This window comes from Lactuca serriola, chromosome 3 (assembly GCF_051521515.1).
Source record: "Lactuca serriola cultivar US96UC23 chromosome 3, Lser_US96UC23_V15, whole genome shotgun sequence".
Lineage (NCBI taxonomy): Eukaryota > Viridiplantae > Streptophyta > Magnoliopsida > Asterales > Asteraceae > Lactuca > Lactuca serriola.
The window spans coordinates 167,920,895-167,992,983 of NC_136410.1; the positions used below are offsets into that span (position 1 = coordinate 167,920,895).

A 72,089-nucleotide genomic window follows, 5' to 3' on the forward strand; every position below is an offset into this window, starting at 1 on the left:
GCTGTGGCGGTGCGTTTTTCTTTGGGCAGTCTCTAGAAATATGCCCTTCCTCGTTACATCCGTAGCACACCTTTTTGTTGGATGCGCACTTGTTGGCGTAATGCCCCGTCTTCCCACATTTGTAGCAAGTCATATCCTCGCTACACTTCCCGAAGTGTTTCTTTTTACACTTCTCGCACCACTTAGCTTCATCTCTTCCTCCAGATTTCGAGAATTTGGTTTCTTTGTTGATTATTGAAGACTCTTCATGTTTCCTCTTCTCTCCAACTTCAGCTCTCTCCAGACCTTTTTCTTTTATTTGGGTTTCAACATTTTTGGCTGCCCAGATGGCGGCTTTCAAAGTGGTTGCTTGCTTGACTATCGGACCAAAGTCCGCTGGTAATCCATTGGCAAACTTGTTGACCTTGGAAAGTTCAGTTGGAAGTAGGTATGGAATAAGCTTCATCTTTTCCGTAAAGCTTGTGGCGTATTCAGTGATGCTCATTTTTCCTTTCTTCAGATTCTGGAACTCATTGTTGATTTCCAAGAGATCCTGCTCAGAGCAGTATTGCATTTTCAATTGTACCACAAACTCTTCCCAAGACATCTTGCTAGCTTCCCCCTTGGGCATCGACCCGGCCTGTAACTTCCACCATCTCAGTACTCTAGATTTTAATAGAGGAATTGCAAGAGCGGTCTTCTGTCTATTGCTACACTCGCAACTTTCAAACATTGTCTCCATCTCGGAAATCCAGTCCATGACTTGCACTGGCGTCGGGCTCCCAGACAGACACGGTGGTTTGGACGCCATGAAATCCTTGTACTTACACCCACGCCCATCATTTCCTCCATACTGGTTATTGTGTCTAACCATTGGTGGGTTGTCTTGACCAATAATCCCACTAAAGTTTTCTCCTTCAGACTGCCCTCCATTATCCTCGGGCTCTTCTACTCGAATTGACGGTTCTTCACGATTCTGCCTAAGCAGGCGTCTTGTTTTTTCCATCTGATGATCCAACATCGTTTGAATCATCATTTGTACACCGGCCATTGTTATCGTCTCAGGTGCAGCAGCTACAACAAGTACTTGTTGAATTACAGGCGGTTGATTCCTGTTCTCATCAGCATTTCCAACTCCACTTCTTGTTCTCACCATTTTTGATCTACACACCGAATAATTTCACCTTATTACTCCAAACGATTACATGCTAGTTCTAATATCGTATACATACGCTTAGAATCCTAAACACATAAACCTTCCGATCCGGTTGGCAACAAACCGTAGATCCGAACAAATAATATCATATAGGCAACATATAACATTTAGCACATAAAAGCATTTTAGGCAACTTTCCTAAAATAAACTAGTGCTCATGTCTAAAATTTATCAGACACACATCTCACAATCTTCACTTAGCATCCTAAGTTTAAGTCTAGAAATCCTACAAATTCCTAGTTCGCTTAAACTAATGCTCTGATACCAACTGTCACATCTCCAATTTCATGGCCAGAAAAGACCGATTTGTTTATGTTTTGTATTTAAAATTAGAGTAATCTTTAAAGAAAATTGTTGCGGAATTTGTTCCCAAAACAAAGTATGATAAGAATTTATCAAAGCATTTCTTAAAGAAAAGTATTTTCATTATATAACAAAATCTCGGGATGTCATGTTCCGATACAGACACATAAGCATAAACAGAACTTACATTTATTTACACTAATGATTTACATCTCCTTTATTCTCTCAGTGAAATATGTCTTCGTATTGATACCTGTGATACAAAGAAAACTGAGTGGGTCAGGCTTGGGAGCCTGGTGAGCATATAGGGTTTTCAACCCACAATAATACATTTATTATATTCAATTATCAACAATCGAACCAAATACCCATCCCCATTATCTTCTTTATTTATTAAGTTTTTACCCTAAGAATCGATTATACTTTCTTCATTCATTCCTGAGGATTTACCTAAGGAACTGGCACACAGTCCATTTGCTACCACGGTTTATACAACAGGCACTACGTCGCATAGTCACCAGGGTTCATACAATTGGCACTACGTCTCATAGTCACTAAGGCTTACACAATAGGCACTACGTCTCATAGTCACCTGGGTTCATACAATTGGCACAAAGTCACATCGTCACCAAGGTTTATCAAATAGGCACGAAGTCGCATCGTCACCAACTATTCCATCTACCCATGTTCTACCCAACATTTTTGTAGATATAAATACAAACACAATTTAAATCATTTAACACCCGTATAAAACATCAATTCCAAATCCATCTCAAATAGATAATTAATATATAACACATAGCACGTATTTCATAGCTAATACTTTATATTTATGTATTAGAAGAAAGTACTATGCACTTACGCATATAAACAACAATATATATATATATATATATATATATATATATATATATATATATATATATATATATATAACTTCTTCGTCCGACGTCCATTCTCGCCTATCTTTTCATCGTTTCGCTACTAACAACAAGATCTTCGATTCTCATTTAGATTGTTTCGGCTAAAAACTGCTCGATCTCAAATCGAGTATTCGGGCTGCATACTGCCACGTCGAAACTTCAGAAAATCATAACTTCCTCATACGAAGTCAGATTTGGGCGTTCCTTTTATGCACGCTCTCGGTTGAACGAAATCTATGACTTTCGTTTAGATCGCTAAGGCTAAATATCGCTCTATCTTAAATTCATATTTTACGTCACTCAGCGTCATGTCGGTTCTGTCGCGAAACTTCGACAGGTCATAACTTCTTCGTTATAACTCGGATTTCGGCGTTCTTAATATGCACGGAAACCTTGTAACATATACTACAACTTGGTTAAGATTAATCCTTCTAAATGATCTTCCATCAAAAAGTCATTGTTGACACCTATCGTCTCTAAATTGACTAGCCCTAATCTACGGGCGTTACAATTGGGTTAGATCTGATCCCACATCGACTGGGAAGAAAACTAAGCATTCCTTATAAGGAGTGTGGATACCTTCCTTGTCATAACGCGTTTTAAAACCGTGAGGGCAGCAGATCCCATAAGAACTCTGCAGTTAAGCGTGCTCGGGCGGGAGTAGTACCGGGATGGGTGACCCCCTGGGAAGTCCTCGTGCCGAGTGGCCCAAAGCGGACAATATTGTGATACGTGCCAGAGGGGGTGTTACAAATCGTATCAGAGCCAGGGCACGGGTCGATGTGTTCGACGGGGACGTCGAACCCTATAATGGGGGGTGAAAGTGGGTTAGATCTGATCCTACATCGGCTGGGAAGAGAACTAAGCATTCCTTATAAGGGGTGTGGATACCTTCCTTGTCACAGCGCGTTTTAAAGCCGTGAGGGCAGCAGATCCCATAAGAACTCTGCAGTTAAGCGTGCTCGGGCAGGAGTAGTACCGGGATGGGTGACCCCCTGGCAATTCCTCGTGCCGAGCGGCCCAAAGCGGACAATATTATGATACGTGCCAGAGGGGGTGTTACAAATGGTATCAGAGCCAGGGCACGAGTCGATGTATTCGATGGGGACGTCGAACCCTATAATGGGGGGTGAAACTGGGTTTGATCTGATCCTACATCGGCTGGGAAGAGAACTAAGCATTCCTTATAAGGGGTGTGGATACCTTCCTTGTCACAACGCGTTTTAAAGCCGTGAGGGCAGCAGATCCCATAAGAACTCTGCAGTTAAGCGTGCTCGGGCGGGAGTAGTACCGGGATGGGTGACTCCCTGGCAAGTCCTCGTGTCGAGCGGCCCAAAGCGGACAATATTATGATACGTGCCAGAGGGGGTGTTACAAATGGTATCAGAGCCAGGGCACGAGTCGATGTATTCGACGGGGACGTCGAACCCTATAATGGGGGGTGAAACTGGGTTTGATCTGATCCCACATCGGCTGGGAAGAGAACTAAGCATTCCTTATAAGGGGTGTGGATACCTTCCTTGTCACAACGCGTTTTAAAGCCGTGAGGGCAGCAGATCCCATAAGAACTCTGCAGTTAAGTGTGCTCGGGCGGGAGTAGTACCGGGATGGGTGACCCCCTGGGAAGTCCTCGTGCTGAGTGGCCCAAAGCGGACAATATTGTGATACGTGCCAGAGGGGGGGTGTTACATAATGCATCTAAAATTGAACAATTTAAAAGGTTGTCTGTAGATCTCGATGTTGAATATAAGTGTACAACAATATCCTTGGTTGTCGTCAGCTAAATGTCTATTTAAGTATATAGGTACAACTGTCTTGTCACTTATAGCATGTCCAATTTGTCAACATCCTTTGTGCTTAAGTGGACCATAATACCAGTGATTGATCAGATCTAAACATACAGGCATGTGCTGATATACGATATTGGATTACTTTACAACTTTGATCCCAATTTAGTCTTAAAATTAGCTATTATTTTTGTTTTTGTTAAATTTTTTCATAGTTTTACTCTATGCACAAATTTAAGGGGGAGAATTTAAAATTTTTTAAACAAAAGCAAACAAAAATCAGAAAACCAAAAATCCAAAAATATTGTTATTTCTGTTATTCTTTTTCAGAAATCTGAAAAATCCAAAAATATTTTTGTTTCCGTTTTATTTTTTCAGAAAATATGAAAAATCCAAAAAATGTTGTGTGCTAAGTTTTCTTTTAGTTTTGGTTTTTATCTTAAACTTTCTTTGTCTTGAAAAGTGAATTCAAATGTAGATGAAACTCACAGAGACTGTATCAAGGTTTTCTGAGCCAAGGCATCATTCGTGGTTATCGAAGAATTCTTATTCGAAGGAATAAGAAATGAGGATTATTCTTTCAACATACAATTTTTCAATGCCAAAAGCAAGGTGAAGCTGACTTGAAGATTATGTGACAGATTGCATTGAAGCCACTTCAATCAATTTGTTGCTATCTATGTACCTGCTAAAGTGATCTAGAAGATTCATTCTCTCTGATATTCTCTCAGAAGATTCTCAAGCTGAAAGCGCCATATTTCAAGAATCTCTACATGAAGCCTCCTCACTCAGCATTGTTCAAAGCCAAATTCTGAAGAAACGTCCATCCGTTCAAGATGAAGTCATTCGTCTAGAAGATTCAGTTGTTCAGCTTGAAGTTGTGAAGAAATTGAAGATTACAGCTGAGGCCACACTCCAAATGAAGACTGACATGAAAACCAGCTACATTCTTAGGGGGAGTTTCTTGGGTCAAAAGAAAAGAAAGTTATAAACCTAGGGGGAGATTGTTGGGTCTAAAATATTGGTTTATACTTACTTTTCTATACAATTGTAGTTTTCGGTCTAGGACCAAAAACAGCCTCGTGTTTGCGGATGAGGTGGTGTTTTCAGTTGGAGTGTTTGCGGCTGTGAGGGTGTTCATGGTTATGAACATGTTTGCAGCTCATGTTTCATATATATAGTGTTAGTGGAGTCATAAGAGTGTATAGCTAGAGGAGGGGGCTAAGTGTGTGTAATTTAAGGTGTTCTAGAGAGATAAAGTTAGAGAGAGAACTAGTATGTGTTTTTAGATCTTGTATGTTGGAGCTTCATTCTAATCATATAATCATTGAAGATTCATCAAGTTCTTCTCCTTCTTCTTCTCCTTCTTCCACATTTGATCTTGCATCATCCACGTGATTAAGATTCCGCACCATCAAGTGAATCTGATTGATACTTCAAGCATATTTGGGACTTATAGTGATTTATTTGTGCAATCTGTGAAAATGACAAATTCAGCTGGTAAAATTAAGTACCCAATCAAGGTTTGTTATTAAATTAACAATCCAAGAAGAACAAATTTTTTTTTAAAAATTATTATTAAATAATAAATACCACGTTATTATTTTTTACACCTTAGGGAATAAATATCCTTAAAGCTCATGGTAAAAGTGCTAAAGAAAGCTACTTATTAAAAGGCTATGCACTTAATGCTAGGCATGCAACTCAAGGAATGCTAATGAAAGTTTCTCCTACAAGAAACTGAACATGGGAGTTCAAAAGAATGCAATTTGGTTTTCAAGTTTTAGTCGCAGACCCATGTGAGTTGGAGAAGATTCGTTAGAGATTATTAGCAAGTTTTAAGGTTATTTTATGCTTTTATAAAATATTTTTGTACCACATATTTTTTTAAATACTTTAAGGTCTTGTGTTCTTATATATAGAGAAGTTGATGTGAAAAATGAACATATTCAGAAGCTTCCAAAAGTTGGAGCTAATGTTGTTTTAACAGGGGGATTCATGACGTGACACTCAATGTATCTTCTTTCATCACTTTACATTTTTACTTTTTACCATTATAGCAGTATACTTCCATTTATATACCCAGAATAGCAATGTAGTTACATTTTCAACATATAAAAAACAAACTACAATGCCCATATTGGTAGTATAATGTAAGTACACTACCTTTATAGATAAAACTAAAGTATATTGCTATTACTGGTAAAAAAAATGTAAGTAGATTGTTATTATGGGTAAAAGATATTATACCTTATCGATATTGGTAGTGAGAATAAAGTATGTTGTTATTATCATGAACTTTCCCTTTTAGTAATCTTTTAGTCCATTCTATATACTATATAGAAGTATTTATTTTTTCTTTTGTTAGAATTGAGTGTTTTATGGAGGTTGGTGTAATTGCGGTTAGATGTGTGAGGAAGGAGGATTTACGCCATCTGGCAAAGGCAACATGTGCATCTATGGTACAATTTTTATTTTTTAACATGAACAAAAATTATATATTAAAATGGTTGAATTTTGAAATGATAATTTAATTGATTTTTTTATTATTTATTTTGTGATTTTGTACAAAGTTTCGACATTTTCTGACGTAAAAGGAGATGAAAATTTTGATTCATCATTATTTCTTGGACAGGAAAATGAAGTGGTGGAACCAAAACAACAAGTGTAGTATATGACTTTTTTAATACGTTAGTCTGATACTAAGAGATGCTACTGCCTTTATTCTTGTGAGATGGATAAAGCTTTCAATGAAGCTTTATGTATTGTCAAAAGGGCCCTCGAATGTAATGCAATATGTACATAAATCTTTTTTCTCTTTGTTTTTCTTTTTATAATTTAAGATCAATGTTTGACATAATAAAATCCATTATCTTAAGTGGTTTGATATATATATATATATATATATATATATATATATATATATATATATATATTGTATACGAAGATTTACATTCGTATGGGATTTATAGTGTTGTTAAATAGTTTTTGTTTATTTTTGTTAGAATATTGTAAGTAAAAAATGTAAAGTACATTTTGTATATTGGTGAAAAGAGTAAAGTAGATTGGTATTTCCAACAATTTTCCCTTTATGAGTTCATTTGTAAAAGTAATACTTTTGTTAAATGTCATTTTACGAAATGGAGAGTGGGGTGTGTGATAGGTTTTATACAAACAATCATATATGTGCATGAAACTCTAGATTGGATCTATGCTTTTTCTATTATACATACAAGCATTTAACATAAAATAGAAAACCCTAATATCATATAATATTTTGAAATCTACAAAAGAAAGATTAGAACACATACCATTGTTGCAATATAGTAATAACAACCGATTCTTGAAGATCCTTGCTTTTGAGAACAAGTACCACAAACGGAGTACCACCATTGGCTCACAAACATACTAAGGAAATAGGATGAATATGAGAGAGAGGAGAGAGGAGTCACTTGCTCGAAAATTCGGCTCTTCTACGGTTTCAATGAGGTGCATGAATTCAAGAGGCAAATGGCTCTATTTATAGCTAAGGCTAGCTAGGGTTTTAAGGTGGAAACACTAATTCCTTAGCTTAGGGCCTAAGCAAGTCCATGGACCCCTTCCTTAGGGCTTGAACAAATATCTCTAGAACCTTCTAAGGATTTTCGGTCCTCCCTAATAAGGGTGATCCAATGGCCCAAAACCACAACTTTCAAATAATTACAAAACAGCCCCTGCACTTTTAATCAGTTCCTTTAATCCTAAAATTTATTCCAAATTAATTTCTAATAAAATACTGATTAATAATATGATTTCTAGTTAATATATTATTCTTATAATATATTAATAAATTATTTTTATGCACCGATTTATTATTCTAAATAATAAACATAGCCTCTATCTCCAATAGTCATCTTGTCAAGTTGCCAGTGTGAAGGCAACCCAAAAGGACCATGCTACTATCAAATCATGTACAAACCAACTATGGTTATTGGCTTAGACACCTAATCCAACAGTCTCCCACTTGGATAAGTCTAATAACTATAATTTCAAGTATGAATTCAAAATCGGACTAGCAATCGTAGCTCTCAAAAGCTGCTGTCGAACTCTGACCTAGTCATTCACATGTCCTTAGATAAGGGATCATATAATCTTCTTATGGACAAAGACATGGAACATAATCATTCTCAATGTCCAACAGTTTGTTTCTCGATTTCTTATTTGTATGACAATGAACTTAATAGATCACATCAACTTAGTCCTGATCGGGCCCGGCACATAATTCAACATAAAATCATTTAGGGGCCCAGAATATCGCTTTTATCCCCTTGAGGTAAAAGGAACAGATAAAATTTGAATTATATGCTTGTACTATTTACTAATCAATTATACACAACAATACGTTTTATAACATCAAGTTACCGATGCGTTTACACATTATCAATGCACAACCAACTCGTAAACAACAACTCATATACCTCGGTTTAAATACTATACGATATTAATGCCGCATAACTACTCATGATAAATTCCGTGAAGTAATTCAAATGAGCGTGGGTTTAATCCAATACTCAAATCCCCATTTCAAGAGGACTTATGAATGTTGCAACGAACAATTGCTATGTCTAAGCACTTAGCTAGTCAATCTACAATCCGATTCATGACAGTCTTAATACACTATTTACTTCCAAAGTATGATCAACTATGGATAATTTGAGTAATCCAATCATTCGGGAAGTAAAACATGCAAATTTCAAACACAAGATAAACAATTGAAAAAATATAGGAAACAATTACTTGGATATAAAACTCCATTACATAATCATCAATGTCAATTACATTTATATTGTTACAGGTTTTTGAAAGTTAATCTAATCACTAAATCTAATATTATCCTTTAGGAATGCTCCTTTCATACTGAACGAGCTTAATCCTACTCTGACCCTTTGTGAGGGGATCTACGTGATTGTCTTCAGATGATACCCTCTTGACGATGAGGAGTCCTTTTTCTATATGATTTCTGATGAAGTGATATTTTCTATCGATATGTCTGGATCTGCCATGATCCCTTGGTTCCTTTCTTAAGGCAACCGCTCCTTCATTATCACAAAAAATTTCCATGGTCTATGATAGTTTCATTTTTATCACTTCTTATCATAGTTTATTTTTAGTTAAAACCATCTCATTTTAGTCAATCTTCATGCATATTTTCTTTTTTTGTCATTTTTCTCCTTTACCGGGTGCTTTCTAGTCTTTTGAGTTTAATTGCAGGATTTACAGAAGACTATTTGTTATTGGAGGCTTAGAAGGATGCACGACTTATGGAGGCATGTGATTTGCTTATGGACTTGAAGTGGTGCGATTGGGCTTGGTTCTTGCGTAAAAGAAGAAATCAATTTGGATTTAATTTGTGAGCAAGGATGATGATGAGGCGACGTGGAATGGAGCTACAAGAAAATTTAAGGAGTATTGGGTCAATCATTAGAAGGCTTTGGAATAGCGCAAATGGGCTCTAAAGAGTTATGGTTGTGGGATGAAGTTGATGAATTGAAGATTGGGCTAGAATACATGATTCATGGTCCAAGTCTCACATTCAGTGTGACCCACGCGGTCCACATGGACTCATACGCGGTCCGCATGAATTGTTCTGAGCTGATTTCGGGTTTGACTTGTTGACTCTATTTGTGGAAGTTTGGTGGGTGACTTTTGGCACCTTTTTTAATCCGGAAATCAGCTCCCTTTTGTTGGAGATTGGAGCCATTTAAAAGGGGGATTACTTGAAGAACATACTCCATATTCTCTCTAAGAAGCCTTGGAAGATTTGAAGAATTTTTGGAAGATTAGTGTAATTTCCTTTCATCTTGCATCTAAGACAATATTTGGTACCGCTAAACTTTATTGTTTTTCGTTTACTTTGGCCATGCTTGGCTAAACTTTCATTTGGTTGATTAGGGTTTAACCCATGGATGATTATTTTCTTTGAAGACTTATCATTACATTGTGTTTGAAATTTATGGGAATGTTTTCTAGTTAAACATCTTGTTGTGTTTTTTATCTTTGATCATGAGCTTGGATAAATGAATGCTTGTATTTGTTGACTAATTTCTTGGTTAAGTAATGGACCTTCAAATTAGTAAGTAACAAATGGTTTATATGTTTGTTTTCATTTCATTTAGACCATGGAAATGTTTCCTCCATAATGATAATGTAATCATTTGATTATCTTTTGGACTTGGTAACTCTTACAACTTAAAGCTAATTGATTTTCACAAGATTTTATGCTTCATTGATTTTGTGACTTCAATTAAGGAAATGTGTTAAGAGTTCCTCTAACCTTTTTAATTTCTAAGAAGAGTTGAGGCAATTTGTGCTTATGAATTGCTATATCCATGTTAAACCAATTCACAAGTCTTATTCCATTAAGTCTAATGATAAGTCAATCATATCATCCATGAGGTGTACCCCAAAATCAACCAGTTCCACTTCTTTGAATTTAATCCAATCTTTTACTTGTTTGCTTGTCATATTTTTATTCTAGCTAGCTTTAATTTTTGTCAAACAATCGAAAGAACTAAACATTCCCCCCCCCCCCCACTTTTTTTTTACTTTTAATTTTATTTTGCAAGCATTTTAAAAAGAGATTTACATAGAGATTTATATTGAACCAATCTCCGTGGATACGATCCCTTTACCACTATACACTGTTTTAGTGTAAAAGATTTAGGGTTATTTATTTTGTTGGCCTCGACAACCACCAGTCTCCTTTATGGCTGGCACAACCCCAAGGTATCTAATGAAGTTCTTTAGCCACATGGCCGCCTTCGACGCTTCACTCGTAGCTATGTACTCTGACTCACATGTTAAATCAGCCATAGTCTCTTGCTTGGAACTTTTCCAAGTCGCTAGTCCTTCATTGAGTGTAAACACCTCTCCTAACTGAGAACGGAAGTTGTCTTGGTCTTTCTGAAAACTGGCGTCACTATAACCAGTAACTCTCACATCATCACTGCCACCGTGCACAATTACCCAGTCATTTTTTCATCGTAGATACATAAGAATTTTCTTAACCGTTATCCAGTGACCTTTAACCGGGTTCCCTTAATATCGACTGACAATGCTCAAAGCGAAAGCCACATCAGGGCGAGTACATGTCATAGCATACATGATCAAGCCAAAGGTGGAAGCATATGGAACTCGACTCATTTCTGCAATCTTGGCATTGGTACTCGGACTCTAAGTCTTACTCCGCTTAGTGTTGCTCTGGATAGGTAATTCTCCTTACTTGGAGTTCTCCATGCTAAAATGCTTTAGCACCTTATCCAAGTAAGTACATTGACTGAATCCAATTAGTCTTTTACTCCTATTTCTTAGGATCCTTATTCCCAGAATATATACAGCTTCTCCTAGATCCTTCATAGGGGAACACTTTTCAAGCCAAGCATTAACTTCCTGGAAGGTTGGAACGTCGTTTCCTATGAGCAGTATGTCGTCAACATACAATACTAGAAGGCTAACTATACTCTTACTAGCTATGACATATACACAGGACTCATCCTCACTCTTGGAGAAACCAAATTCTTTGACTTTCTCATCGAAGCAAATATTCCATTTGCGAGAAGCTTGCTTCAATCCAGAAATGGATTTCTTAAGCTTACACACTCTATTAGGCTAATTAGCATCTACAAAACCCTCTGTAGGACTCATGTAAACATCTTCAGGCAACTACCCATTAAGGAAAGCAGTTTTGATGTCCATTTACCATATTTCATAATCATGAAACGCAGTTATGCCAAGCATATCCCTAATATATTTGATCTTAGCCATTGGTGAGAAGGTCTCATCATAGTCAACCCATAGGGTTTGAGTAAAGCCCTTTGCAACCAGTCGTTCCTTGAACGTATGCACCTTTCCATCCATGTCGGTCTTCTTCTTGAATATCCATTTGCACCCAACTGTCTTACGACCTAGAACATTGTCAACCAAGTTCCAAACTTGATTTCCATACATGGACTGGATCTCGCTGTCCATTGCCTCTTTCCATTGAGCAGACTCAGTTCTCGCCATGGCTTCCTTCTAGTTAGTAGGCTCATCCAAATTTATCAGTGTACTATCACTGATAAATGTATCACCATCTGTAGTAATATGGAAACCATAAAACTCAGGCGGAACACTAACTCTACTAGAATGCCTAAGAGGTAACAACTTGTCAACTGGTTCAACAGGAATTTCCTCCTCGGCTTGACCACTAGTGTTAGAGGTTCCTTCATCAGTTGACTCTTGAATTTCTTCAAGATCAATTACACTCCCAGTGTCCACTTTTCATATGGGTTCCCTCTCACAGAAAACTCCCCTTCATGCTATGAAGACCAAATTCTCATTGAGTCTGTAGAACAAGTATACAAATGACTTCTATGGGTAGCCGATGAAAATACATCACTCACTTTGTGGTTCAACCTTGTCGTGAGTCTCTTGTCTAACGAAACCTTCACAACCCCAATTCTTGATATGTGCCAACGAAGGAACCCTCCTTGTCCACATCTCATAAGGTGTTTTCAAACCATCTTTGTCAGGACTAGATTAAGGATATGGGTGGCATTCTCTAAGGCATACCCCTAGAATGATATTAGAAGTGAAGCTCGACTCATATGGAACGAACCATGTCCAAAAAGTTTTGATTATGCCTCTTAGCCACACCATTAAGTTGTGGTGTCCTAGGAGGTGTCAATTGTGAAACAATTCTAAATTCCTTAAGATAGTCGTGGAACTCGATACTAAGATACTCACCACCCCTATCAGATTTGAGCATCTTGATCTTCCTGCCTAATTGATTTTCGACTTCATGTTTAAACTCTTTGAACTTTTCAAAGATTTTTTACTCGTGCTTGATTAAGTAGATATATCCATATCTGGTATAGTCATCGGTAAAAGTCACATAAAATTTATTTGCATCCCTTATGGCGGATCTGAAGGGCCCACACACATCGATGTGTATGACATCCAACAATACCTCACCTCTTTCACAAGTATCAGTGAAAGGTGATTTATATCTTTCCAAGTAAACAAGATTCGCATGTATCATCTGACCTAAGGTCAAATGATTCCAACACTCCATCCTTTTGGAGTTGGGCAATGTGCTACTTGTTGACATGTCCAAGACGACAATACCAAAAAAATGCTTTGTCTAAACCATTAGACGAATAAATATGCAACACACTATTTCCTAAAATGTCTACAACCATCACAGTTTCATATACACCATCACAGGGTAATGCTTCAAAATAAAACAAACCATTATAATAAGCATTAATAGAACAAATTTCATTATTAAATGAAAATCTAAAGCCTTGTCTATACAAACCATGAAAAGAAATAATAGTCCTCGTCATTTCTGACGAGTAGAAACAATTGTTCAAGTCTAAACACAATCAACTATAAAGATTTAAAAAATAAATGGCGATCTTGGTAACACATGACGATCTACTATTTCCCATTATCAGGTTTATCTTCCCAAGCTCCACATTCCTACTTTCTCTTAGTCCTTTCAAGTCAGAGCAAATGTGAAAACCACATCCCGTATCAAGGACCCAATAATTAGAATACAATGAATTTGTAGACAAAATAATGTGAATACTTGCTGAGGTAGGCTTGATCTTGCCATCCTTAATGTTTTGTAGGTACTTAGGGTAGCTTCTCTTTCGATGCCCATTGTCTTGGCAATAGAAACATGTTGCATCTTTTCGATCGAAGTCAGGGGGAGAAAAACCAGAATTTGCTTTGGGTCCAATAGAAGAACGCCCATCATAAGACTTTCCCTTCCACCTTTGCTTGGAGGGAGCTTTTCTCTTTTTCCCCTTTCCTTGTCCAATCGCCATGACTGGAGCAACAACAGTAGGAAGAGTGGATTCAATATACTTTCCTTTTAATCCACTTTCAGTAGTTCTCAACAAGCCTTGATGCTTTCTCAATGTGACTTCCTCTTTTCTCAAAGGATAAGTCATTTTGAACTGATCATAGCAAGGAGGTAAAGAGTGTAGGATAACGTCAATGGCTAACTATTCATCAATGTTCACATTCAACTTGAAAAGACGATCCATATATATCTGCATGTGTTGCAGGTGGCTCGTGATGGACTTTCCATCCTTCATCTTGGTTGTAATGAGAGATCAGACTATCCCGTACCTCTCTTGACATGCTCTTTGATGGTACTTCTCCATCAAGTCCTGGCACATCTCATAAGGCCAATAGTCCTCATAAAACCAATGTAGCTCAGGAGTCATAGTGGCCACTATAATACATGGCACTTTGGTCGTGTCCTTGTAGTGGGCCTTATACTCATCTGTCTCTTCGGGGGTAGATTTGGACTCATCGATATTGTTCAGATCTTTGTCGAGGATGTATTCCTTGTCCTCGAAATGCAAGGCCATTCGGATGTCTCGAATCCAATAATTGAAATTGGACCCATCGAATGTCACCTTTGCACATATGCTCAAGATCGAGAAAGTGTTGTTGGAGGAGTAATTGGAAGCGTTGTTTGAGGTAGACATCTACAAAAGAAGAAGGAAATGTATTGATAAGATTAGGAATCCTCAATATAACACCCAAAATGAATTATTAAGTCTAGGACCCAACATAATAATTCACAATTTGGAAGAGGGATGCCGTAATCCAATTGTAAATTATTTGAAGGTAGGTAAATGACGATTTACCAATTCCACCATGAAAACGAAAATTTTAAAATGTGTTAGGTTTTAAATGAAATGAAATTCGTAGATCTCTCAGATTCATTGAACTATTCAATGGCATGTTTAATCTCGATTATGCCCTTCAAGTTTGTGACTAGGATACCGAGGATCAACGATAATTTACGAGTTACCCATTTCCACTCTATGCTAGTCAAAGTTACTGTGTCGGTTAACCATACACACTCCACTAACGACTTGACAAAGTGCAATGTTTAATTTCATGTATTAGCATCAAATTCACAAATTGCTAAAGTAACTAAGATTTGGGAAATTATAAAAAATTAAAAAAAAAAAATACACCAATTAGTTACTTTATATTTTTCATTATAATTATTAATGAGGATTTAATGCCCTATCCTATCCATTCGGCTAACGATCCTCTACTAGTAAAGAGTGTGGTGGGTAAGAATGGGTACCCAATGGTGGTCATTTTATAGGTTGCTTCCTTAAACACCCCTTATAGACCAGCTTCGTGAATCAGGCCACTACTAGAAAACAGAACTTTAATGACGCGCAAACAATGACGCGCGCTGATAGAGGACACGCATTTGTGTGTATCCTAGAAAATAATGTATGTTTTATAAAATTTGAAGGATAGTGGACACGCATTTTTGCGTGCCCTAAAATTAGTGTCCAAAAAAGAAAATTAAAACCACAGAGGGCACCAATCATAAAAAGTGTATCGTGTAAACGTGTCGCTTTATATTTTTTTAAGGAAGGCACGGTCTCTATTTTTTAATAGCCCATGGGGGGGGGAATGAAATCCCAAAAAATTAAACACCGGCTGATGCATCTCCTTCTTCTCCTTCTAAAATCCTCTACCAAAAACCCTAATAATCCTTTAAGAAGTTCATCTTCCTCTACCTCCGCACTCAATGTCTCTCTCTCTCTATCACTCACTCTTTTGGAATCAAATTCTTGAAAGATCGAAAACCTAATCATAGCCCTAACTACGACATGTCTTACCAACCGAGACCTTCAAATCACAATTAAAGTGACGACCACCACAAAAACTGTCGGCTATACAACCCTTACCTATATCTTAGAGTCCCCGCACAAACCCTTTACAAACTTCCCACATCTCCTGGATACCTCTTTCAATAGGAATCCATCACTCAATGACGTTCATGGGGCGAAAACCTGACATACTACACCGGCATCGGTTACCTCAGCGGCACAGTAGTTGGCGTCGGGAAGGGTTTAGTAGAGGTCGTGAACGCTTCTGAGGCTAGAGACACCACGAAACTTAGGGTTAATTTGAATGAAATGTGTGGTGGATGGATTAGCGACTATAGCGTGGTGGCTGGATTAGTGATTGGAGCGCTTTACAAGGCAGCGGTGGGCCTTAGGTCGGCGGTTGTTGTCAGAGCTATTGGTGGAATAGCAGTGGCATTAGCCATCACGGGGAATATGATTTTGAAGAGAAACGTACCAATCTAATCTCGATATGTATTCAATTTCATCTTACTACAAGTTTTGGTCTTTTGAGATTTTCAAAGGTGACTCATTTGTAGTCTTTTACAATATTTTAGTATTTTAGAATTCAATTTCATCGTACCCTTTATGTTGTGTACTTTATAAGTGTCTAGAAGGGTTTAGTCACAAATAAATCATTGTAGACTTTGATATGGGAATTGCAGGACGCATCAAATCTGTATGTTTGTCTTCACACTTCCCCTCATTTACACTTTCTATTTGCAGGACGCAAAAACCCCATCTTCTTAACAGAAGTTTCACACTATTTTACGTATACTGATTGTGCAAGGTGTGCAAGAGCATAGGGCGGAAACGGAGAAAGCATTGGTGAAAGTCGAAAGCATCATAGCTAAAGCAGGAAGCTATTGGATTTCAAAGAAAGCTAAACAGGAGTTGTCCAACATCTCCGATGACCTAATGTACGTTTGATTTTCCCTGTTTTCTCTTAACTTTATGTCTTATTATCGATTATCGTTAAAATGTAGATCGATTATAAAGTTTTGTTATTAACCTAGAGCTACAATGTTTAAATCTCGCAGACTTTGTCAAGTACTGTTGAAGAGAGGGCAAAATGGATTTTTAACAAGAATATCAAGGAATGGGTGCACCAAATTCTTCAGAAACTGCTTATGGAGCCTCTCGAGTTGAACTTTATCGGTATAAAAAATATTATTTCTTATTTAATTAAATCCCTTTCTTTTCTTTATTTTCTCATATGTATTTCTCCTTGGACCAGTTGTAGATCATGTTCAAGAATCACTCGTTTTCCACAGTATAATGATCCTATAAAGGTACACAATTTTTTAATTTTTTAAAATCACTTTCTGATTCTTTAAGCTCATGGCATCTTTCATGATGTAGCTTCTTGAAACAACAAAGGGTCGTTATGGGGAGTAGGCCAATTGCTTCTCACTCTATTACATATTATTTGGTTATGAAACTTGTCTAGTAAGAGTCTAGGAACTGTTTGGTAATTGTCACACCCCAAAACCAGGAACAGCGGAAACGTTCTGGGGCGGAGGACGTAATGTAATGTATCACAACAATGCAAAGTAGTAAACAAGCAACAACATCATCCATTGCATTAATAGTATAATTTTAGTTACAAGTGTGTTACTTCATAGTATAAGACAACATAATGAACAATCAAAATAAAAGACGAGTCTGAACTGCTCCGTCTTCACAAAACCTGGTCGTCGTACCTGTCTATTTGTGACCTGAGAATACAAGTTATTTTGAAAGCAAGTATCAGCCAAAAAGTTGATGAATTCATAAGTATTAATGTGTCTTTGATTTGTAAAACTTGTAATGAAAGACTTGACATTGTTTTGAAAGAAGTTTGTATAAGTGTGGAAATGTTTGTAAGTAGTTGAAAGCGTTTGAAAAACCCTAGAAATCCCTATGATTCCTATTAGTATAAAAGGAAGTCTTCTACCAAGACCAAACTATTTTGAAAGTAGTCTTCTACCAAGACCCGTCTATACTACTAGTATTATTAATATAAGAAATTGTATCCTTAGGTACTACGATACTCGAATATAATTCACCTCATCGGCTATGTGAATGTGTCACAAGATAAAGGTAATAATATAAATAACTTATGTATTATCCTTTTGTACTAGGATAACTAACAGTGTTAACTAAAGACATCCGTAGATGTACACTTACCTCTGTAGCAAACAGCTGGGTGTGGGAATAGTTAGTCCCTTAAAGTATACCTATAATGGTATCAACTGTAAACATCCGTAGATGTTCATTACCTCTGTTGCTAACAGTTGGGTGTCAGAATGGTTAGTCCCGTCTAGTAAATAGGTAGTCTTCTCACGAGACCCGCTGTAAGTAGGTAATAATACGATGGTGGGTAGTCCCTATTGTACATTTGGAACTAAAGGTGACTTCTGCAACGAATCGCTAGGTCGAAATCCATTATTACTACCAAATCATATATAAGCCCGAACTATACCTATAATAGCTTACTGGGGATATATGAACATATACCTTTGCTACCCAAAGGTACTGAACCGACTGATCAGAACTATTATTTCCGTATATGTACACATGATATATAACTAATATTTAAACGACCTTCAGACGGATACCCGATACCCTACCAGACCACATCCCAACAAGGAAAAGGAAATAAAGCTGGGTAGGCTTCCTAAGTCCTTTAAACATTACTTATATAACTATACATATACAGACATGCTTTTAACAGGGTATCTATGTAAACGTGCTCATGTAAACGTATCCATGTAAAAGTATCCATGTAAATGTATCCAAGTAAGTGTATCCATGTAAGTGTATCCAAGTAAGTGTATCTCTTCATATAGTATTTAGTATATACTCATGTATGAACTGACTCTGGTAATTTCTTGTAATAGGAATAGCATGTAGTATCTCCTAACTATACCTATGATAGTTACTAGTCATGTACAAGTATCAACGAAGGTATACCTTTGCTAGCCAAAGGTACTGAACTGACTGAGGGCACATTTATGTCTATATATGTACGCATGATTTATAACTAATACTTAGACGACATTTGGATGGATAACCGATACCCTATAGCCACATCCCAACGAGGAAAAGGAAATAAAGTGAGTTAGCCTCCCTAAGTCCTTTAAACATTACTTATATAACTATACATATATAGGCATGCATTTGATAATATAAAATCATAAAAGGAGTTTTGTAAAACCTTTGAATAAGATTAATATCTAAGTAAAGATCGACTTGATGTCAATTTATAAAACGGTTTGAAAGTACTTTGTTTGAATAAACAGTTTAAGTATAAAGAAAACCTTTGTATGAAATGCAATTGTAACAGAGTTTGAAAAGAAAACATACAGTGTATAAAGCAGTTTGATAAAGAGTTTTACACATATACAACGTTTAATGAAACATTTGAAGAAATCTGTTGGGTAAAACAGCTAACGTATAGTAAATCCATTTGCATGTTAGTTATTACTCACATATGATTGATATAGTAACTATCATGATTCAACATGTATTCCCCTCCCCCCCCCCCCCCCTAAAAGCATTAAAAAACATTTAAAACATTGATTAAGGGGTATGAACTCACCTGAAGTTGAGGGTTTGAACGTATTGACTGACGTAGGATGCTAAGTGTCACCCCCAGCCAACGGCGGAAACACCGGGTGGGTGACGAAATTCAAATATCACAAACATAGCATATATCAAACATTAAACAACCACATAAAGTTTTACATCGCATACGACATAATCATATCTTACTTTGTTACATGTTTCATGACAAATCTTCAACGATTCAAAAAGAGGACATAAAACATAATTTAGAACAAAAACATAAGACGATGATTCCATACTCCTCGCGTGAATTTCTTGCTTTAATTTCCTGAGAATACATGTTAAAATACGTCAACAATAATGTTGGTGAGTCCTACAGGTTTTGACTCCATATATTCTTAAAATAACAAAAGGTCTCCATAAAAAAATAATTTAATGTTGAGATAGAAATCTTTGCCCTTTTCAAAACATAATTTGTCAATTCACCAAAAATTATTATTTTACTGTTGCATGTGTTGAAAACAACTTAGTAGAAATCTCTCTTTGTCAATTTCCATATGATAATTATATTGTCGGTGGTCGTTTTTATTTATTTATTTATTTATATGAGAGCGAAGGAATACTAGATGATGTCATAACCGAACTCTTGACACTAAACTTTATTATTGCACCGACACCATGATAGGGCGCGCATGCTAAAGTCATTCACCTCGTAATAACGCGAGGTAATGTTCGATAATGCTAACGCCAGCACCAAAATTCATCTCGTCAGACGTAGTTGTAGCTAGCAACTCTAGGCGGGCGGTCGTACCGTATAAGATCAATGTTATGACACTTATACCTAGCGTTAGTCGTTCCCTCAAGGATTAACGGTTATTTGACGGAAGGTCTCTACTAAGTATTGTGAACTTAGCCCTTGTGAAACCGGATATGAATACTCGAACGGATTGGGTTCGGTATTGGGAATAGGTATGATGAACCTATTTGGAATGGGTATAATAAACCCTCAAAGAATAGGTATAATGAACCTATGCAAAATGAGTATGATAAACCCACAAACAATAGGCATAATAAACCTATGTTGTTCGTTCTAGGTTCACTAGGAACACGAAGTTATTCACCATTTAAGAAAACAATACTCCAAAATTCTTGAACTTCAATACTTATTGTTCTTTAATTCGACACTTATATTATGATAACAGAGTAGTTATTTTATGCTATGATGTTTAATGTGCATGGAACCATAATAACAATTTAAACGGAAATTCCATCTTTTATCCATTTAGTGTATGTATATGTACATTTTATATTGGGTTTCACAACCTTAACCGTACTTTTGTAGGTTAACAACTTTAAACTTATTTCTTTAATATCCGACATATACATGCACAATTAGGTATCTTGATTTAAGTATAAACATAAAGCTATTCAATCAGGTATGACTATATAGTAATGATTTATTACTATTTCTGTTATACCCCATAAGTAACTGGTTCCGTTTTCGTTTATTGTTATTCAGCATTACAAAGTATGACCATACTACACCATAGTACCTTGAACTTACAATTTCACAGCTTTTATTTCTCTTCTTAACAGTTCACTTCGTACCCTTATATCTAGAATATCAAGGCTTTAATAACCCTTAATTGTTATGAATATTTATCCTATATGAACTTAATACTCAGTAACATTTCACAACTTATATTTATAGTTATCTCTATCAAATAATTTGTTATAACCATACTTACGTGACATAAAATGAAATCTTGGTTTATCAACACTCTTCTCTGTATATGATTATATATATGTACTTAACGATAGTTGTTTTGCTTTATTTCATTTGTTTTGAATCATTTTCATCTTGATAATAAGATCGAACTACATGTATTCTCCCCCAAACATTGATAATACAAAATAGGGGCCGTAGAACTCACGTTGATTTTGAGAGTCGGAAGTGTCGGGAAGCTCCTGTTCTAAGCGGGATTTGGAACGGGAATCTTGGAGTCGACCTAGACGTCACATGGCAGAAAAATAATGGAATCAGGAATTATACACACTTGACTAAGACCAAACCCGCCACCGGGATCGTCCGGTTAGAACTGTTCAGGCCACCGGCCACCATGGCAGGTGCCTAATGTTCACGGTGGTTGCTGGACGAATTTTGATCAGAGAAGGTAAGGAATTTACCTGAGGTCGATGGAGGAGCAAGGAAAAGATGTGCGGAAGCTGTTTGATAGTCGAACAAATGAAGGCAGGAGGGGAAAATGGAAGTAGTCGCTGCTTCTTTTTCACTGGTAAGCTGCGGCTACAGGCCTGTTTATGGTCAGGGGTTTGCTTCAACTGGAATCGGTGGTGATCAGGGAGCTTTTGGGTTGGTTTTCCATTGGAGAAAGAGAAGGTACAAGGAACTGGGTTTGAGACGGGGAAGACAATTCTAATAGCTGTTGAATCTCTTCTCTGTTTATTGGAGAAGATACGGAAGTAAGAGGCATGCGCAGGTGATGGAAAATGAGTGGGACCTTCAAACAGGAATAAGATATTATGAAGCTTCTCTATATCTCTTTTACAGCTGTGGATTTTGGCAGAGATTGAGTTGTACAATCGAGATTCATGAAAGATATGCACATGTGCTGAATTGTGTGTGTAGTTTAGGGAAATCGTGAGAGGGAAGGAAGATGAGTGAGGTGGTTGAGAAACTCTATCTTCCTTGAGATATTTGATTGGGTTTCTTCACATGGCTCATTGTACTAATGCAGATTATAGAAGATATTGAAGTACTTGCCACAGTTCTCATAGATATTGAGTACATGTTGTATCTGTGAGCTTGTAGTTGATAGAGAGATGAGAGGGATAGAGAGGGAAGAGGGTGACGAATTGTAGTAGTACTAGGGGTTCATCTTCCTGATTTTTAAAACTTATAATATTGGTGTGGGTCATATAATCCAATGGAAATTTAATAAAGATTTGCTCCATTCTTGCGCAAGATATTCATATGTGTATTTTTAAATTGTGTGTGATAGCCATCGATAAGAGGGGTGTGAGTGGGTATAATCTGCTATATCAATTTCTTGCACTAATTGATGCAAAATAACTTCATGAATTATTTGTTTCATTGTTTATGTATAAATATACAAATGAGAATAAGTTTATGTCACTTGGTATCAAGTATATATACGCATAATATATACTCATCATTTTATGATCTATATAAAGGTATAAATACGAAAGTTAAGTATTTTCAGTATGCTAGCTAAAAAAATCAACTTATATATTTTATGTTGGATATAGTAAATCATATACAGCATACATACATATTTATACATGTCATGTTCATATTACGTTAATTTCATGCACTCATTGCTACACATCGCATAAATTTATTTTTCATATGTTTATAATTGATTGGCCGTTATAATATCTTTTAAATACGTTAGATACATAATGACGAAACATAAATTTGGTTTGGCACTAGCAGCGCTACACGAATTTATCGACCACTTTTGATCTAAATTTTATGGTTGTTACATTCTTCCCCCGTTAACGGAATTTCGTCCCGAAATTCGATTTGTAGCCGGGATGTCACTCAAACAATTGGGGGTATTTCTGTCTCATTTGATCTTCGCGCTCTCAGGTAAACTCTGGCCCCCTTTTTGAGTTCCAACGAACTTTAACGATAAGGATGCGACTTTGCTTTAAACGTTTCACTTCTCGGTCCATAATCTCTACGGGTTCTTCGACGAAGCGGAGATTGGTGTTTAGTTGGATCTCGTCTAACGGTATCGTATGGTTTTCGTCGGACATACACTTTTTAAGATTTGAAACATGAAACACATTATGCACGTTACTCAGCTCTTGAGGTAGTTTGAGTCGGTATGCTACCGGACCGACCCTATTGATAATTTCAAATGGCCCTATATACCGTGGGTTTAATTTTCCCCTTTTCCCAAAACGTATCATGCCCTTCCATGGTGAGACTTTGAGCATGACTCTATCTCCCGCTTGAAATTTTAGTGGCTTTCTTCTTACATCTGCATAACTCTTCTGACGGTCACGGGCAACTTTGAGTCTTTCTTTAATTTGGATTATCTTTTCAGTGGTTTCATGAATTATTTCCGGCCCGGTGCGAAGCGTGTTGCTCGTGCGTTCCGTGGCTAACTGAGTATCTCCTACTTCTGCCCAACACAACGGTGATCTACACTTTCGCCCGTAGAGAGTCTCGAATGGTGCAGCCTTTATGCTGGTATGATAACTGTTATTGTAGGAGAATTCAATGAGTGGCAGGTGAGTATCCCATGTATTTTCAAAATCAATCACACAAGATCGCAACATATCCTCTAAGGTTTGGATCGTTCTCTCGCTTTGACCGTCGGTTTGTGGATGGTAAGCGGTGCTCATATCCAGACGAGTCCCCAAGGATTTTTGTAATGATTGCCAAAATCTCGAAGTGAACCTACTATCCCTGTCAGAGATGATAGAGACGGGTATTCCGTGAAGTCTAACAATCTCCTTGAGATAAGTCCTTGTCAGTCTCTCCATTTTATCAGTCTCCTTAATTGGTAAAAAGTGAGCGGACTTCGTCAATCTGTCGACCACTACCCAGATGGTGTCATAACCACTAGGTGTTCTTGGTAGTTTTGTAATGAAATCCATTGCAATCTGCTCCCACTTCCACTCAGGAATTTCCGGTTGTTGGAGCAATCCTGATGGCTTCTGGTGTTCTGCTTTCACTTTAGCACAAGTTAAGCATTTGTTCACATATGTGGCGATCTCGGCTTTCATGTTTGGCCACCAATACAACTTCTTCAAATCTAAATACATCTTGTCTGATCCCGGATGAACAGAGTACCTTGTTTTATGAGCTTCGTCCATGACCAAGCTGCGGATATCACCAAACTTCGGTATCCAAATTCTGTTCATAAAATGTCGGGTTCCGTCGTTTCTTAGTTCGAGTTGCTTTTCCATTCCTCTTAATGATTCGTCTGCGACATTTTCTTCCTTCAGAGCTTCGAGCTGAGCTAATTGAATCTGGTTGACAAGGCTTGAGATGATCGTCATTGTCAGAGCTCGCACCCGACGAGGTTTGATATTTCCCTTACGACTCAATGCATCTGCGACTACATTTGCCTTTCCTGGGTGATATCGAATTTCGCATTCATAATCACTTAGCAATTCTATCCACCTTCGCTGCCTCATGTTTAACTCTTTTTGATCAAAAATGTGTTGAAGACTCTTATGATCCGAGTAAATAATGCACTTTGTTCCGTATAAATAATGTCTCCATATCTTTAATGCAAAAACTACTGCTCCCAACTCCAGGTCGTGGTCGTATAGTTGCTTTCATGAGTCTTGAGTTGTCTACAGGCGTATGCGATAACCTTGTCTCGTTGCATTAACACACATCCTAGTCCCTGAATCGACGCATCACAATACACTACGAAATCTTCTGTTCCTTCAGGCAGGGATAGGATCGGTGCACTACACAACTTCTGTTTTAGTTTTTGAAATGCAATTTCTTGTTGAACTCCCCATTCAAACTTTCGATCCTTTTAAGTTAGAGTGGTAAGTGGCTTTGCAATTTTTGAGAAGTTTTCAATAAATCTTCGGTAGTAGCCGGCAAGGCCTAAAAATTGGCGCACCTCTGTTGGCGTCTTTGGCGCCTCCCAATTCTTTACTGCTTCAATTTTTGCGGGATCTACATGAATTCCTTCATTGCTCACCACATGTCCTAGAAAATGTACTTGTCTGATCCAAAATTCGCATTTAGAGAATTTGGCATACAACTTCTCTTTCCTCAAAAGTTCCAAGATTAATTGTAGATGTCGACCATGCTCCTCCTTAGTTCGAGAATAGATCAAAATGTCATCTATAAATACTATCACAAACTTGTCCAAATATGGCTTGCAGACTCTATTCATGAGATCCATGAATACTGCTGGAGCGTTTGTCAATCCGAATGGCATCACTAGAAATTCATAATGACCGTACCGGGTCCTGAATGCAGTCTTTGGTACGTCTTCGTCTAGTATCTTGAGCTGATGATATCCAGACCTCAGATCAATCTTCGAATAGTAGTTAGATCCTTGGAGTTGATCAAACAAATCATCGATTCTAGGAAGGGGATATCGGTTCTTGATGGTTAATTTGTTTAGTTCTCTATAGTCTATACACATCCGGAAGGACCCATCTTTCTTTTTAACAAATAATATTGGCGCTCCCCGAGGAGAAAAACTTGGTCTAATGAAGCCCTTGTCAAGGAGTTCTTGTAGTTGGCTCGAGAGTTCCTGCATTTCAGATGGGGCTAGCCTATAGGGTGCTCTAGCTACTGGAGCTGCTCCGGGGATTATGTCAATTTTGAACTCGACCTGTCTGGCTGGTGGCAATCCTGGTAGTTCTTCTGGGAAAACGTCAGGATAATCGCATACTTGTGGTATATCCTGAATTTCTTTCACTTTACACTTCTTATCTACTACGTGAGCTAGGAAGGCGTAATACTTCTTGTACAGATATTTCCGTGCTTTTATGCAAGACTTGAGCTTGAAGTTCTGACCCGACTTGTCACCATAGATGGTCAGAGTCTCTCCATCTGGTAAGGTTAGCCTGACTGCTTTTTCGTAACACATGATTTCCACATGGTGATGAGACAGCCAATCCATACCAATAATAACGTTGAAGCTTCCGATTGACATTGGCATGAGGTCGACTTGAAAAGTACGATCGTTAAGCGTTAGGGTACAATTTCTTAAGATTTCAGTTGTACGTTCTATTTGACCATTTGCTACTTCTACTTCGTAAGCTACATCTAATTTTCTAGTTTCATGGTTTAATAATTCCTTAAATGTCGTTGTTATAAAACTCTTATCGGCTCCGGAGTCAAACAAAATTGTAGCATATAGGTGGTTGATAAGGAACGTACCAGTAACCACCGAAGGATCTAAGATCGCTTCCTTGTTTCCAATAACGAATGCCCGTCCACGTGCAGTGCCACCCACATTTCTTAATTTTGGGCAGTTACGCTTGTAATGCCCTGATCCACCACACTCATAACAATTTCCACTACTATTTCCGATTGACCCTACATTCACCTGAGTACCTCTTGCAATAGGCCTTGAGTCTTTGCAATATTTGTTGGTATGTCCATTCTTGTTACACTTGGTACAATAATAACATTCGCCAGGATGATATTTGTGGCATTTGTTGCATTGAGGGTACCGTCCAGTACTGCTTGTTCGGTGAACTGGTGCTGGATTGGTTGCCATTGTCACTGCGTATCCAGTTCCAGTTCCTTGTTTCTTCCTTGACGATTGCCAAGAATCCTTGCCTCCCATCTTGCGCTTATTATTTTCAATCTTGGGTGCTTCAACCTTAGTATTTGTTGTTCCCCGACTGAGTTCATTCTTGACTAATCGACTTGCCAAGTTCCTGACACTTTCATAAGTTGTTGATCGTGAGCCCAACACTATTCCCCTTATTTGTGGCACCAAACCCCAAATGTAACGCTCTATCTTCTTGTATTCTGGGGTTACTAGAGTTGGGCATAATAGCGTGAGGTCGTTGAACTTGGTCGTATAAGCTTTGATGTCAAGGCCTTTCATCCTCAAATTCCATAATTCTTGCTCCATCACTTGAATCTCATCTCTCGGGCAATATTCTTCATTTATCATCATTTTCAGTTCTTCCCACGATAAAGAGTTTGCAGGAATAATGCCCAGAGTTTTTACTTGGTCATTCCACCAAGTAAGGGCTGAGTCCATAAACGTACTCACAGCGAATCAGACTTTACTATCATCGGGACAGAAGCATATTTGAAATACGGATTCCATCTTTTCGATCCACCTGGTTAGTCCGATAATGCCTTCTGTCCCATAAAAATTCTTGGGTTTGCAATTAGTGAAATCCTTATAGCTACACGTTCGATGTGGTCCTCGGATATCTCCTTGAGAACTGCTGCCTTGTCCATTACCATTTCCACCATTACCCGCTCCAGAGATGGCATTGCGAACATTTTCCGGTTGTGTCAGAGCAACCGCAAGTCGATCTGCTATCAATTGTTCTAACTCTGCCGCGGTTGTAGGCAGCCCAACTTCAGGTGCGATGGGTATTTCACTTGGCCTGGATTGTACCCTTCTGGGCCTCCCGACTATTCTTTTGGGAATAGCCGCCAGATTCGGGTGCAACCTTGTGCTTCTTCTTCTTTGTGACATGTTACTTAACTCCCTATTATATTTAACAATAACACATTAGTTGATTGTGTCGTGCTATATGGAAATTTTCAATATTACTTTTTCACTTTTCGATAAAACTTATTGCATTATTTGGGAATTTTACCAATTATAAAATTTACGCATTAAATTGATACCGAAGAAAATATGCATAATATGCTTCAATATATCATACATAGTGACATTACACACATCATTACATTAACTTTCGTAAGGTTTTTGGGAAGCAAAAGTTCTACTAATTATTACATCAATGGTCAAAAGACCCAAAATTTGCAACGAGTTTTGCACCCTGTTATAACGTACTTTCCCAAAACCATGATAATACCAAACATTACATGCTTAATATATATAATCCTAGATGGTCTTCTACTACCACATCTGTCACCACCTTGTCACTGTCTGGCTCTTCCAACTCATCCTTGTCGTAGGTAAGTCCCTAATGCCCTGGTAACTTCCGCAAGTTGAACTCCGATTGCATCTAGCCTCCCGTTTATGGTCATAATTTCTTCTTCACTAACCCCTACCCTAATAAGAGTCGCTTGAGCTTGAAGATCCGCCTCAACCATGAGGGTATCTTGCTGCATCCTAGTAGCGATTTCCGCGTCAAGCAACCCCCGCATCTCTGTTAGTGCATTCTGATGTTGGGTCAGCTGAGTCTCTAGTCTTCCTGCTCTCCAGGCTAGATGAGTCGTGTTATTTTCACCTTCTTTGATTTCCCTTGCCGATACCCTAGCTTGCTTCTCCAATTTCAAGACATGGTCGAACAATCCACTTAAAGATCCAACGTGATCATTGGGTGGGGGACGCACTCCCGAGCCTTGCCCGTCTTCATATCGGGTGGTGATTCTCTCTCCCGAAATTCTTTCTTCCGCAAATGCGTTCAACCAGGATGGATTTCTTAGGTTCTTCCTCATGCTCTCAAACAGTGCGTGACCATGTTTCTGGATTCCTTTGTGGTTGAGGGTGCTTTTCCTGGCAGTCTGACGGGTTTTTCTAACACCTCTTAGAATACCCCTGTAAGGGCTTGGAGGGGAGGGCCTGGAGGTAGGGGTCCTTTCGGCCTCCATGGGTTCTTCATCCTCTGTGTCAGATTTTTCTTCTTCTATTGCCTCTTCTTCCAATGGGTCTTCCATTGGCTCTTCGTCTTCTGTAGAGTTTCCTGATGCGACAAATTGATATTTTGTTTCTTGATCGGGATAGTAGGGGTCCCGACCAGATGGGGGGGTGAGCATGGGACTCCTTCCTTGTTTCTCCAGGTATTCATCTATACAATAGAAATAGAGTTGTTAATATTTAATTGTTTATTCATGTAATTTGTTACCGACACCCATATCTTTCCTTATGACACATAATCTCCAAAATTTTAATGTATCAACCACTATGCCTAAGTTAAATGGTGCATTTGACCGGTCCATAATAAAACCTAGGCGCGCGAGCAAGGTTTAGTTGTGGTACGACATATATACCATAAAACTTTAGCGAAGTTTTTGATATAAAATTTTAGATTTTTAAGTTCCTTTTATTGATTGTTTTAGGTAATTATTCTCATTTTAACTATTATAATACTCAGGTATTTACATGTTTAGTAAATTAACTCTTTATTAGAGAAATCATGCCCTAGGCTATAGTTGTATATCTTAATGTGGAATACTAGTTCGCTATAGCTAAAGCTCTGATACCAAATGTAACAACCATAAAATTTAGATCAAAAGTGGTCGATAAATTCGTGTGGCGCTGCTAGTACCAAACCAAATTTATGTTTCGTCATTATGTATCTAACGTATTTAAAAGATATTATAACGGCCAATCAATTATAAACATATGAAAAATAAATTTATGCGATGTGTAGCAATGAGTGCATGAAATTAACGTAATATGAACATGACATGTATAAATATGTATGTATGCTGTATATGATTTACTATATCCAACATAAAATATATAAGTTGATTTTTTTAGCTAGCATACTGAAAATACTTAACTTTCGTATTTATACCTTTATATAGATCATAAAATGATGAGTATATATTATGCGTATATATACTTGATACCAAGTGACATAAACTTATTCTCATTTGTATATTTATACATAAACAATGAAACAAATAATTCATGAAGTTATTTTGCATCAATTAGTGCAAGAAATTGATATAGCAGATTATACCCACTCACACCCCTCTTATCGATGGCTATCACACACAATTTAAAAATACACATATGAATATCTTGCGCAAGAATGGAGCAAATCTTTATTAAATTTCCATTGGATTATATGACCCACACCAATATTATAAGTTTTAAAAATCAGGAAGATGAACCCCTAGTACTACTACAATTCGTCACCCTCTTCCCTCTCTATCCCTCTCATCTCTCTATCAACTACAAGCTCACAGATACAACATGTACTCAATATCTATGAGAACTGTGGCAAGTACTTCAATATCTTCTATAATCTGCATTAGTACAATGAGCCATGTGAAGAAACCCAATCAAATATCTCAAGGAAGATAGAGTTTCTCAACCACCTCACTCATCTTCCTTCCCTCTCACGATTTCCCTAAACTACACACACAATTCAGCACATGTGCATATCTTTCATGAATCTCGATTGTACAACTCAATCTCTGCCAAAATCCACAGCTGTAAAAGAGATATAGAGAAGCTTCATAATATCTTATTCCTGTTTGAAGGTCCCACTCATTTTCCATCACCTGCGCATGCCTCTTACTTCCGTATCTTCTCCAATAAACAGAGAAGAGATTCAACAGCTATTAGAATTGTCTTCCCCGTCTCAAACCCAGTTCCTTGTACCTTCTCTTTCTCCAATGGAAAACCAACCCAAAAGCTCCCTGATCACCACCGATTCCAGTTGAAGCAAACCCCTGACCATAAACAGGCCTGTAGCCGCAGCTTACCAGTGAAAAAGAAGCAGCGACTACTTCCATTTTCCCCTCCTGCCTTCATTTGTTCGACTATCAAACAGCTTCCGCACATCTTTTCCTTGCTCCTCCATCGACCTCAGGTAAATTCCTTACCTTCTCTGATCAAAATTCGTCCAGCAACCACCGTGAACATTAGGCACCTGCCATGGTGGCCGGTGGCCTGAACAGTTCTAACCGGACGATCCCGGTGGCGGGTTTGGTCTTAGTCAAGTGTGTATAATTCCTGATTCCATTATTTTTCTGCCATGTGACGTCTAGGTCGACTCCAAGATTCCCGTTCCAAATCCCGCTTAGAACAGGAGCTTCCCGACACTTCCGACTCTCAAAATCAACGTGAGTTCTACGGCCCCTATTTTGTATTATCAATGTTTGGGGGAGAATACATGTAGTTCGATCTTATTATCAAGATGAAAATGATTCAAAACAAATGAAATAAAGCAAAACAACTATCGTTAAGTACATATATATAATCATATACAGAGAAGAGTGTTGATAAACCAAGATTTCATTTTATGTCACGTAAGTATGGTTATAACAAATTATTTGATAGAGATAACTATAAATATAAGTTGTGAAATGTTACTGAGTATTAAGTTCATATAGGATAAATATTCATAACAATTAAGGGTTATTAAAGCCTTGATATTCTAGATATAAGGGTACGAAGTGAACTGTTAAGAAGAGAAATAAAAGCTGTGAAATTGTAAGTTCAAGGTACTATGGTGTAGTATGGTCATACTTTGTAATGCTGAATAACAATAAACGAAAACGGAACCAGTTACTTATGGGGTATAACAGAAATAGTAATAAATCATTACTATATAGTCATACCTGATTGAATAGCTTTATGTTTATACTTAAATCAAGATACCTAATTGTGCATGTATATGTCGGATATTAAAGAAATAAGTTTAAAGTTGTTAACCTACAAAAGTACGGTTAAGGTTGTGAAACCCAATATAAAATGTACATATACATACACTAAATGGATAAAAGATGGAATTTCCGTTTAAATTGTTATTATGGTTCCATGCACATTAAACATCATAGCATAAAATAACTACTCTGTTATCATAATATAAGTGTCGAATTAAAGAACAATAAGTATTGAAGTTCAAGAATTTTGGAGTATTGTTTTCTTAAATGGTGAATAACTTCGTGTTCCTAGTGAACCTAGAACGAACAACATAGGTTTATTATGCCTATTGTTTGTGGGTTTATCATACTCATTTTGCATAGGTTCATTATACCTATTCTTTGAGGGTTTATTATACCCATTCCAAATAGGTTCATCATACCTATTCCCAATACCGAACCCAATCCGTTCGAGTATTCATATCCGGTTTCACAAGGGCTAAGTTCACAATACTTAGTAGAGACCTTCCGTCAAATAACCGTTAATCCTTGAGGGAACGACTAACGCTAGGTATAAGTGTCATAACATTGATCTTATACGGTACGACCGCCCGCCTAGAGTTGCTAGCTACAACTACGTCTGACGAGATGAATTTTGGTGCTGGCGTTAGCATTATCGAACATTACCTCGCGTTATTACGAGGTGAATGACTTTAGCATGTGCGCCCTATCATGGTGTCGGTGCAATAATAAAGTTTAGTGTCAAGAGTTCGGTTATGACATCATCTAGTATTCCTTCGCTCTCATATAAATAAATAAATAAATAAATAAATAAATAAATAAATAAAAACGACCACCGACAATATAATTATCATATGGAAATTGACAAAGAGAGATTTCTACTAAGTTGTTTTCAACACATGCAACAGTAAAATAATAATTTTTGGTGAATTGACAAATTATGTTTTGAAAAGGGCAAAGATTTCTATCTCAACATTAAATTATTTTTTTATGGAGACCTTTTGTTATTTTAAGAATATATGGAGTCAAAACCTGTAGGACTCACCAACATTATTTTTGACGTATTTTAACATGTATTCTCAGGAAATTAAAGCAAGAAATTCACGCGAGGAGTATGGAATCATCGTCTTATGTTTTTGTTCTAAATTATGTTTTATGTCCTCTTTTTGAATCGTTGAAGATTTGTCATGAAACATGTAACAAAGTAAGATATGATTATGTCGTATGCGATGTAAAACTTTATGTGGTTGTTTAATGTTTGATATATGCTATGTTTGTGATATTCGAATTTCGTCACCCACCCGGTGTTTCCGCCGTTGGCTGGGGGTGTGACACTAAGTGTCAAGTGAAAACTTGTACACACAAAAGGATCCTAGTTAACATATAGTAGTACATATATGTATTCAATTAGTCTTTAAATAACTACTTAACAATGTTAAGACATTCTAGGACATGATAATCACTTTATATAAGTGTTATAGGTCCCAAGGAGTGCATCTAAGTGTTGTAGGACAAGGCTATTGAGCTTAAGGTTCAAGGGAACCCTCTTTGTGAGTTTACGGTCGTAAACCCTTGAGTTTACGGCCGTGAACTCATACCTCTTTGACGATTTTGTGTTTTGTGGCATCAAATCACCCCTATATGTAGTTTACGCCCCGTGGACCACTATTCCATGTGTTTACGGTCGTAAAGACATATAATATAAGGTCCTTTGACGTTTTCAAGTCCTAAACACATCAAGGAAGGGGTCTAAACTAGTTACCAAGGCTTAGGATAAGCTAGGGCACACATTGGCACCCTAAATAGGGTTTACGGCCCAAGGTGTTCTTGGACCGTAAACACCTTTGATCTTGGTGTTCTTGTATGATTTCTTGAGGTATAGAAGTGTAACAAAGCTTTTAAGACTCTAGGATAGAAGCACTTACAAGGTAGAAGCTCGAAAAGGTCCAAATGGCCAAGAACACAAGTGTGTGTTCTTGGTGTTCTTGGTGTAAATTGAAGATTGACCCTTTTGGAATGATTTCATGGTTAGAAGTGTGTTAAATCACTAGTTTAAGTCATACAACAACTTAAGATAGCTAGAAACACTTACTAGATTGAAGATCTCGAAAAACTTTTGGATGATACTTAAGAGAGAAATGGATTTGGATCTTGAGATTTTGGAAAAACTATAAATAATGACTAAATCTCATATATATACTCCCAAATTTAGGGTTTTTGGCTGAAAATATTATTCTGGCAGTAAACTCAAATTTCTTTGAGTTTTGGAATAACAATGTTGCACAATAAATATTAGGGCATCCTCTCTCCTGATATCACCCGAAGTGTAAATCCTAAAATACTCAAACTTGTTCCAAAAAGTTTGAAACTTAGCAACTACTTTTTTGACTTCTATTTAATTGAAGGGTTGTACATAATAGAAATTTTGGGTTATAACAGTAATTGTTACAAAATCTGGGAGACTTTTTGCTCTTAGTCAAAACTTGAGGGGTTGATTGTCATTAGAGAATGATTTCCTTCTTAGATATTGGATTTCACAGATCACCTGTGGACGGAATGTTATTCGATGGTTTTGGTCTACAAGTAATGAACAAATTTGATTAAACTCACATTTGTCTTGACAAAAGACACGATCGTGAAAATGTCAGACACATCATCATGCCTTGCTCTTGGTCAACTAGGTCACAGCTCATTCCTGACATCAAATCATAGCAGGTGAGTTGAAATTTGAATTTCAGGACTCTGCTAGTTTTTGTGGCTAATTTTGTAAATACTCATCTTTAATTTTCTATTTTGTTTTTTTAGTGGAGGAAGAACAATTGTTTCCACTAAACTTTCTGGTGTGCTGGAGGGAGCACGCCCTCTTCATGGAGACATTCAACAGTCTGTTCGTGAGGTACATTTAAATCAAAATCATTCTACTCTATTTATTATTTTTGTATAACGTTTTAAACTTCTTTTCATGACGATTTATATATATGTGTATGTATATATATATATATATATATATATATATATATATATATATATATATATATATAATAGGCAACACATTCAAGATCCCGATCTGGCAAGTTTATGACACTAGTGGCCACGAATGTTGCAGTAAGAGGACTTTACATTAATGATGATCAGTTAATCATCCAGGTACATTACTTTCAAATCAATTATATATCACATTTTGCTTTCTTTTTCTTGTTTGTGCTGAAATTACGATTCAGTGTGAACCACCACGTGATGTTGAAGACTACATTCACCGATCTGGGAGGACAGGAAAGGCGGGAAATACGGGTGTTGCAATTACACTTTATGAGCCCAGAAAGTCAAATATTTCAAAATTAGAGAGGGAGGTAGGTGTGAAATTTGAACACATATCCGCCCCTCAACCTGCTGATATTGTTAAAGCTATTTCTGGTGATGCTGCAGAAGCTATAATTCAAGTTGCTGATAGGTATAATACACTCGTAGTGATTTTACGATTATAACCTAGACTTTTTAAATAGCATGGGTGTTTAAATTTTTTGCAGTGTGACCCCTGCTTTCAAGTCAGCTGCTGAAGAGTTGTTAAACAATTCCGGCCTAACACCATAATTGTTGACTAGTATTCAGAAGCTGATGTGTACACGCAACTCTCTTATTTCTATTATCTTCTGGTGCGGATCGCTGCATTGACAAGGTTATTTTTCTCATTAGTAAAAAAGTTGAGATATTGATATGATTTTTTTTTTATAATTAGTTAACATGCCTAGTAAGACTACTAGACATGATTTTTAGTACATGTCAAAATTGGAGTTAGTGAATTCACCTAGAAAAGCTTGAATACTTAAGTTGAAAAGGAGTCGGTTTGAAGTCAAAGTCCAAGTTTAGCTCTTTCCTTTTCATTATTCTCATGTTTTTCCTGGATTGCATATTATCTTTACTTGTTTTCTTAAATTAAAATGTTTTTGATTATGTTGTGTTTAGGATTATAGAATTAAATATTGTCCATGTGAAGCAGGTGTTGATGGTTTCTTGTCTGGATATGTTTTTCACTTGAAGATTTTACATGAGAGACGCATAGACTTGTTAAATGGACAATGTAAGAAAATCTTGTCATTTTCTTTTTGAAATTTAATTAAAGGTTAAAAATAAGAACAAGGTAGAAATATAATGATTTCTATTTTTGTCTTAATGTAGCTGAAAGTTATCAAGTATAGAGAGGTTCCTCAAAGGTAGCAAGGAAAGAATTAAGAATGTTGAAAGTGGTGAGTGGATTTTCTGTAAAAAAATATCAGTGTTATGTATTACGATTTTATCTAAATGCTTTGAATTATAAGAATAAATAGTAATTAAAAAATTATAATATGTTGTCACAAGCTGCAAGAGATGTTGGAGCTCAAGCTAAGGACAAACTAGAGAAGTGAGTTGATGAGCTGACATGGAGATTAGACTTTGAGAAGCATTTGAGGGTATATTTTTTTATATTTCTTGTATCTAATTAGTTTCTAAATTTTTGTTACAACTTCTATTGATTTATTTTATCTTTCCATCTACAATTATTTGTATGACATTAATTTTTATGCAATGGATTGTATTTTTTGTATATGATATTTTATTTTCTATTATGAGACATTAAATACAAATTTAATTTGAAAAATAGTACATCTATAAATAATAATTTTTTTAAGCATATAAAATTATGATACGTAAAAATTTGTGTCATCTTCATTTATGACATGGCCTTTCTTGATAGGGGCTTTAATGAAACGCAATGTGAATCGTAAAGGCGCATCATAAGGTTACGACATGCAAATGTGATAGGTTTTGAGCAAAGCATCATTCCTATGGTGTACATGCAAACCCTAATAGCTTTTGGATCTAGTTTGTCTAATGAACATGCAATTGAATATCCAAAGCTATAGACCCTAGATCTAGCATACAACTAATCATATAAACATAAGAATGGGGTTTAGATCTTACCTTGATTGTTATGTAGCAATAACAATCTCAAATCCTCCTTGTAATGGCTTTGGAAAGCTTAGAGTCACAAGTGTCACTCCTCTAATGGCTCACAAACACCAAGAGCAAGAGGATGAAGAATGATAAGAGAGGAGGCACCCAAAAACGTGTAGAAACCCTAAGGAAACTCTTGGCCACGTTTTTGGTGCTCTAGGGGTCCTAAAATAGTGAGGCTATTAGGGTTATCTAACAAGGAAACCCTAATTTGATTGCTTAGGCCCTAAGCAACCCATGGACTCTCTCCTTAGAGGCCTTCGACTATTTCTAATGGGTTTCCCCATAGAATTCATCCATCCCTCTAATATGCAGTCATTAGCCCAATATTCAACTATCATACAATTGATAGTTCTAGTCCCTTAAGTTTAATTAATCTCTTTTAGCCACAAAATTAATTCTTAAGAAATTATTGACTAATATTAATTAAACAATATGAATTCTCCTTTAATATACTATTCTCATAATACATTAATAAATCATCATTAATCCTCTCTCTCCATAATTCATCCTATCAAGTTGCTTTGGTGAAGGCAACCCAAGAGGACCATGCACCATTGGGTCAAGTACATACCAAAATAGTTATGGACTTAGACACTAATCCAACAGACTCCCACTTGGATAAGTCTAATAACTATTCTGCGTATGACTTCATATCCTGATCTGCAATCGTAGCTTTCAAAAGCCACTGTCAACACTGATCTTATCAGATACGCATCCTTTAGATAAGGGGTCATATATTCCTCCATTCTAGATATCATATAGACAGGGACATGGATATAAATCATTCTCTCTATCTATGTATTGTTTCCCGATTTCCGATTTATGACGACTGACAACAAACTACAATTAAACACATCAAATTAGTCCCGGCTTGGCCAAGCGCTTAGTGCCATCACTAAATCATCAAGGGGGCCACAAATATCACTTTCATCCCACTTTGGATAAAAGGAACGGATAAACTTTGATTCAATGCTTGCTTGCACTCACTCACCGAATCACACACAACAATATGTTTTATAACACCAAGTTACTGGTGCGTTTACATATTATCAATATGTAACCGACTCGCAAGATACAACTCACACATCTCAGATTCAAGAATATAAGATATTATCGTCTCACCAATCACTCATGATAAAATCCATGAAGTGATCCAAGTGAGCGTGGGTTTATTCCAATGCTCAAATATTCATAAGCACTCATGAACGTTGCAACAAACATTTGCTTATGTCTAATACACTTTAGACAGTCCACACACCAATTCATGACAGTCTTCATTCATACCTACTTCCAACATATGAACGACTGTGGACTGTTCGAATAATTTGATTATTCTGAAATAATTTAATTATTCAGGAAGTCAAAACATGCAAAGTGAAACACAAGAATAATACTAATCCCATATGGCCCCAAACTCTGGGTATAAATAAAACATTTTATTTAATCACCAAATCGATTACTCATTATTTGTTGTTTCGGGTAATCAACTTCTTACTTGAATTATTACTACACTTGTCCCATGCTCTCAACTTGCACATAATGTTTACCTACGGTCCTTACTTTGTGAAATAGATCAAATGAACACATTTCCAATCATACTCGTTTCACAACTCCCAATCCTTATCATATAAGAATATCAAATTCTTGTTACTTTTGCTAGATTCTAACATTTTATGCAATGATTCTTTCGTGAAGTCATAGCTCAAAATCATCAAGACTTGGCCAATCTCTATCAGAAACAATTCTATAGTTATGATGTCTCTCACTCAAACTACATTCCTTTGAACATCCTTCTTGCATAAAAGTTTATAATCTAGACATAGATTCTCAATATCCAACTCCCAATATGTAAACATTTCCATATTTTCCATACGACAACTCATTCTTAATAGAATCTTATCTATTAATAATAATGTCGATATGGTCCATCCAATACCATACTTCCAATTACTCACAAGCGACGAATCCTCAGCGATCTTTGGATCGTCCTTTGATAGTTGTTTAATTATTTTAGTCAAAACCGATTCTAGTCCTTTTTTCCTCTAAATGTGCTAGACATTTGGAAAATTTTAGAATGGTCAAATATAATAGCACTGTCAATCAATCCTATACCCGAAGCAAAACATCATTCATATGGTGTACATACAAACCCTAATAGCTTTTTGGATCTAGTTTGCCTAATAAACATGCAATTGAATATCCAAAGCTATAAACCCTAGTTCTAGCATACACTTAATCATATTAACATAAGAATGGGGTTTAGATCTTACCTTGACTGTTATGTAGCAATAACAATCTCAAATCCTCCTTGTAATGGCTTTCGAAAGCTTAGAGTCACAAGTGTCACTCCTCTAATGGCTCACAAACACCAAGAGCAAGAGGATAAAGAATGAGAAGAGAGGAGAAACCCAAAAACGTGTAGAAACCCTAAGGAATTAGTTGGCCACGTTTTTGGTGCCCTAGGGGTCCTTAAATAATGAGGCTATTAGGGTTATCTAACAAGGAAACCCTAATTTGATTGCTTAGGCCGTAAGCAACCCATGAACTCCCTCCTTAGAGGCCTTAGACGATTTCTAATGGGTTTCCCCATAGAATTCGTCCACTCCATCCTCTATGGAGTCCATTACCCCAATATTCAACTATCACACAATTGACAGTTCTAGTCCCTTTTATTTAATTAATGTCTTGTAGCCACAAAATTAATTCTTAATTAATTATTGACTAATATTAATCAAACAATATGATTTCTCCTTTAATATATTATTCTCATAATATATTAATAAATCATAATTAATCCTCTCTCCCTCTCTGTAATTCATCCTATAAAGTTGCTTTGGTGAAGGCAACCCAAAAGGATCATGCACAATCGGGTCAAGTACATACCAAAATAGTTATGGACTTAGACACAGATCCAATAGTTTTGGTATGTACTTGACCCGATGGTGCATGCTCCTTTTGGGTTGCCTTCACCAAAGCAACTTGATAGGATGAATTATGGAGAGAGAGAGAGAGGATTAATTATGATTTATTAATATATTATGAGAATAATATATTAAAGGAGAACTCATATTGTTTAATTAATGTTGGTCAATAACTAATTAAGAATTAATTTTGTAGTTAAAAGATATTAAGTAACTTAAGGGACTAGAACTGTCAATTGTGTGATAGTTGAATATTGGGCTAATGGACTCCATAGAGGATGGAGTGAACGAATTATATGGGAAACCCATTAGAAATCGTCCAAGGCCTCTAAGGAGGGAGTCCATGGGTTGCTTGGAGCCCATGCAGTCAAATTAGGGTTTCCTTGTCAGAAAACCCTAACAGCCTCACTATTTAAGGATCCCTAGGGCACCAAAAACGTGGCTAAGAGTTTCCTTAGGGTTTCTACACGTTTTTGGGTGACTCCTCTCTTCTCATTCTTCATCCTCTTGCTCTTGGTGTTTGTGAGCCATTAGAGGAGTGACACTTATGACTCTAAGCTTTCTAAAGCCACTACAAGGAGGATTTGAGATTGTTATTGCTACATAACAATCAAGGTAAGATCTAAACCCCATTCTTGTGTTAATATTGATTATCATATGCTAGACCTTGGGATTAAAGTCTTGGATGAATCGCATGTACAATAGAGAAACCTAGATCCAAGCATTAGGGTTTGCATGAGCACATAGGATGTTCTTTTGGCCTAGACCCATCAGTGGTATCAGAGACTTGATTGGTTTCTATTGTATTGATGCCTAGTGTATTTATTCTTGTTGTAAAATCGAGTTTTTCGCCATCTGCCTGACAAACTCGTCGAGTCCCAATATGGACTCGTCGAGTAGGTTGAACTCGGCGAGTCCATATGGGAACTCGGCGAGTTAACTGTCAGACAGGCGAATTTTCGGGATTTTTGCCTATTTTGACTTAGGATAATTGCCATAATTGTTTAAAATTAATAAAATACGAATTTTATTGATTCCTTATGATTATCTTTGTCAAAATAAAAGATTTTGGTCATCTAATTAGATAATTGTTACCTTATTCGATAAATGTTAAATTATTTGGATTATTTGATCATTATCTTGCATGGAATTGAATTAGGTCATAATTAGATAATCACCAATTAATTGGTTAATTGCCTTATTTGTATTTTGATCTAATAGTTTTGAAAGGTTTCAAAACTTGCCCTCAAGTTTTGGAATTTAAATTTTTGATTAAAAAGTTTAATTTTGAAATATTTAAATTCTAAACCCTAATGATTTGAAATGTTTCAAAACTTGCCCTTAAGTTTTGGAATTTAAATTTTAATTAAAACTTAAATTTTAGAATGTTGAATTCTAAAACCCTAAGTTTTGAAAAAGTTCAAATTGCACCGTTATGGTTTTATTAAATTAATTAAGTGTATAATTAAAAGAGATTTAATAAATCCATAGTGATATGGTTTACATTTACATTTAATTACAAGTATAATTTATTAAATTAGACCACCTAGTATTTTAAAAGTGTAAAATACACCCTTATACTATATATAACATTAAAAGTCTAATATTATATATATAACTTAAACTGCTAGTCTTACCGTTAGTAGGCCTCATTCACGAAGCTGATCTATAAGGGGGGTATAAGGTTATGGCCTATAAAATGGTCGTTTAATGGGTGTCCACTCTCACCCACCGCTTCCTTGATTGGTGGAGGGTCGTTAGCCGAACGGGTAGGAAAGGGCAAACCCTTTCTATTAAAAGTATAATGAAGTATAAAGTAACTAAATGTTTTATACAAAATTCCCAATCTTAGTTACTTTAGGCAAGAGTGAATTTGATGCAATTCCATGAAATTACACTTTGTACCCGTGGGAAGACGTTAGTGGAGAGTGTGTGGTTAACCGGCACACTAAATGGTTCTAAGCAAAGGTAGCAAAGGGTGACTTAATGTTTGTCATAGTTCGGTAGAGCGTGTGTGGTTAAACGGCACATCGAATAGGTGACTGTAACATTGGGGTTACCATGTAAGTTTGCATGGTTATTCACACCCTGTTTTGAGATCCTCGGCATCCCAGTCACAAATCGAGGGGCACATCGAGATTTAAACATGCCATTGAAAATTTCAATGAATCTCAAAGGATCTAGGAGTTTTTCAATGCATTTAAAACATAATCTCCTTTTCGTTTTTCATGGTGGCAAATTAGTGAATCGTCATTCACTTACCTTCAAATATTCTGCAATTTGGGCTACGGTATCCCTCTCCCAAGTTGTAGAATATTGTGTTGGGTCCTAGCCTTAATATCTCATTTGGGTAATTTATTAATGACTCAATCAATCAACTAACTTGAATTTTTCTCCCGTTTTGTAGATGTCAAAATATGACATCTATGGTCTTCCCAAATCCCGTGGAACAAGTTTTCCACATGAAGATGATATTCCACGATTCGGTTGAGGAACCCGAGATCATGCTTCACTTCCTCCACCTCCTCCTATTATTCTCCCTAACCCACAAGTTCAAAGGTTTGAAAAGTTCAAACTCACTCAAGCCCTTTTGGCAAGTAAACATGAAGACGGAAATTCAGTGTGTATACATGTCTTAGAGATGAAGACACACATCGCAATAGACAACGAAGTCATACATCCGAGCCCTTGATTTGACGCATCGCAATAGACTACGAAGTCTTTCTATCCCTTCAGGGAGGGACAGTATTGGTGCGGTGCACAAGGCTCGTTTGAGCGTTTGGAATGCTCTCTCCTGCTTCTCTTCCCGGTCAAAGTCCATGCCTTTCTGGGTCAGTGTTTTCAGAGGCTTCGCAATGCAGGAGAAGTTCTGAATGAACCTGCGATAGTAGCCAGCGAGGCCTAGAAATTGATGAATTTCTGTAGCCGTCTTCGGTGCCAACCAGTTCTAAATGGCCTTGATTTTGGAAGGGTCCATGTGTATACCCTCTTCGCTAACCACGTGCCCTAAGAATTTGACTCGTCGAATCCAAAATTCGCATTTCGAGAACTTCGCGTAGAGCTTCTCCGAACGTAATGTCTCTAGGACTTTACGCAGATGTTGACTATGCTCCTCCTTACTACGAGAGTAGATAAGTATGTCATCGATGAAGACGATAATGAACTGATCCAAGTAAGGACGACACACCCTATTCAATAAGTCCATGAATACAGCGGGCGTGTTTGTCAATCCGAACGGCATCACTACGAATTTGTAGTGCCCATAATGAGTTTGGAAGGTTGTCTTCGGAACATCCTCCCCTAGCACTCGTAATTGGTGATATCCGGATCTAAAGTCGATTTTTGAAAAGAAGTTCCCCCTTGAAGTTGGTTAAATAAATCGTCGATACGAGGCAACAGATAACGATTTTTGACGGTCAGCTTGTTGAGCTCCCTGTAGTCGATGCGCATACAAAACGATCCGTCTTTCTTCTTGACGAACATGACTGGAGCTCCCCAGGGTGAAAAGCTTGGTCTTATAAAGCCCTTGCTAAGCAGTTCGTTAGGTTGACCGGACAGTTCTTGCATCTCTGCAAGTGCTAGACGATAGGGCGATTTGGCTACAAGGGTAGCCCCTGGAACTAAGTCGATTCGGAACTCGACTTGACGTTGTAGAGGTAATCTTGGGAGTTCTTCTGGAAAGATGTCAGGAAAGTCGCGTACTACTGGAATGTTCTGAATGTCCTTCGTTTCCTGGCTCACATCGACCACATGAGCAAGGAATGCACGACATTCTTTTCGCAATAATTTCTGAGCTTGGATGCTCGAGATGATACGAAGGTTCGTGTCGGGTTTGTCGCCATAAACTACTAGGGTTTCGCTAGACAGCAGATTAAGGCGAACAGCCTTTTCGTAACACATGATATCGGCACGATGTAAACTCAACCAATCCATGTCGATAATGACGTCGAAACTTTTAATTGAAACCGGCATGAGCTCGATAGAAAATGAATGGCTATCTAAAGTTAGGGTACACCCTATGAATATACTGCTAGTGCTCTCTGTCTTTCCATTAGCCATTTCTACATTGAACGGTTCTTTAAGTGCTCATGATTTATGCTTAAGTAAATGAGTAAATTTTTGGCTCACGAAACTCCTCTCCGCTCCACTATCAAATAGAATGCATGCATAAGAGTTATCGAGGAGGAACGTACCAGTGACCAACGTGGGGTCGGCAACCGCTTCCTCGTGGCCTATGGCCAGAACTCTTGCCGCTCCTCCGGAAAACCCTGCCTTCGGGCAGTTTCTCTTGACGTGGCCTACCTCACCACATCTGTAACAAGTTTGGCCCACCCCAGCACTGGGGGCTTGGTTGATTCGCTTCATCGGAGCTTTACAGAAGCGGGCTGTGTGCCCCTTCCCGTTGTAGTTCAGACACTGCATCTCTCGGCAGGTGTCGACGTGATGGAATTTGCAGTTGTTGCACTTAGGCAAACTTCCAGCGTACTGCTTTACCAGAGCAGCAGCGGCAGGTGCTATCGCAGCATGTACTACCACGACCTGCTGCTTTTTGGCAGCCTTAGCCTTCTTCTTGTCATCCCAAAACTTCCGCTTGGAGTCAGCGGTTCTTTTAGGTTCTAAGATGGCCAAGGTAGTTGTTGCGGCCGGGGTACGAACCCCATGGTCTATGATCCGTTGTGCCAATCGCTTGGCACTATCAAATGTAGTGGGTTGTGATGCCAAAACATTTCCCTGGTATGGTGGCTCCAACCCCCAGATGTATCTCTCGATCTTCTTTCCCTTTGAAGGAATCATGTTGGGACAGAGGGCCACCAGTTCACAGAACCTGGCGGTGTAGGCGACTACATTGGAGCCCATCATGGTTAGGCTCCACAATTCTTCCTCCAGCATTTGGATCTCGCCCCTCGGGCAGTACTCCTCAATCATGAGGTCCTTTAAAGTTTCCCAGCCCATAGCATTTGCCACTATGAGAGATAATGACTTAACATGGCCATTCCACCACGTTAGGGCTTTAGTTTCGAAGGTGCAAGTAGCAAACTTCACCTTGCTCTCCTCGGGACAAGAGCAGATTTCGAAAACCGATTTGGTTTTCTCGAACCATTGCGAGAGGGCAATGACTCCGCCAGTCCCCTTGAAGGACAATGGTTTGCAGTTTGTGAAGTCCTTATAGGAGCGCTCTCTCGAGCGCACAGGAGCTTCAACCTGAATAGACTGAACAGGGTTCCTCCTCTAGTGGAACCAGATGAATGATATTGAGCCATGGCTATAGCCACAGCTGCAGCTACAACAGCATTTAAGGCTGTCGTGTCGAAATGAGGAGTAGGTGGTTGAGGTGGTGGTATCGGTGTTTCGTTATTAAGGTTTCTCCTTGGGTTTTTGCGAGGTGGCATCTTTGATCTATAAGTTTATGAAGATGAAACATTGATAAGAATTTAATGGAAGAATTGATGTGAATGACTCATGGACCAACTCTTCATAGCCCAAAAATACGATTGAATAATATACTTGAATGAAGATGGAAGCATTTGGATAATAATTTCCATTAGATTAGATATCTGTCAAAGGTACTGGGATTACCAATGTAATAAGTTCGGGAAAAATGACCTAGAAATAGGTCTTACATCAACCAATATGGAAATTTTTAACAGAACTATGACCAAATCAAGACCTATCTGGTCTAAGATTTACAAGGATAGGAAATTAAACTAGAGTTTTTACACTAACTAGGTTATATCCAAAAGAGAAGTTGATGAGAATCTATCGGTGACGAGAACTACCAGAGTGATTTCTTGACTCCGACAGAAGACGTTCTATGTCCCTTATGCGCCTATCAGCTCTGGCTTGCTGAGCTCGAAGTTCTCTGACTTCAGCTCGGGTTTCAGTGAGTTCCCTCTGGAGCATTGCATTGCTGACCTGATCCCTTTCATGAGTGGACTCCAGTTGGCGAATGCGGACAGTGTTAATGCTAGAATTGGCATCAATCTCCATTACTCGGTCCATAGTTGCTCGACCTTGCTCGGTGTTCCGAGCAATACTACGTACCATAATGGGTAGGACTCTGTCAGCTGAACCTCCCTCAGTGAGGTTGTAGAAGCTTCTGTCTCCATTGTAGGGAATGGGTTGTCCTTGTTCCTGACTCCACCTATTCAAGTTTGTGGCCCACAGAGATGTGGGTCCTTCAAATGCTGGGGGCAGGTTGTTGACTTCTGGCTCTGAGTCAGAACCATCAGAAAAGCCTTTAGCTTCATGATCATCCAAAGGAATTGGGTGATCATCTTCTGGTTCATCTTCTAGCCATCCTGTATTCTCGTGGTTGGGATAGTACGGGTCTCTGGGAAGGTGGAATCCAGCCATTAAATCTACACGAGAAGGGAGGTATAAGAATGTAGCACATAAGTAACTTACAGTAATGCAAAATACTCCTATAGTATTTTAAGTATAGTTTCTATTGTTCTCATTGTGGTATTGTGGGTAAGTTTTTAGACTTGTTGCAACCTCATAATCACACTTAGGCACATGCTAGTCATCCCTCGGATAATATAGTTGATCAGGCTATATCTTCCTAGTTTTGACCATATGTCTCTAAGTCTAATTGTGTTGCCCAACAATCGTAATACTTTTGCACTGTCTTAGTGATACTGATTTTAGTATGAATACAGGCAGGTATACATAATTAAATATTTTAATATTTAAAGTATAAACTCTTAGTCAGAGTATTTTAATCCCAGTGTATTTATAGTTAGTATATCTTTTATGGGTTGATATACTCAATTCACTATAAACAATGATCTGATACCAATCTGTCACACCCCCAAAACCGATGAACAGCAGAAACGTTCTGGGGTGGAGGACGTCATGTACAGTATCATAACAATCCAAAGTAGTCAACAAGCAACAACATCATCCATTGCAATAATAATATAATTTCATACAAGTTTGTTCTGTCAAGTTATATAGACACCAAAAATTTGCTATACGTCAAAATAAAAGAGGAGTCTTGAACTAGCTCCTTCTTCTCAAAACCTGGCACCTGTACCTGTCTACTGGTGACCTGAGAATACAAGTTATTTTGAAAGCGAGTATCAGCTTTAAGGCCGGTGAGATCATAAGTATATTAGTGTATGGGTTTGTATGAACGCATTTGTAAGATGTGATGTATAAGTTTTGTTAAGTTTGTATTTGTTTAAACTCTCCTAGAAAACCCTATGTTTTCTACTAAAAGTAGCCTTCTACCAAGGCATCTGGTATCTAAGTGTGTGTTTCTTGCAAGAGTGTGTATTTTCCCATCTCCGACTATCATTAACCAAAATTATAGTTTTTACATTACCGTGCATCGTGTGCCTGTTCACAAAGTGAATGTAATGGGAAAAATATTATAGTACTGTAGTGTTGTATTAAGTAACTAATGTTGTACTAACTACCATAAGCAATTGTAAATTTTAAGGTAACATGTGATCGGCCTGTATCTTTCTACCGACTCAATAGTAAGACGACAATGTAAGATGCCGTAGAAATGACGTTTGGCACCCGTAGACATGCAAGTCCCACTGTAGCGAGCAGCAAGGTGTAGGATAGTCAATCCAGTATAGATCTATACACAAACTCATACGCTCCCCAATTAAGGAGATTCTGATACAAAAACGGGAATGGCAGGTAGTGCCATGCCCTGTTTAATGGCTCACATAACTGTGTTAATGTATATGTATTGTATATGTGTGCTAGATGTATTGTGAGTTCTTTCTCTGTCTATCCTGTATGTTTGTTTCTCATCATAGTGTCTATCGTTTTGTTTCTCTTCATAGTGTTAACATGTTTGTATACCCTTGCTATCCAAGGGCATTGTATCATTTGACTCATGTATGAACTGACTCATTGTAGGTTTCATTGTTCTAGTAATAGTTTTAGTATCTTCCTAAACTACTCCTATAGTAGTTTACTAGCAATGTATGATCATGTTTGTATACCCTTGCTACCCAAAGTCATAGAACTGACTGATGGAACTTTTATGACTATGTATGTATACATGATATACAACTAATATTTAAACGACCTTCGGACGGATAACCGATGCCCTAAAGCCACATCCAAACAAGGAAAAGGAATTAAAGCGAGATGGCCTTCCTAAGTCTTTTAAACATTGCTTATATAACTATACATACATAGACATGCATTTGACAATATATAAGTATGAAAGAGTTTAAGTAAAAGTATTTGATAAGTAAAAGTGTTCGTAAAAACAGTTTGAAGTATAGCAGTTTGGTAAACAGGTTGAACAGTAAGGAAACCATTGGTTTTGTAGTTATTAATCACATGTGATTGATGGAATAACTATAAGTATTTAACTTGTATTCCCCCCCCCCATAAAAGCATTTAAAAACATTTAAACCATTGATTAAGGGGTATGAACTCACCAGTAGTGAGTGGTACAGATGAGCTGAAGATGTAGGATTGCTAGGTGTCAAGTGAAGCCTTGAACACACTCTATGATGTCACACCCCAAAACCAAGAACGGCGGAAACGTTCCGGGGTGGAGGACGTCATGTGAAGTATCATAACAGTGTAAAGTAGTAAACAAGCAACAACATCATCCATCGCATTAAAAGTAAAGTTTTAATACATGTGTGTTCTTTCATAATGTACAACAATAAAATGAATAATCAAAATAAGACGAGTCTTGTCTGTGCTCCATCTTCTCAAAACCTGGCCATCGTACTTGTCTAACTGATGACCTCAGAATACAAGTAATTTTGAAAGCGAGTATCAGCTTTAAAGCTGGTGAATTCATAAGTATTTAGGCGTTGTTGTCTTGTTTTGGAATGCTGTCATGAATGTCATGTAAATATATTAAATGAACAGTTGATATAAGTATGAAAAACCCTAGAAAATCTCATGTTTCCTACTGGTATAAAATGTAGTCTTCTTCCAAGACCCGAATGCTTTGTTATGACAATGTAGTCTTCTACCAAGACCCGAATGTTTTGTTATGACAATGTAGTCTTCTACCAACACCCGAATGTTTTGTTATAATAATGTAGTCTTCTACCAAGACCCGAATGTTTTGTTATGATAATGTAGTCTTCTACCAAGACCCGAATGTTTTGTTATGATAATGTAGTCTTCTACCAAGACCCGAATGTTTTGTTATGATAATGTAGTCTTTTACCAAGACCCGAATGTTTTTGTAAGTAAAAATGATAGTTTTACCTTTCTATTTGACTATTACAAACAGTAATTAGTCTAACTCATTGTTTATGTGAATATATCACAACATAAAGTAAATAGGAAAAATATAACCATGTATGTGTTATCCCTAGATACCAGGACTAACACGCCATTGCGGTAAGCGAAATGTATAACCTAATGAACATCCGAAAATTGTCCAATTGTCCTCTGTACCAGCAGCAGGATGGAGGAAGGGTTAGTCCCGTAGCCGACTCCTAATATAAGTAGTAACCTAATGAACATCCGAAGATTTTCATCTCATCCTCTGTTGCAACAGCAGGATGGAGGAAGGGTTAGTTCCGATATCGATCTACCTAGTAGAAGTAATAACCTTAGACATCCGTAGATGTTCATCACCCAATGGTGCTAACAGCTGGGTTCCGGAATGGTTAGTCCCGTCTAGACATCCCGTCGAACAAGGATAGGCCGGAAAATTTACACAGAAGGTACGAATAAATCTTCCTCGTAACTCTAGGTACAAGTATCCAGGTAAGTGAATACAGGATAATGTATCTATGTAACAGTACTCATGTATGGTATTCATGTAAGCATATTCAGATAAAAGTATTTATGTAAACGTACTCATGTATCATGTAGTCCTAGGTAAATGTACTCATGTATCATGTATGGTACTGGTATAGACTCATGAATGAACTGACTCTTGTGTGATTCCTTGAAATAGGAATAATCTTTGATATCTTCTAATTATCACTATGATAATTAACTGAAAGGTAATTGGTTGTTCAAGAAGGTAAAAGTAATGGTTTCGAAAGATATCTAAGAGTTTTGAAATAATAATAAAAGTGACTTGATGTCATTTTTAAATAATCCATTCCAAAGTAATACATTTGATAACCAAGTATTTTTAAGATATAAAACCATTTCATGCATCACATTTTTGTAGTATGTGAAATCTGCTAGATGAAAACACAGTTATAAAATACATATGAGTGATTTAATAACATGTTGTTTTCTACTTGTATCCCCCCCCCCCCATTAAAGCATTTAAAAACATTTAAAATATTCATTTAGGGGTATGAACTCACCTGTTGCAGGTGATAAGGATGAACTGATGAGGTAGGACTGCTAGGTGTCAATTGGAGACTTTAGACACACACAATGGTCCTAATTACATATGAAGACATATCTATATAAACAATTAGTGATTATTACACTAATTAAACATGTATAAACATCCTAATGCGAGGAAAACACTTTTGGTCAAGTGCTAGGAGGCTAATGGGTTGCAACAAAGGAGTGCAAGACCTCTAATGGAAGTTTATGGCCAAATGACCATATGTTTTGGAGTTTACGGCCCAGGGGAGTAAACTCCTGGCCGTAAACTCTCAATAAAGTCCCTAAATGACGCCTAACATTTATACAACTGATGTGGTGAATTGCTCCTAGACTTAAACAAGTGTTTGGGCCTCTTTTTAACTCCATTTAGGAGTTCACGGCCTTGGGACCACTCCCCCATGAGTTTACAGCCGTAAACTCATGGTAAGGAGTACCATTTGATGTTTTGAGGTTCCTAACACTTCAAGGCTATGAGCTATGTTGGGTTCTAGGCATAAGGAAGGATTTAGGGTGCCATTTGTCCCATCTATAGGGGTTTACGGCCCAAGAACTTGTCTTGGACATAAACTACTTTATCCTTGTGATTCCTAATGTTTTCTAGGTTATAAACACTTTAGGGTACATGTCTAGATTAGTCTCTTTGCTTAAGGAAGGTTTTTAAGGCATTAAGGCACTTAAACATGGAGTTCACGGCCCAAGAACTTCCTTGGCCATGAACTCACTTTCATCCTTGTTTCTAATTGATTTTGTGGACTAAACATTGTAATGAAAGCTTCTAGTTTGAGTTCTAAGGCTTTGAGGGTCATTAGGACACTTTTGGCCCTTAAAATGGAGTTTACTCCCCAAGTGTTCTTGGGCGGTAAACTCACAGATCTTGTTGTTCTGTCGTGATTTTGATGTAATTAAGCACAATCTAAGCTATATAATACAACTAGATTGAAGTACTCACGATTTGGGATAAAACCCCGAAGATCCGTGAGAGAGAAAATGGCTTTTATCTAGTTGGAAATGTAACTAATGAATAAATATGGTTTAGTTTTCTATTTATAGTCCTGAGATTTTTGGCAGAAAATATTTTATTCCCGGAATGAACTCTAATATCATAGAGTATCGGAATAACAGTGTTGCACAAAACCCTAGTGCATCCACTCTCCTGATATTTCCTGAAGTGTTAAACCTGAAATACTCAAACAAACTTATACCCAAAGTCTGGAAGTTCTCTGTAACTGTTCTAACTTCTATTGGCTTGATATGGTTTGTTCAGAATGGAAATTTCGGGTTGTCACATATGATCCTAGTTAGCATATAATATCACATATATGAATCCAATTAGTGTTTAAAACAACTGATTATTGAATTGGGACCACCTTAGGGACTAGTAAACACTTATATTGAAGTGTTACAACCATATATGATTGTATGAAGGGGGTATATGGCTTTACAAAGGAGTGTATGGCCAAAATACACACTATATGTGTGTGTCCGGCCATACATGGTGTGTGCGGTTGGGTGTGCGGCCATACATGGTGTGTACGGCCGTACACCTAGTGTTCTTGGTGTTCTTGATGTTCGTGGTGTTCTTGCCTAAAGATGTTACCTTGTATGAAGATCCTCAAGGAGATTTGGATGATACTTTAGAGGATTTTCGGATCCTAGCTTTATGGAAGTGTAGAAAGTGTTCCAAATGGCTAAGTGTTCTATTTATAGGGAGAGTGTGCGGTTGGGATGGGTGTGTGGCCGCACACACCTTGTGTTGGTGTGATTGGCTCAAATGCAAGGCGATACACCCACAATACTTATCCCACGACTCCTACCCTGCTTATACTAAGCTTTAAACACTCTATTTGACTCCAAACAGTGCTAGAAAATAGCAAAAATGAGTTTAACTTTGATAAGAAATGAAGAATGTAAGCTAGAAATTTTCGGGTTGCCACACCATGGTTGAAAAGTTTGATCATAAGAGAAAGGCAAAGTCTGATGTAGTTACGTGTGTTGTTCCAAAAGAGTCCATTTGCTTTTATTGCCAAGAGAAGGGGCATTAGAGACGAATCTGCCCTATCTACCTGAGAGATCTAAGAGATGGGAGAGTCAAGACCTATGGCTCTACTTCAGGTAAAATCCACTATCTAACTCCATTAAGTTCCTATTCATTGATTCTTAATACATAATGTGATAAGATTGCATTTGAATGTTTTGCATGATCAGTGAAAAGAGAGGAAGCTTGATGGAAGATCAAGATGAGTCTGATCATGAAGAAATGGATCACGATCGCATGGATTCGAAGATCAGATTTTGAGCTTAGAAAGTTATGATAGAGTTGTTAGAAATATTTGATTACATAGTTTTTCGATTGATTCTGCATTGTAAGGACATGTTTTCCGTTGCTTTTATGAATAATATAAATTTTGATTTGTTTTATTTATACATATATCCTTGCAATAAAATCGTTGTGAAAAAATTGATGTTTGTGTATTTCTATAAATGGATGTGATTCTTAGTTATGTTATTTATGGTAGTGTCAAAATTTTTCTAAGTAAGGAAAGATTCCCATCACCCAAGTTTCAATTGGACAGAAACTTGGAATCATATGATTTGAATCATGTGATGTATGGAAATCTTGGTACTTAGGAAATTAAGACTAATTCCTTGATCACATAACTATGTGAGTCAAGTGAAGGACTAAAGGACTAGAACACAATGTTGTGCACTAGTCAAGTCCATCACAACTAGCAATGAAACTATTCATTATGATTTACCAAAAGGTCTTGTAAATGTGGTTATACTTACAAGATTAAGTGTAATTCTGAATCATTGAAAGGTTTCAATGAATGGCAGAACAAATAAGAAGAATCAATGAAGGCAGAAAGATAAAAAGTTTCTCAAATCTAAGAAGAAACGAGAGTACTTTTGTATTAGATTTTGTGATCGTCTTAATGATTAAGAATCATATCACAATTGATCCTCTATGGACATCTTAATGCAGTAGTATGGCTAAGAAGAGGAATCACAAATTGTTGAAATGGTTAAATCAAAAGGATGAGTCACACTTCGTTCCAAAATCAAGTCTTCGAATCGTATTCCAAGATTGTGAATTGAGTGACACACATTCATCAAATGTGAAGTAGAAAATTTTTTCCTACTCTTACACATTTGAATTTGGTATGTTGTGATTACTTGAAGAAGCCAATGACCAACTAAGACCAAATGTGTGTAATGTTTTGTCTTGATATAGACACACACTAACTCTTGGATATTTGTTTATCAAGAAATGTTCTTGATAAGAGAATCTAATATGTCAAGAGGTCAGTGGGAGTCTGAAGATCTTGAAAGGATTCAAGAATTAATCAAAGTAAACACTAGTGTACGACTTGAGGTTTCTAACCTATCGTGTTGACAGAATTCTATTTTTGTGCCAATCTAGTTGAGTGATTATGCATATGAGTTCTAGAAGTTCTCAATAGACTGCATAAGGAAAACACCTTGTTCAATGAAAGTACATTGACTGGCATAGGTGAGGTGCTAGATAACTTGGAAGCAATGGTGGGACCCTTGATGGTAAGAAATTAAGAATGAACAAGTTATGTCCATAAGAGTTTGAATTTGTCACAAACATTATCTTTCGATTATGGTAATGGCAAATTCACATGGATAGGAACACATACACCATACAATCTAAGTATCATAAGGTTTCTCCCCTTCATGAAAATGATTGTGAGGAAACGCTTTCACTAAGAGAGATTTTAAGGAGATAGCAACTATGTAAATTGCATTCTCAAATTCGATTATGATTACGGCATCCCTTTTTCATAGTTCGAATTGTGAGATTTGGCAATTAGTCTGAACATTTAGGACTAAGTAAGATAAGATCTGAATTAGTTTAGAAACATATATGAGTTGCCTAAGGAAAGGTGTGTGATTTTGAGAAGCTTAGATAAAGGCTTATCGAAGCATATCGTATTAGAAACAATGAACTTTGGAAGTCAATAAGTATTGATTCATAGAAGTTTAGTTGGTTCCTAAATATGTGTCAAAGCTAGTGGGAGCATAAGGGTTATGTTGGAATGAATATAATCATCATGTTAGTGGGAGCATGATTATTATTTAAGTGTTGCAAGTTGGCAATATTAATTATAGAAAAACAAAAGTTTCACTTTGCAAGGTTGCAGGGGTTGAAGAGATGTTTTTTGCGATAATTAAGGGAGAGAATATTATGCTTCATTTCAAATCTAAAGGCTTAGATTGTGGAATTTTAATAAATTTAGTCAAGGATACATAGTGTGTTCTCAAGTTTCGATTATGATTATGGCATCCCTCTTCATAGTTCGAATTATGAGAACGTGACACATAAAATATTATGGCAGAAGATTCATAAAGTATCATACTTTTATGTAAGACATTATGCATCGTGTCCCATACACTTCGGGTATAGGATCGATTGCAAATGATATAATATTTGACCATTCTAAAATTTTCCAAATGTCTAGCGCATAAAGAGGGAAAAAGGACTAGAATCGGTTTTGACTAAAATAATTAAACAACTATCAAAGGACGATCCAAAGTTCGCTGAAGATTGGTTGCTTATGACTAGTTGGAAGTATGGACCATATCAACATTATTATGAATAGATAAGATTATATTAAGAATGAGTTGTCATATGGCAGATATGGAAATGTTTCCATATTGGGAGTTGGATATTGAGAGTCTATGTCATTGTGACTTTAGTGCAGTGACATTACGAAAGGATCGTTGCATGAAACGTTAGAACATAGTATATTCTATAAGTGGCAAGAATTTGATATTCTTATACTTATGATAAGGATTGGGAGTTCTGAAATGATATGATTGGAAATGTGTTCATTTGATCTATTTCACAAAGTAAGGACCATAAGTAAACATAGTGTGCATGCTGAGAGCATGTGACAATTATTGTTATAATTCAAGTAAAAAGTTGATTACCCGAAACAACAAATAATGAGTAATCAATATGGTGTTTAAATAAAATGTTTTATTTATACCCAAAGTTTGGGGACATATGGGATTAGTATTATTCTTGTGTTTCACTTTGCATGTTTTGACTTCCTGAATAATTAAATTATTTCAGAATAATCAAATTATTCGAAAGGTCCACAGTCATTCATATGTTGGAAGTAGGTATGAATGAAGACCGCTATGAATTGGTTTGTAGATTGTCTAAAGTGTATTAGACATAGCAAAGGTTTGCTACAACGTTCGTGCGTGCTTATGAATATGATTTTGAGCATTGGATTAAACTCACGCTCACAAGAATCACTTCATGGATTTTATCATGAGTGATTGTGAGACGATAACATTGTATATTCTTGAAACCGAGACGTGTGAGTTGTTATTTGCTGGTCGGTTACACATTGATGACAATTAAACACACCAGTAACTTGGTGTTATAAAACTTATTGTTGTGTGTGATTCGATAAGTGAATACAAGCAAGCATTGAGTCAAAGTTTATCCGTTCCTTTTATACAAAGTGGGATAAAAGCGATATTTGTGGGCCCCTCGATGATTTAGTGATGACACCCTAAGCGCTTGGCCAAGCCGAGACTAAGTTGATGTGTTCAATTGTATTCTGTTGTCAGTCATCATAAATCGGAAACCGGGAAACAACACATACACTGAGAGAATGATTTCAATCCATATCTCACATCTATGTGATATCAAGAATGGAGGAATATAAGATCCCTTATCTAAAGGACGCGCTTCTAATAGGATCAGAGTTGACAGCGGCTTTTGAAAGCTACGATTGCAGATCAGGATCTGAAGTCATACGCATAATAGTTATTAGACTTATCCAAGTGGGAGACTGTTGGATTAGTGTCTAAGTCCGTAACTATTTTGGTATGTACTTGACCTGATGGTGCATGGTCCTTTTGGGTTGCCTTCACCAAAGCAACTTGATAGGATGAATTATGGAGAGAGAGAGAGAGGATTAATTATGATTTATTAATATATTATGAGAATAATATATTAAAGGAGAACTCATATTGTTTAATTAATGTTGGTCAATAACTAATTAAGAATTAATTTTGTAGTTAAAAGATATTAAGTAACTTAAGGGACTAGAACTGTCAATTGTGTGATGGTTGAATATTGGGCTAATGGACTCCATAGAGGATGGAGTGAACGAATTCTATGGGGAAACCCATTAGAAATCGTCCAAGGCCTCTAAGGAGGGAGTCCATGGGTTGCTTGGAGCCTAAGCAGTCAAATTAGGGTTTCCTTGTCAGAAAACCCTAATAGCCTCACTATTTAAGGATCCCTAGGGCACCAAAAACGTGGCTAAGAGTTTCCTTAGGGTTTCTACACGTTTTTGGGTGACTCCTCTCTTCTCATTCTTCATCCTCATGCTCTTGGTGTTTGTGAGCCATTAGAGGAGTGACACTTGTGACTCTAAGCTTTCTAAAGTCATTACAAGGAGGATTTGAGATTGTTATTGCTACATAACAATCAAGGTAAGATCTAAACCCCATTCTTGTGTTCATATTGATTATCATATGCTAGACCTTGGGTTTAAAGTCTTGGATGAATTGCATGTACAATAGAGAAACCTAGATCCAAGCATTAGGGTTTGCATGAGCACATAGGATGTTCTTTTGGCCTAGACCCATCAGTGGTATCAGAGACTTGATTGGTTTCTATTGTATTGATGCCTAGTGTATTCATTATTGTTGTAAAATCGAGTTTTTCGCCATCTTCCTGACAAACTCGTCGAGTCCCAATGTGGACTCGTTGAGTAGGTTGAACTCGGCGAGTCCATATGGAAACTCGGCGAGTTTAGCTGTCAGACAGGCAGATTTTTGGGATTTTTGCCTATTTTGACTCGGCGAGTGTAGCTTTCAAAAGCCGCTGTCAACTCTAATCTTATCAGATACGCGTCCTTTAGATAAGGGATCATATATTCCTCCATTCTAGATATCATATAGACTGAGACATGGATTTCAATCATTCTCTCTATACTGTTTCCCCGATTTCCGATTTATGACGACTGACAACAGACTACAATTGAACACATCAAACTAGTCCCGGCTTGGCCAAGTGCTTAGGTGCCATCACTAAATCATCGAGGGGCCCAAAGATATCGCTTTTATCCTACTTTGGATAAAAGGAATGGATAACCTTTGATTCAATGCTTGCTTGCACTCACTCACCGAATCACACACAACAATATGTTTTATGACACCAAGTTACTGGTGCGTTTACATATTATCAATGTGTAACCGACTCGCAAGATACAACTCACACATCTTGGTTTCAAGAATATAAGATATTATCGTCTCACCAATCACTCGTGATAAAATCCATGAAGTGATCCAAGTGAGCGTGGGTTTAATCCAATGCTCAAATCATATTCATAAGCACTCATGAACGTTGCAGCAAACATTTTTTTATGTCTATCACACTTTAGACAATCCACACACCAATTCACGACAATCTTCATTCATACCTACTTCCAACATATGAACGACTGTGGTCCGTTTGAATAATTTGATAGTTCTGAACCAATTTAATTATTCAGGAAGTCAAACATGCAAAGTGAAACACAAGAATAATACTAATCCCATTTGGCCCCAAACTCTGGGTATAAATAAAACATTTTATTTAATCACCATATTGATTACTCATTATTTGTTGTTTCGGGTAATCAACTTCTTACTTGAATTATTACTACACTTGTCCCATGCTCTCAACATGCACACAATGTTTACCTACTGTCCTTACTTTGTGAAATAGATCAAATGAACACATTTCCAATTATACTCATTTCACAACTCCCAATCCTTATCATAAGTATAATAATATCAGATTCTTGTTACTTATGCTAGGTTCTAACATTTTATGCAATGATTCTTTCGTAAACTCATAGCTCAAAATCATCAAGACTTGGCCAATCTCTATCAGAAAATTTTTTATAGATATGATGTCTCTCACTCAAAGTACATTCCTTTGAACATCCTTCTTGCATAAAAGTTTCTAATCTTGACATAGATTCTCAATATCTAACTCCCAATATGGAAACATTTCCATATTTGCCATACGACAACTCATTCTTAATAGAATCTTATCTATTCATAATAATGTCGATATGGTCCATCCAATACCATAATGTTGATAAAGGCGCATCGTAAGGTTATGACATGCAAATGCATGTCATCTTCATTTATGACTGGGCCTTCCTTGATACGCAACGCGTATCGCAAACACGCGTCGTAAATGTGTTTCATAAATGCGCGTCGTAAATGGACGACACGCAAAAGCGTGTCGCCTCTCGTTATCACAGGGTCTTCCTTGTCACGCATTTGCGCGCCGTCTGAGCCTTTTACGACACGCATTGCGCGTCATAAAATGTAGTTTTCTAGTAATGGGCCCAATAATCGTAAGAATGACTTTTCTTATACATATATTATATTAAACTTTTAATTATATATATTGTATAAGGGTATATTTTAAACATTTCAAAATACTATATTTTTAATCTAATTTAAAATTTTCAAAATTAATACCTTTTAATTTAAAACCTTAAATATTAGAAACCTTGATTTTATAATTATCCAAAATTAAACAATTAATTTAAATTTTTAAATCTCATAAGGATTATCCATTAAATTAAATAAATAATTTAACATAATCCTTTTATCCCCTATATTTCGAAAATTTAGGAAGGGATACTTAAAAAACTTTAATTATTCTTTTAAACAATTAAAATATAATACCTACCCAAAGCCCTAGATTTTCAAAATCAAATCTTGGGGAAGGCATTTTCAAAAATTCTAGGGTTAGCAAACCCTAAAAATCAAAATCATGAGGGTCAAAGGAAAGGGTTCAAAAAACCCTAACAAGATTTGAAACTTGGGTTTTGAAACCCTAATTTCGAAAAATCGAAGCCCTAGGGTTTAAATGTCATAAAACCTAATTTTATCAACTTCAATCTATTGTATCAAATCTATTTGAAATAAAAAGCTCTGATACCACTGATGGGTTTTACACAAACAATCATATGTGTGCATACCACTGATGGGTTTTATACAAATAATCATATGTGTGCATACAACCCTAGATTGGATCTATGTTTTCTCTATTAGACATACAAGCATTGAACACAAAATAAAAAAAACCCTAATATTCATCTAATATTTCGAAATCTACATAAGAAAGATTAGAAAACATACCATTGTTGCTATATAGTAATAACAACAAATTCTTGAAGATCCTTGCTTTTGAGAATAAGTACCACAAGCATAGTACCTCTAATGACACACAAACGCTCTAGGGAAAGAGGATAAATATGAGAGATAGGCGAGAGGAGTCACTTGCTCAAAATTCAGCTCTTCTAGGGTTTCAATGAGGTGCACGAACTCAAGAGACAAAGGGCTCTATTTATAGCTGAGGCTAGCTACGGTTTTAATGTGGAAACCCTAACTCCTTAACTTAGGGCCTAAGCAAGTCCATGGACCCCTTCCTTAGGGCTTGGACGAAAAACTCTAGAACCTTCTAGGGATTTTTGGCCCTCTATAATAAGGGTGATTCAATGGCCCAAAACCACAACTATCAAATAATTACAAAATAGCCCCTACACTTTTAATTAGTTCCTTTAATACAAAAATTAATTCCAAATTAATTTCTAATTAAATACTATTTAATAATATGATTTCTAATTCATATATTATTATTATAATATATTAATAAATCATTTTTATGCACCATTTATTTTTCTAAATAATAAACTCAGCCTCTTTCTCCAATAGTCATCCAATCTAGTTTTTAGTGTGAAGGCAACCCAAAAGGACCATGTTAGTTTCAAATCATGTACATATCAATTATGGTTATGATCTTAGACACCTAATCCAAAAGTGTGTGCATAAACTCATTATTTAGTGTACATTGCTAATATGGGAAAAAATGAAAGATATATGCTATAGAACAAAGTAAAATCAATATATTGTTTATATGTTTCTCAACCTATCCACCGGTTGGGTATGACACTAGTTCATATGGACGTGCATATATATACCTTACTCTTATGTATATAGTGGCATTAAAAATGTTTTTTAAGAATATATGCATGTGAAATAAAAATGCATTTTTTTGAAAAAATCTTTTTTCAAATATTAATTTCGAAATTTAAGGAATATTTTTGCAGACTAAAAAAAGAATAAAATAAAAAAATAATAAATAACTAAAAACTAATAATTAAAAAAAATTTAATATATGAAAATATGGCTTATATTTTGAAAATAAGAATTTTTTTAAATTTCAAAAAATTTTATTTTTAATGCATACTATATTCTTATATATATATATATATATATATATACACACACACACACATACATACATACACACAAGCTGTTTACCCGCACCATGTGTCGGGTGCAAATATTTTTTTTTTCAAAAATTAGATTCTAGAGACGATTAGTTCTTTTGTGCAAATATTTTACATCTATAAAATTATGAATACGAGTCAGGTTAACCGAAACTAAATTAGTAAAAATAAAAAATGAAAATTTGGGATTCTTTAAAATACACATGAGCACATGATTGATTGTGCATAATTAATTATGCAACACTTATTATACACCACATTTTAGTAGTCATTAGTGATAGCTAGTCATTTGATTGAGGTTGGATTAATCGATTTACACAATGATTTTTGATGTCTTACAAAGTTCATTAAAAATAAATATTGATCATCCCTGACTAACCCAATCAATGGTCGTCAAGCCAGATTATTTACTACTAACTTTTACCGATATTAATCATTCCCGACTAACACAACCGATTGGCTAAAATTTGTTTGAAGAAGATATGTTTTAACCACTTTTCCATATCTTTCTGAACTTGATTTCAATAATGGAACCCAATAACATTTTCATGGTTGATGATAAAACGACCTAATAAGCAAGAGTAAAAGCTCCGCCTTGACATAATATGTGTTTGTCCATAAGGTAAGGTTTTAAAACCATTAGAGTGGTTTTTCCAAATGGTTATTTTACAAAAGAATCCAACTACATTAGAAAGAATAAAATGTAGGTTTTGTTTTATTGTCAAATACGAAACTTGTAAATACGATAACCTGAGAGCTTTGAGAGGTTGAGACATGTATGAACCTTTTCCATCTAATTTTGAAGTTTCAAAGAGCATATTTCATGGCTTGTTCTTTTGCATAACTAAAAGAGAGTAAAACAATATACGTCTGTGTGTGGGGGGGGAGGGGGAGTGTCTTATGGTTAAACTAAAAAAAACATATTTTATCAATTACAGAGGTTTGAAGAGTGGTGTGAGGTTATGTCATTCTCATTAATTACTCATGTTAATCTCATTAACTTACCAACAATGATTTCAAGTCTTGCTAAACATTTGATATATATATAAAAATAGACTTCACGTGTAGATGTCCCTTAGAGGGGTATTTTAGTCATTTTCACCTCAATTAGTCAAATTAAACAACATTAAGACAAACAAAAACAACAATATCAATATGAGAATTTGCTTCAAACTAAGTGGCACGATGAACATACACATATTCTCCCACTCCAGCAACCATAAATTTAGGAATAGTCACATTAGGATTATCTCTTTTAATTGTTACAACCTGCAAAAAAAATGTAACATCTAGATTACCAGGTACTATTTTCATTAATTATTTTTGGAGGATCATTGGTCTACTCGACGAGTTGGCACTATGACTCGCCGAGTAGAAGCGAGTTTGACACGTGAGTTTAATGAACTAATCAACGAGTCCGAGGGTAGACTTGCTGAGTAGGCACTGGAATGAGAAACCCTAAATTCCTGGGTTTGGAGCCTATTTAAAGGCACTTATATCCTCCTTAGGCGGCCACACTTCACAGAAAGAAACCCTAACATGCCCTTTTCGTGGTGTGTGTGTATGTGTGTGTGTATATATATATATATATATATATATATATATATATATATATATATATATATAGAGAGAGAGAGAGAGAGAGAAAGACATAGAGAGACCATTTTGAGCATTCCTAAACTCTTTGGAGGAAAGATTGGAAGAGTTTGGTGGATCTAATCAAGAGGAGGTTGTGGATCTTGCATTCTTCTGTCACTAGCTGCTATTTTGAGGTAAAAACCTCTCATCTTGACCTCTTGTTCGTTAGATCCCATTTTTGGGAAGGTTTTAGGGTTTTCTCTCAACATATTGTGTTCTAGAGCTATATGGGTATGGTTTGAGGTTAGAACCTCAGATCTCGACTAGAGAGGACCTTGAGGGTCCAAAGTTTCGAACTTTATTGAGTTAGAGGCAAGTCCCCATGCATTTGATCTTCCTTGGGGTTTGTGATGGCATTATGAAGCATTTATGCCAAGCATGGTCATCAAGATCGAACCTTTACGTGACTTTTGGGTATTAGGAGGCAAGATCTAGAGGTTGGAGTTGTAGAGCTAACCTCAGACGTCCATATGAGACATCCAGATGAGTCAACCTGTCGAGTCTATGAGATGACTCAACGAGTCGGATCAGGTTTCCCTAGCGATTCGTAACCTTGTGATAACCCGTCGAGTTAGGGATTAACTCGATGAGATGTGTGAAGCCCTTGGAATAATTCACAGGATACGAGTGGACTCGGCGAGTCGGGTCAACCTTGGCTGTTAACTAATCTTGACTTCTGTTGACTTGATAGTAGGACAATTAGGAACATTGAGACCATGGAGGGGTAAAATGGTATTTTACCCATCCCAAGAGAATAGGAAGAGAAAAGAGGACTTTAAGTGTAAATGAGGAAAAGAGGGATATTGATTGAAATGGTTGTCTAATGTGTTAGGCAGAGGCTAGTTCAGGATTCTTAAGTGTGTGTCTATTTCCTACTAGCTGCGAGGTGAGTCTTCTCACTATACATACCTAGAGTGGTAATTAGAGTTGTGTAACAGAGTATCTTATATGTTATTTGTGTACTGTGATATACTGCATTATTTCTATGTGATTTATGTTGTGCATTATTCATAGTTTACAGATTTTGGACCAGAAGGTCCACAGAGTTAGGATCGGAGGGTCCATCAAAGTTGTAGGACTGGAGGGTCCCACTAAGACACATTGACCGGAGGGTCTTACAGAGTTATAGCCTCGAGTGGCTATGTTGTATGTGGTATTTGGGGAATTCACTAAGCTTCGTGTTTACTGTATTACATGTTATGTGTTTCAGGTACCCCAGAGGAACGTGGGAAGGCACCAGCATGATTGTACACATTTGTTCGTGGTGACATGGAGGATTCTGGGATTTGACTTATGGTTGAGATTATATGTTGACATTGAGAAATTATGATTTCCTTGAAATATAATGTATGAATTTGGTGAATTTTTAAAGTGAAAAATTAGGTTGAAAATTTACATCGTTACAAGTTGGTATCAGAGCCTTGGTTTGAGGGATTTGGATACACCTTCGGGTATGTCTGGACTCAAACTGAGGATTTGAGAAAAGTTTTCAAAAAGAAACCATTTTTCTAAAAATAAGTAAGTGATTTTAAGAGGAAGGGGAAAAGAGCAGTGTGTACAATCCGCCAGCGCCTGAACGGTGATTTCCCAGAATACTCTTACTTTATGTGATATGACACGTTATGAGATATGTTATGCATGCTAGGGTGTAGGCTAAGTATTTCATAATTTAGGACTAGAGTGGCCTGATTTCTGATGCCTTAGCCTAGGGATTTTGTTATCTGTGGTTTGCTTGAGTGCGAATATGTAGCAGAGGTGAGCATATGATAGATCTTCTATGAGGGCAGTTGATGTTTGGCGAGATATAGAGTACTTGCGAACTAGAATCCTAGGAAGGAGACTTGGGATGATCATAGATGCGGTGTGGAAGGTAGTATTGGGCCCGTACTACTGGAAACATCGGGTCGGTGATCAGTCCAAGTAAGAATCCTTAGTGTGCTAGGGAACAAGTAGGGGCGAGTGATCGAGTTTGAGTATTCTCAGTCGAGTCTCTGATTATTTTGTGTGTTGTATTTCAGAGACATCATGGTGGGTACGGGCCACAACCCAGGGAGTAGTAGTGCTAGCGATGACGAGATTCGTTGGATGATTCATGATGAGATGGATGAAGCTATCTGAGAGGCCATCCCAGAGGTGTTTGGGTCTATCAATACCACATTGATTGAGACGTTTGATGAGCGCTATGATGCGGTTACCGTGGCGGATGCTGCTGCAGCCACCGCAGTTGTCGCTGCTGCCAGGCCTTAGGCGAGTGACTCGTTGCTTTACAGGGAGTTCAGAAAAACGAAGCCACCGGAGTTTGACAGGACTCAGGACCCGATTGCCGCAATGAGATGGATCTCCGACATCGAGGGGTGTTTCTACACTTGTTCCTACCCAGAACATTTTAGGGTATGGTTCGCGCTGAACCAACTTCGCTTGGGGGCGAAGGATTGGTGGAAGTTTGTGACAGCCAGCTTCACTTCTGCAGAGCTCACTGCAGTGTCTTGGAAGAGGTTCACTTCTATGTTTCGAGACGATTATATTCCCCAGGTGGAGAGGTAACGGTTGGCCCTAGAGTTTCTCTCCCTCAAGTAGAGGACAGAGTCGGTGACAGTGATTATGAGGATGTTCCATGAGAGGTGCTGGAATAGTGTCTAAGGCTACAACTATATTAGGCAAGTATTTGACCCGGTTGTGCATGGTCCTTTTGGGTTTCCTTCACCATAGCAACTTGATAGGATGATTTATTAAGAGAGAGTAAATATTATTAATATATTATGAGAATAATATAAAGAATAATATATTGTTATTTGATTAATATAAGTCATAGAATTAATTAGAATTAATTTGGTGACTTAAAGAGGTTAATTAAATAAAGGGGTATAAACTGTCAATTGTTTGATAGTTAAGCATTAGACAATAAATCCTTATAGATATATAGTGGACGGATTCTAGAAGCTAGGATAGCTTCAAAATCGTCCATGACTTATCTAAGGAAAGGATTTGGATAGCCTTAAGAGAAGATTATCCAATTAGGGTTTAGGTTGTAACCCTTAAGGAGTCTACAAGTATAAATAGACCCCATGGCTAAGGGAAAATCGACACCTCACCTAAAGTAAGAGAACCCTGGTCGATTTCCTCCCCTCTCCTCTCTCCTAAATCATCTTCCTTGCTGTTGGTGTTTGTAAGCCATTAGAGGAGTGACATTTGTGACTCTAGAAGCTCCAAGACTACAAGATTAACAAGGAATTCAAAGGTATGGTTCTAGATCTGTTTCAATGTTGTTATTTAACCTAATTAGCCATTAGAAGTCTTGGATTCAAAGCATGTTTAATTAGAAAGCCTAGATCCAAGCATTAAGGTTTTGCATGCGCACATAGGAAAGTTCTTATGGCTAAAACCCATCAGTGGTATCAGAGCCTAGCTTGGTTTTCATTAAATTGTTGCTTGATTAACTGAAACAAACCTGCAAAATTCGATTTTTTGGTTTCTGAGTCATGGACTCGGCGAGTTCCAAAGTGGACTTGGCGAGTTGGCCTGACTCGGCGAGTCCCTTTGTGCACTCGGCGAGTCGAAGCGTCAGGAATGGCCAGATTCGGGATTTTTTTCATAATTATCTTATGGAAACTTACCTTAATCATAATAGATCAACCTAAATCTGATTTTTTGATATATATGACTATTATCTTGATCTAATTAAAGGTATTTATCAACTAATAAAATATTTAATTTCCTTATATGATAATTAATTAATTATTTTAATTATTTTGGTAATTATCTTTCAAAGAAATCTTGAATAAAATCAAATATAGATAATTAGGATATTAATTGTTAATTGGAATTATTTGTTATTTGATCCTCAATGTTTTAAATGTTTAAAACTTGCCCTCAAGTTTTGAAATTTATATTTGTGATTAAAAGTTTTACTTTAGACAACTTAAATTTCAAACCCAAGATTTTAAAAAGTTTAAAATACAACCCTATACTAATATGATATTACTAGAATAATATATATATATATATATATATATATATATGTATGTATGTATAACTAAATGCTAGTCTTACCGTTAGTAGGCCTCATTCACGAAGCCGATCTATAAGGTGGGTATAAGGTTGCGGCCTATAAAATGACGCTTAATGGGTGTACACTCACACCCACCGCTTGCTTGATTGGTGGAGGGTCGTTAGCCGAACAGGTAGGATAGGGAAACCTCATCCTCTCATTAAAAGTATAATAAGTAATACAAAGTAACTAAACATTTTTAGAATTTGCCAATCTTAGTTACTTTAGGAAAAGTGAATTGATGCAATCCCATGAAATTACACTTTGCACCCTTGCTAAGAAGTTAGTGGAGCGTGTGTGGTTTACCGGCACACTAATTGGTTCTAAGCAAAGGTGGCAAAGGGTGATTCATTGTTTATCATAGTTCGATGGAGCGTGTGTGGTTTACCGGCACATCGAATAGGTGATCGTTACAATGAAGGCACCATGTGAATTTGCATGGTAATTCACACCCGCTTTGTGATCCTCGGTATCCCAGTCACAAACAAGAGGGGCATATCGAGATTTAAACATGCCATTGAATAGTTTCAATGAATCTCATCCGAACCTAGGAATTCTCAATACACTTAGGACTAATAGTTAAGTTTTTGTGATGGAGAATTAGTGAATCGTCATTCACTTACCTTCAATTTATTTGCATGTTAGATTACGGCATCCCTTTTCTAGTATGTAAATATTATTGTTGGATCCTAGCCCAAATTTTTCTTATTGGGTGATAATTAGGGATTCTTGTTCTAATCTATCTTTGTCCTTTTCTTTTGTAGATGTCGAACGCAAACAACGCTGCTGCTAGTTCTTTCACGTTGATGAGCCTTTGCCAAAAGGTCACTTTTGATGGAACGAACTTTAGTGAATGGATAAGATACATTCGCACCATTGCTCGCTATGAGGATAAGGAGTATGTCCTCGATGAGAAGCTCGAGAAAATCAACCCTGAAATCGCTACTCCGGCCGAAATCACCGCTTTTGAGACTCATGAGCGAGATGCAACGAAGGTACATTGCATCATGATTGCCACCATGAACTCCGAATTCCAAAAGTCCTACGAGGACATGTACCCGTACGAGATGCACCAACACTTATTGGAGAGATACCACCAGAATGCGAGACAAGAGCGTTATGAGATTTTCACCAACATGATTTCCGCTAAGATGGGTCATGGAGAATCTCTTACTGTGCACCTGCAAAAGATGCAAAGGTATGTCGACCGCCTTCGCAAGTTAAATCTTGACTTTGGGGAAGATTTGGCGATCGACATGGTGCTTCACTCTTTGCCTCCGATGTACAACCAATTTAGGATGACCTACCACATGAACCAAGAAGAGGTCACCCTAAGCAAACTCCAAGGTCTCTTGAGGGTCGCTGAGAGCAACTTCAAGGACAAGTCTGTTGCACCTACTCCCAATCTGCCTGCTGCTCCTGTCTTGGCTATTGGTCAAGGAAAGGGAAAGAAGAGGAAGGCTTCATCGAAGAACTATCGCAAGGTCAAAGCCCGAGATGGTGCCTCTTCTAGTGGGACCAAAGTTGATCCCGCTAAGCCCTGTCCTAACCCGAAGGAGGCAAAGTGCCACCACTGCCACAAGATAGGACATTGGAAGAGAAGCTGCCTAGAGTACCTGCAAGCAATCAAAGAAGGAAAGATCAAGCCATCTTTCGTAGGTATATACACAATTAAATCTAACGATTCTAATCATGTTATTTCTTGGGTTCTTGATACCTGTTGTGGTTACCACATTTGTTCTAATGTGCAGGGACTAAGAAGAAGTAGGGATGTGGAGCAAGGAAGAATCAATCTAATCATGGGGAACAGAAGATCGTTGCCTGTGACCAAGATTGGAGTGTATTCTTTAGTGCTTAGGAATAATTTGTGTTTAGATTTGAACAATTGTTGCTATTTGCCAGAAATGGCTAGAAACATCATTTCATTTCATGGTTTATATAGACAAGGATTTAGATTTTCTTTTAATAATGAGAATGGTTCTATTTTGGCTTATCTAAATGGTGTCTTTTACTTTGAAGCTATACCATGTAATGGAATTTATGAAACTGTTTTGATTGTTGATAACTTAGCAAATGATGTTTTGAATATAGAATTTTCCACTAGTATGGATAAAGCATCCTTGTGGCATTGTCGTCTTGGACATGTCAACAAGAAACGCATAGCCCAACTCCAAAAGGATGGAGTGTTGGAGTCATTCGACCTTAGGGAAGATGACACATGCGAGTCTTGTTTACTTGGAAAGATGACTAAATCACCCTTCACAAGTACGTATGAAAGGGGTGAGGGTCTATTGGACCTAATACATACCGATGTATGTGGACCGTTTAGATCAACCACGAAGGATGGGAACCGCTTTTACATAACTTTTACCGATGATTATAGTAGATATGGGTATATCTATTTGATCAAGCAAAAGTCATAAACCTTTGAAAAGTTCAAAGAGTTCAAGAATGAAGTGGAGAATCAATTGGGCAGGAAAATCAAGATGCTTCGATCCGATCGAGGAGGAGAGTACCTAAGTCTTGAATTCCACGATTATCTCAAGGAGTGTGGAATAGTTTCGCAATTGACGCCTCCTAGGACACCGCAGTTGAATGGTGTGGCAGAAAGGCGTAATCGAACCTTATTGGATATGGTTCGCTCTATGATGAGTCGTGCTTCACTACCTATCTCTTTTTTGGGGGTATGCCTTAGAGACTGCCGCCCATATCCTTAACCGAGTCCCTACTAAGAAGGTTGCCAAAACACCTCACGAGATGTGGACAGGGAAAGCTCCCTCGTTGGCACATATCAAGGTTTGGGGTTGCAAGGCTTTCGTAAGACGAGATACTCACGACAAGCTTGAACCTCGAAGTGAGCGATGTATTTTCATCGGCTACCCGCAGACATCCTTTGGATATCTCTTCTATAGACCGAAGGACAATGTTGTCTTCGTTGCGAGGAGAGGAGTTTTCCGAGAGCGAGAACTCATAAGCCAAGGAGACAGTGGGAGGCAAATCGAACTTGAAGAGATTCAAGAGTCGATAGATGAAGGAACCTCTACCGCTGGCACTCAACCCGAGGAGGAAACTCCGGTTGAACCGATTGACGAGTCCTTACCTCTTAGACATTCCGATAGAGTTAGAGTTCATCCCCAGTTTTATGGTTTTCATATTACTACCGAAGGGGACACGTATATTAGTGATGGTACACTAGTAAATCTTGATGAACCTAATAGCTACAAGGAAGCCATGGCAGGCCCGGAGTCTGCGAAGTGGAAAGAGGCAATGGATAGCGAGATCCAATCCATGTATGATAACCAAGTTTGGAATTTGGTTGATTATGTGCCCGGACGTAAGACCGTTGGGTGCAAATGGATCTTCAAGAAGAAGACCGACGTGGATGGAAACGTGCACACATATAAAGCACGATTGGTTGCGAAGGGCTTTACTCAAACTCCCAGAGTTGACTATGATGAGACCTTCTCACCAGTTGCGAAGATAAAATCTATTAGAGTGATGCTAGCAATTGCCGCATTTCATGATTATGAGATTTGGAAAATGGATGTCAAGACCGCTTTCCTTAATGGAAAGTTGGCTGAGGATGTTTACATGGCTCAGCCAGAGGGGTTTGTGGATCCGAAGCATCCGAATAGAGTGTGTAAGCTGGAGAAGTCCATTTATGGACTTAAGCAAGCGTCTCGCAGATGGAATCTTTGCATCGATGAGAAAGTCAAAGAGTTTGGATTTGTACGAAGCGAAGACGAATCTTGTATATATGTCAAAGCCAGTGGGAGTATAGTAAGCTTCCTCGTTCTATATGTCGATGACATATTACTCATAGGAAACGACATCCCGACTCTGCAGGAGGTTAAGTCCTGGCTCGGGAAGTGCTTCGCTATGAAGGACCTCGGAGAGGCTTCTTACATTTTGGGAATAAGGATAGTAAGAGAAAGAAGTAAAAGACTAATTGGACTTAGTCAGAACACTTACTTAGAGAAGGTACTAAAACGTTTTAGTATGGAAAACTCAAAGAATGGAGAATTACCGATACAAAGTAATGCCAAGTTGAGTAAGACTCAAAGTCCGAGTACCGAAGCTGAGATAGCAGAAATGAGCCGAGTACCATACGCTTCCGTAGTTGGCTCAATCATGTACGCTTTGACTTGTACTCGCACTGATGTAGCCTTCGCCCTGAGCATGGTTAGCAGATATCAAGGGAATCCTGGCAGAGCACATTGGATTGCGGTGAAGAATATCCTTAAGTACCTTCAGAGGACGAAGGAATGGTTCTTAGTCCTCGGAGGGAGTGATGACTTGAAGGTGCGAGGGTATAGTGACGCCAGTTTTCAGACTGACAGGGACAACTACCGTTCGCAGTCGGGCTGGGTCTTTACCCTAAATGGAGGAGCAGTGACATGGAAGAGTTCCAAGCAGGAGACCGTAGCTGATTCAACGTGCGAATCAGAGTACATTGCAGCGAGCGAAGCGTCGAAGGAGGCAATATGGCTAAAGAACTTCATCGGTGATCTTGGAGTTGTACCTGCCATAAAGTAGCCCATGGAGATTTTCTGTGATAACGAAGGAGCGGTTGCCTTGACCAAGGAACCGAGGGATCATGGTAGATCAAGACATATCGACAGAAAATATCACTTCATTAGACATCGTGTAGAAGAAGGACAACTCGTAGTGAAGAGGATATCATCAGAAGATAACCCAGCAGATCCGCTTACGAAGGGACTGAGTAGGGTTAAGCACTTGCAGCATGCCAGGAGTATTGGGCTGAAGGATGATATTGATGGGTTTTGGTCATAAGACATCCTATGTGCTCATACAAACCCTAAAGCTCGGATCTAGGTTTCTCTATTGTACATGCTTTGAATCCAAGACTATAAACCCTAATTCTAGCATATGGAAATCAGAATTCACATGTAAATAGGTTTAAGAACATACCTTGATTGTTATATAGCAATAACAATCCAATTCCTCCTTGAATTGACCTTAGAAGGCTTAGAGTCACAAGTGTCACTCCTCTAATGGCTTACAAACACCATAAGCAAGTGGAGAAGGTATAAAGAGAGAGGAGGGAGGTTAGAATTCGTCTCTAAGACTTCTTGGGAAGGGATACACGAATTCATAACCCTAGGGGTGTTTATATAGGTGCAGAGATAGGGTTTCAGTCATTATCCTTATCTAGTTGCTTATCCACCAAGCAACCAATAAGATAATCCTTGAATTCTTATCATACTCAAATTCTAAGGCTCTTTATCCTTAAATTCGTCCAACCTATCAATAAGATAACCCTTACCTTATTTTGTAACTATCACATAATTACAAATCAGCCCCTCTAGTTTAATTAATTACATTTGATCACAAAATTAATTCTTAATTAATTATTGACCAATATTAATTAAACAAATATGATTTCTCCTTCAATATATTATTCTTATAACATATTAATAAATCATAATAACCTCTTTCTCTTTATTTATTTCTCCAATCAAGTTGCTTTGGTGAAGGCAACCCAAAAGGACCATGCACCATCGGGTCAAGTACATACCAAAATAGTTATGGACTTAGACACTAATCTAACAGATATTAGCATATATTAGATAGTATTAGAAACGTGTAATAGATAAATGTAATTGACATTTGATGATTAAATAAAGGATTTTTATTTATGAGTAATGTTACAGTCTTATGTTAATTGTTTAACTATTGTTTCACTTTGCATGTTTTGACTTCCAGAATAATTGAGTTTATTAGGAATAATCGAATTGTTCAAATTGTCCACAATCGTTCATATGTTGGAAGTAGATATGAATGAATATTGTCATGAATTGGTATGTAGAATGTCTAAATGGTGTTAGACATAGCAAACGGTTGCTGCAACGTTCATGAGTGCTTATGAACTAGTTTTGAGCATTGGAACAAACCCGCGCTTGCTGGAATCACCTTATGGAATACGATATAAAAGGTGATCGCAAGACGATAATATCATAGTCTTAAAACCTAGATATATGGTTTGTTATTTGTTAATTGATTATACATTGATAATGCGAAAACGCATCAGTAACTCGGTGTTATAAAATGCATTGTTGTGTATAGTTGATTAATGAATAAGTAAATGCATATAAGTCGAAGTTTATCTGTAACTTTTATCTAAGAAGGTAAAAGTGATATCTCGGCCGCTCGATGATTTGATTTGACTTATGTGTCGGGCCCGGTCAGAACTGAATTGATATGTTCGATTAAGTTCTATGTCAAATAAATCAGAGATCGAGAAACCTAAATGCTTGACTAACCATTCCATCGGATTGTCAGCATGATATCTAACAGAGGACTGACGATCCCTTATCTAAAG

At 37.2% G+C, this 72,089-nt stretch overlaps 1 protein-coding gene, 1 long non-coding RNA gene and 1 pseudogene across 2 annotated transcripts; 2 read left to right on the forward strand and 1 right to left on the reverse strand.

The window, feature by feature from the left end:
• Window positions 1–15,886: 15,886 nt before the first annotated feature.
• LOC145094735 (mitochondrial import inner membrane translocase subunit TIM23-1 pseudogene) lies at window positions 15,887–16,369 on the forward strand (annotated as a pseudogene).
• A 3,213-nt stretch (window positions 16,370–19,582) lies between these two features.
• Window positions 19,583–22,362, reverse strand: LOC145094736 (uncharacterized). The gene is made up of 3 exons (XR_013703523.1): window positions 21,641–22,362; window positions 21,388–21,462; window positions 19,583–19,781 (listed from the first exon to the last, which is right to left on the reverse strand). It is a non-coding gene; the product is annotated as an uncharacterized LOC145094736 (long non-coding RNA).
• Window positions 22,363–29,942: 7,580 nt separating this feature from the next.
• On the forward strand, window positions 29,943–36,075 carry LOC145094737 (DEAD-box ATP-dependent RNA helicase 7-like). The gene is made up of 10 exons (XM_079032805.1): window positions 29,943–30,697; window positions 30,876–30,950; window positions 34,034–34,208; window positions 34,299–34,389; window positions 34,539–34,640; window positions 34,715–34,944; window positions 35,021–35,169; window positions 35,491–35,571; window positions 35,670–35,737; window positions 35,850–36,075. The coding sequence occupies exons 3-7, from the start codon at window positions 34,135–34,137 to the stop codon at window positions 35,082–35,084; spliced, it is 561 nt and encodes a 186-aa protein (XP_078888931.1). The 5' UTR covers window positions 29,943–30,697; window positions 30,876–30,950; window positions 34,034–34,134; the 3' UTR covers window positions 35,085–35,169; window positions 35,491–35,571; window positions 35,670–35,737; window positions 35,850–36,075.
• The last annotated feature ends 36,014 nt before the right edge of the window (window positions 36,076–72,089 follow it).

Coding starts and splice junctions, on each gene's coding strand:
- LOC145094737 (XM_079032805.1), top strand. CDS start 34,135: ATGTCAGACACATCATCATGCCTTGCTCTTGGTCAACTAGGTCACAGC. Junction 34,209..34,298: donor CTGACATCAAATCATAGCAG/GTGAGTTGAAAT, acceptor TTGTTTTTTTAG/TGGAGGAAGAACAATTGTTT. Junction 34,641..34,714: donor ATGATCAGTTAATCATCCAG/GTACATTACTTT, acceptor ATTACGATTCAG/TGTGAACCACCACGTGATGT.